The sequence below is a fragment of the Brassica napus genome, chromosome C8 (assembly GCF_020379485.1).
Source record: "Brassica napus cultivar Da-Ae chromosome C8, Da-Ae, whole genome shotgun sequence".
Lineage (NCBI taxonomy): Eukaryota > Viridiplantae > Streptophyta > Magnoliopsida > Brassicales > Brassicaceae > Brassica > Brassica napus.
In genome coordinates, this window is record NC_063451.1 from 2,454,695 (window position 1) to 2,525,029 (window position 70,335).

Consider the following 70,335-nt stretch of genomic DNA (forward strand, 5'->3'; position numbering starts at 1 on the left):
CCAGCGTTCGTATTGTAGCCTCAGATCAATTCTCATCTTGGTATTTGACTGTTGAAAGGCTTACCAGAATTGCGTCTGCAACAATTTAAAAAATGATATTAAAATTTCTCAGTCTGCAATATTCAAACCTAATCATTCTCGCAGCATAACTACGTTATCACAATAGAACTACTTTTAAAGATAAATAAATCTTCTCACCAGGAAATTCAAGCGTTGTGAAACTGAGATAAAGTAACGACAATAGAACATGAACTTGTGTTTCCACTGGTTTAGATTCTTCATCTCGCTGAATTGACCTGGTATGAAAGGTCCATATATCTAAATAAACAAAACAATTTAAAGATCAAAAATGTAGAAAATCAAAGTATCAAACTATGCTCGGCTGAGAAGAATCAAAAACTGGAATCGATTCACTTTTCTCATCTCAAAATTCAAAGTAAACTGAAATTGGCAGGAAAATCTCTAATATTACGTAAAACAAAAGGATCTAACTGCTATCAAAGTAAGCTGAGTCGACATGCAAATGTCTGCATCGAACACAACAAAACGAAGATTAACATTGGATGCGAAGATCTCTTACCACTGCTGGAGAGATTGAAGAAACACATCTCCTCTTCTAACCACTGCCGGAAATTCTTATATGCAACTGAACAAGACTGAAAAATTAAGAAACGAGATACGATCTAAGAACGAAACCGAAGGAAAAGAGAGAGAGATAATGGAGGCAAATTAAACAAGAAAAATAAGAAGTTATTGTAAGTGTAATTAGGGTTTTAGGATATATTTGTGGCGGCGGGTTACACACTTAAATCGGGGGAACAAAAAAAAATTCAGTCAAAATTTTATGGCCATACTTTTATTTTAGCAATTGTGATATATAATAAAAGTGACAAATTGTATTACCCATTCACTATTTGAATAAAATCTATCTTTGTTGTCAAAAAAGGGTGACAAATTGTGATTAGTTGTGAATTGTGATATTTAGACATATAACATGAATAAATTTTAAACCAAATAATATTTATTTATTTTTCCTTTAAATTTTCAAATTTCTATTATTTATATTTAAAAACTGGTGTAAATTTTAGATTTTGAAGTTTTTATATAATCAGGGTTACATTTTAGTATATTTAAAATTTATTGTTTATAACTTAGGGTTAGATTTGAGTTTAGATAGTTCAAGATCTATATATTGGTTTTATTTATGTACAAGTAATAGGCATATTTTATTTTATGGTTTATGATTTAAATCTAATGCCTAAGAATTTAAAGTTAAAGGTTTAGAATTTTTAATTTAGAAATTGGAATACAGAGTTTGGGTTTTGATTAAGGTTTGAAGATTAAAGTAAAATTTTGAAAATAACATATGAAAAATTAGAATTCTTTTGTAAACGTTGAATCTTAGCTTTGGATCAATGTATTAAAGTAATTACTTTTTCTGTTTATAGCTTAGGGTTTAAAAACTTTTATTTGGGGTTTAGAGTTTTGATTAAACAATTAGTTAGTAACGATAAGTCTTTCTATTGTCACAAATTGAAACTCGGGAGTCTGCCACAAATTCGTTACGGATGCAACAATAACTACAGTCACAAGTTTGTCACACTTATTACGTCTCCTATTTTTGTCACACTTTTGTAATTATTTGTGACCAAAATTGGTTACGCCATAATCCGTCAAAACATTGTGACAAACAAGCTACTAATTTGTGATATAAAAAAGTAGTCACAAAATTGTCCCTAATACATCACAAATTTGTTACGGATAATTATAGTCTTAAAATTTCGTCACAATAAGCTAATTTTCTTGTAGTGATTACATGATAAAAAAATATAATAGAATATTTATGTTTCAATAAGAAAGATGGATTTTTAAAACAAAATACAGAAAGTTTATAATAAATATTTTAATAAATGATATTTAATATAGATAGATCTGTCGTGTATAAACCTGTCTCATTTTTAGCCGATATCTTTTGAAGCGCATAATATTTTATGTTGTGAGAATTCAGAAAAATGTCTTGGGCTAGGCAAAAAATCTGAACCCAAAGAATCGAACCAAATCCGATCTTAGAAAGTAGTACTGAACGTGAACCGGAACTTGTTAGATATTCGAACGGGTTTAAAATTTTGGTATCTAAAGAACCAGAACCGAACCCGATCCAAACCAAAATATTTCGAGTATCTGAATATATCCAAATTAGATTTATATACTTGAATATATTAGTTATTTTTATATTTAATATCCAAAACAATATCCAAAATGTATAGGATATTTTGAAGTTGTCCAAAATATTTGAAAAATATATAGAAATAGTAAAAAGTAAATATAAAAAATAGTTAAACTATACTTAAAACACTAAAATACTTAAAATATATATTAATTCTCTAACCAAATATTTAATTCAAACCAATTTTTACGTTAGGTTTAGGTATCCTGGCATACATTACTCAAATTTAATGTTATATATTATTTTAATTTTTAAATTTGAGAAATTTGAAGTATATATAATTTTAGAAAATTTTAAATAATTTAAACGGATTATCCAAAACCGCAAAGATCCGAACCGAACCCGAACCAAAATTTACAAAAATCTGAATGGGGCTGAAATCACTTAGCCCGAAAACTCAAAATCCGAATGTGGCTGAAATCTCTTAGACCTGAACCGTACCCGAATGGGTATCCGAACACCCATCCCTAAAAATGTGTATATCACTTTTTCACAAATTTTAAAATAGATAAATCTATCATGTTTAAACCCGTCTCTTTTTTACCTTTTAAATTTCAAACCCGTTTAGATCCATTTTTTCTAGTAGGATTATCATTTAGTTCTATATAAAAATATTTTTTTACTGAATGCTTACACACAAAAATGTTAGTACGCAAGGATTAATCATTTTCATTTATTTTTCAAACATAATATTATGAAATAAAAATAAGTATATAGATCATAATGATTTTAATATTGTTAATAATAATTTCGAATTCAAATAAATATATTATAAAAAATATTAAAAAATCTTGTTAATCGGTTAAAAAGAGACGGGTTTAAATACAAGACAAATTTATATATTTTTAAATATTATTTAATCAAAAAATTAATTATAAACTTTCTGTATTTTTTTTAAATCATCTTTCGTATTGAAACATAAATATTCTACAAAAAAATTTTTATCATGTAAGAAATATGTCATTAGAAATATTTTTCTTTAAATTTAATTGATTTAGTCATAGCATTTGAATATGTTTTTCAATAATATATTTTTCTCCTATTATAAAAAATATAAAAAAGATCTTTTATCACTAATGTTCTTACGAATATTATTATTATTAATTATTATTATCAAACAAATATAAATTATGTTTACATATAAATTTTAATAAAGTCATATAAAATATAAGTAAATTAATAAAAATTTAAGTAAAAACTATATAAAATTTAAGTAAAATATTATTTTTTAAATGTGAGGTTTTGTATTAACAATTTATTTTATTAAATTATGATTGATTATGCACTACAAGAAAACACGGCGAATTCCGACGGAGGTTCCGACGGACTTCAATGTCGTCGGACGTTTGTGACGGATTTCCGACCAATTTCCAACGAAAACAAAAAATTTGAAGTCGTCGGAATTCCGTCGGCCATTTCCGACGAATATCCGAGGAAACATGGCTCGTCGGAATGTTCCGACGACTTTTCGATGATATTCCGATAAAACATATAACCGTTGTAGTCGTCGGAAATTCGTCGGAATATACCGACGAACTTCCGACGACATTCCGATTAACAGTTATAACCGTTACCGTCATCGGTATTCCGTCAGAATTTTCCGACGAATTTCCGACGAACCATGTGACCGTTGCCGACAAATATATATGACCGCTTTATAGCTGTTTGAGATTGGAATATACCGACGGTATTCCGACGGACTGGTTTACATCCGTCGGAATTCCGTCGGAAAGTCGTCGGATGGCCGTAAGCAATTTTCTATAAATGCAACCCCTCCTCATTCAACTCATTCAACTCATTCACACTTCATTCTCTCTTCATTCTCTTTAGTCATAACAATTCCGTGAAAATCATGTCTTCAGGAGCTTATTATCGTTCGTGGATGGATAAACCTCATTTGGATCCCAACACCAATTTTCTTACGAAAGAATACGTTCAAGGGATTGGAGAATTCATGAGGCTTGTTCAACAGCAACCAGATGCAAAAAGTGGTATGTTAAGATGTCTCTGCTCTACTTGCAATAATAATAAGGTTATAAAAGAATTTGTTGTTTGGACACATTTGTATATGAAAGGGTTTTCATGTAATTATAAAATTTGGTACTTTCATGGGAAAGGTACATTCGGAGCTAGAAGCTGAGGTTGGGGAGTTTGATGAAAATTCAGAAGATTCTGATTAGGCTTTTTTTTTTTTATTGGTCCGTCGGAAATCCCTCGCAAAATAGCGACGACAAAGGGTTTCATTGAAGTTTGGAAATGTCCTCGGTAATTCGTCGGAATATACCGACGACATTCCGACAAACTAGACAAGTTCGTCGGAATGTCGTCGGTATATTCCGACGAATTACCGAGGACATGTGTTTCTAAAAAATTTCAAACATAAAAATCTATAAATTTAGATGCCAAAACTATGAAAATAACACATAATAAGTGTTTAGTATAGTATTAGATCGCAACCGTTTAAATATAACAACTCATTAAAATATTTATGTATGCATATCATTGTTTCATAACATCTCATCTTAACATTCATATACTTATACAATCATATTCATCTAATCTTACACTACAAAAAATGTTGTTGTGTAAAATCGTGTTATAAAAACATTTTAATTGTTAAATCTTTATGCAAATACTATATATATTATCAAAGATTTGGATTTTGCATTTAGAAACTTGTAATCAACACCCTAAACACTAAGTCGTCGGAATTCCGTCGGAAAAGGTCGTCAGTATTCCGTCGGAATATACTGACGGACACCAATTCCGTCGGAATTTCAATTTACCCGGGAAAACCAAACCGCGTGAAAATTTTCGCGAACCGCCAATTGGTATATATTTAATTATCCCGACGGAATACTGACGAACCCGTGTCCGTCGGAAATGTTAAATATAATTACCCTTCTTCTTCCTTCTTCGTTATTTCCGCCTCCGCCTCTCTCTCAATCCTCTCCGCGATTTGTCTCCCTTTCACGGCGATTCCGGCCATTCTCGAGCTCCCATCACCGGCGAATCCTCTTCTCACCCTCATATCTCTTCCCCAAACCCCAAATCACGTAAGAATCATCCCAACCTTGTTTTATCTCAATTGTTTAGGGTTTTGGAAGTTAGATCTCAGATTTTAGGTTGTTTGATTGAAAATTTTAGGATTGAATGGATAGTTTACGATATATAAGTTTGGATTGTTGTTTTAGTTTTTTTTTGGAATTATTTTGTGTTTTTGTTAAAATTCAAAACGTTTTACTATTTTTAAAACGTTTTTTGATTTTTAAAAACGTTTTTCAAGTTTCCAGTAATAAACTATGTATAATAAAATGTTTTTTAAAATTTTTAAAAATATTTAACAACATTTTTCTATATTTATAAATTTTTTATAATTTTGTATACATATATATATATAAATCATGTATAATAAAAAATATTAAAATTTTTATAATTTTTTATAAGTTTCAAGTAATAAACTATGTATAATAAAAGGTTTAATAGTTTTTTTTAAAACGTTTATAAAACCTCTTTTAAATATATAAATGAAAACATTAAAAATAGAAATGATTTGAAAAGATTTTTGATGTATTAATTTTTTTTTAGGTCCGAGGATGAACCCCGCCCCGCAGCCCGTCTTCGACGTAGTTCGGTGAGCAGTTCCCGTGCATCGGGATCGTCTCACGAACAAAACTCGGTTCCCGCATATATTCCCGCTCCAGCTCCCGCTGCTGCTCAACAGGATCCGAGGGTCATGCCAGTTGAACTATTGGTTCAACAACCAGGTCGAGAGCATCTCCCGGTTCTCCAACCCAACCCACGACGAGGACATAGCACTTGGTTAGTATTTTTTTTATTTGTAGCATTATGTTTTTTCCATTAATTAACTTGCTAACTTGTATTTTTTTTAAAGGTTCACCAAGTCGAGAAATGGCATTAGCAGGAGCATCAACCAGATGATGTACTCCATGCTCCGTTTTGGATATTCAAAGTGGAGTGTGATCCCTTCTGACGAACGAGAGTTGTGGTTTCGTCAGTTTGCGGTAGTAACTCTTCATTTTTTTTTAAAGTATTTACATTTTTTTAATATATTTACTTATTAAATTATGTTTGTTTTGTAGCAAGAGTTCAACTGACACTCCGATCTCACGGAAACAGTCCGTAAGAAATTCAACGAAAAGGCCATGGACTCTTATACGAAGCAGATGAACGCGTGGAAGACAGTTTAGCAGAAGAACAAGAGGCCACGGTTCATCAACGGGACGGTGTGGGAGCAGTTGATAGCTCATTGGGAGAAGGAAGAAACTGCAGAGACGTCTTCTAGGAACTCCAAGAACCGGAAGAGCGATCGTGGTGGGAAAGGTATGTATGTGCACAACCTCGGCGCTTGCTCTATGTCTACTAAGGAGGATGAACTTGTAAGTTTTTTATTATTATTTATCTTTATATTTTTAAAATAAATATTTTATATATTCCTTGGCTAATAAGGGCGGTTTTTTAGATCGAAGCAAATGACGGTAATCCCGTTGATCGTCTCCAACTCATTAAGGTGGCTCACACTAACAAGAAGACGGGTCAAATTCAGGACCTCGTGATCAAAGGTGTCGTTGATTTGGTGGAAGCTGAAATAGCATCTCAATCTCAGCCTCTCTCTGATGACGGCGATTCTACGGGAGCTTCAACCAACTTGTTCCTATTACAAATAAATGAGATGGTTGAAAAGGTAATTTTTTTTATTAATATATATTTTTTATAATGTCGATTACTAACTTGTCCCTATTTACTAACTTTAAATATTTTTGTAGGCGGTTCCTAAAAGGAAAGGAGGTCGTTTACTTGGGTTGGCCCACCGTGCTTCTTCGTATCCGGCATCTTCTTCGCAAGCTCCGTATGCCGATCCCATGATTCTCGAGGAGCTACATGACAAAGATGAACGGATTGGGGCATTGGAGGAGCAGAACACCACTATCCTTACTGAGAATGCCACTATCCGTTCGGAGAATGCCACTATTCTTGCTGAGCTGGCATCCCAGAAGAAGTTCAACGCCGAGATAATGCAGAAGCTAGATCGTTTGATGTCTTCGAGTTCTTAGTTTTTTCTGTTTTTTTTTTTTACTTTCTGAATGTTTTTTTTTCTATTTCGGTTTGTATGAATTTTAAACTTTCTGAATGTTTTTTTTCTATTTCGGTTTGTATGAATTTAAATTCTATAATATTATTAGTTTTAAATTTCAGATTTTATTTATTTATTAATTAATTTTTAATATAAAAAATATATAAAAATGCAAAATTAATTCGTATTTGAAATTGATATATTCCGACAAATTGAGGGCGTCGGACTATACCGACGGACTATGGTTCGTCGGAAAATACCGACGGAGCAGGTTCCTCGAAAAATTCCAACGAACCATTGTCCGTCGGTATCTTCCGACGAACCATAGTCCGTCGGTATTTTCCGAGGACTCCGTTCGTCGGTATAGTCCGAGGAACGTGCTCCGTCGGTATATAGTTTTTCCGATGAAATCTGGTCTCGTGTGTCCGCATCGGAATATCGTCGAAAGTTCGTCAGAATGACGTTTCTCGGTATTCGTCAGAAAGTCGTCGGAAGGTCTGACGAAATTCCGACGAATATTTTTTTTTCCGACAAAATGATATCGACGAATTGGTTCGTCAGAAATTCGTCGGAATCGGTCTATTCCGACGAATTTCTGACGATTTCGGCCATCAGAATCCCCCTGTTTTCTTATAGTGATGGTCAAAATGTTGGTGATTATTAACAAATATTGCTATACAATTAACTTTATAAAATTATCTTTAATAACTATTAATGCAGTTGAGGTAGTTAAAAAAATTAATGTGATATTTTACATTATATACATTTATATATTATAATCAGGAAAATATGTAAAATATGTAAAACAATTAGTACATTTATATGCTTGTACTAAAACCGTAAGGTTTACTAAAACCGTAAGGTTTACTAAAACCGTAAGGTTTATCTCGTTTATCCACAATTTTTGTGGGACTGTCGTAGGTGGTACATAGTAACTAGAAATTTCATACTGTGTTTATATTCTTAGTGCTAACCATTTTTGTCAATATCATGTAAATAGAAAATTGAAGATATGAATCTAAATAAAATGATATTCATATCCAAGTGTGAAACATAACAATTTGAAAAGGAGTCTACTAATTTTTTTTTTTCATACTGTAGTCTCTATCTTTTCATACTGTAGTTCTTTTTTTGATCTCCCACAAAAAAAACTAATGAACTTCTTTTGATTTATGATCTAACAATGATTATGTAAACAGACGAAATTATGATCATTGGAAAACACTATGGCTGCTTCGTTCCATATAATTTTGACTGGCCGGATATTGGTTTAGGTCAACCGGGTTGCGGATATTAACAAGATATATGGTTGAACGGTATGGAGTTGTTGGAGGAACAGTTGTTGAAAGAAACTAAAACTTTGTAGTTGTGTGTTTGTAGTCCAATCTTCACACATTTGGCTGGGAGGATATCGTTTAATGTTGATCTAGAAGAGGTGGAGGAGTCCTTCCGTTCTAACTGAAGAATCTTCACACATTAATATTTGGCTTGGAGGATATCGTTTAAGAGAACTTCGGACGCCATTTGCTTCCCTCCTTCCAACTGAAGAAGGCAAAGAGAGAACACGAACCAGCTTTATCATTAATCGTTGTTTTTTTTTCTTATTAGAGTTTCTCTTTGCTTGTCTTTCACGGAAGCATCTCTTTGCTTCTCTTCCTGCAGTGTTGTTCTTGGACCGGTTCTCGTTCTCTTTGTTCAGCATTTAAGGGTTTTTTTATTCAAATGAAAACACATTTTCAATTTTTCAATTAAACCATACCATCCTCGTGATGGGATATAGGTTGGGTTTAGTATGCGTGCACGTCCCATTTGAAATTTCTATTAAAAACGATATATTATATTTGATTATTTGAACATTGTTACATAAGATTTTAATATTTAATCACACAATTAAGTTTTGGTAAACCACAAGCCGCTAAGAGCTTGTATAAATTTGCGAATGGAGGAAAAAATCCTTTTTTTATGAATTCACACAAACACGACGAATCTTGTGTTTTCAGTGCTCGGCAGCATTCAGCAGACGGTTGACTTCCGGTTTATCCTAATGGTATACATTGTGTAACTTCTAGTGGGTTGCATTCCACTTTGTCTTCCAAGACTGCTTTGGTCGGAATTAAAGCCGACACAAGGACTATCACAAACGTGATACATACTACTCCTACGAACTTCGTGTTTTGTAAACTTAGCGACTTTCTCAGACTAATTCTAGTTATTATTATTTGTTTGAGATGTTGTTTTGAGGTGTTGATAGTTAAGCTACTTATATATATGGAGGCTGGAGTAATATTTGCAAGAGGCTGGCGTTTTAGGTAGTTTATCTTGTCTTTGGCCAATAAAAAAGGTAGCGTATCTTGTCTTTGACCAAAAAAGTTTTAGTGTATTTTGTTTCGTCTTCTTAATTATACTAGACATTGATCCGTACATCCGCACATGTCTTTGTTTTAATAAGATATACATATAATTTTTTACAACATAAAAATGTAATGATTACACAAATATGAATTCATATGGGTGTTGGGTCGATTTGTAATATATAACATTTGTGATAGATCGACGATTTTTAATTATGTGTAATTTGTTGATTTTTCATATTATGGTTGGGTACAAAACCAATTAAAATAATATGTTATATAACATATTTATCAATTAATATTTTTAACTATAGTAACTATTTTTAATATATTAATTTATGAATTAAAACATCAATTATTATGTTTATGTATATTAAATCTATGTTTCCAAAATTAAATGAATTTCTGATTTAATAAGATAGATACATATATTGCTAAGTTTTTATACGTCAAATAAATCTCACTTCTATCTTTATTTTTGAGAAAATGTTAAATTAATTTTTATTATTATTCTTATAATTCAAATATATATGTGTGTCAAATTAAATAATAATATATATGAATATATAACATTTAAATTTTGTAGACAAATTTTAAATAAATTTGTATAGATTTATTGTAAAATTTGGTTAGAAAATAATCTGGTTAAAGAATAATTGAAAGTTTGGTGCGTTTGCAAGAGAAAAATCTAACAAAATAAATGACTCATAATTAATCAGTTAAGTTTGGCAAGTTTGGATATAGAAAAATCTAACAAACTAAACTATTTGTGGTTAATTAACTAATAGTTTTAATTCAGTGACATAAGTTTGCAATTATTATGATGAAAGAAAGGTTATTTTTAAAATATACTTCAGTTTTAATAATATAAATACACTAAAATTTTATTTTATAATAAAACCATATTGTTTTAAATATTATTATTTCTTCGCATGGCGTATGAATCTTATAGTAAAGTAGTTACATGAAGTGAAAAATTAAGTGACAATAAATATAATATGTTTTTATTATTTTAATTTAAGTTATTATTTTGTTTATATAAACTATGTCTTTGAATTATGTGTTCGGTTACGAAGCTTTTCACAAATTGAAAATAATATAATTTTTTTTAAGTATAATAGATTAAACCGAATTTTGAACTATATACAAAATCCGGTTATTTTGTTTTTTTATAATTGGTACAAAATTAATGTTGATTAACTAATAAATAAAAATCTGTAATATACTATGGTAATATAATTAATGATCTGATTTGAGCAAAAAGAACTAATGATGCGATGTATTTGTTATGATAATATAATTAAGCTGTTAAATCAGGTTAAAATGAAATGACAATTAAAGTAATAATTAATTGAGCAAATGTTAAATTCTATTTTGTACTTCAGATTTAATAATAAATTGATAATTTTTTTTGATTAACAACGTTACAAATATTTTGTTAATTTATAAGAATTTTGTCTATTTAAAACATTTTTGTATTTAGATCAACGTTTTAAAACCGACCAAGACCCGCTGGCGAACCAATAAACCCGGTGATCTGATATGTAATCTCGTTTGGATTTAAATAAATATCCATCATTTTAAAAAGGGCTTTTTGCAAAAGTGACTCAAAACTTGAAGTCAAACAGAAAACTAACCTTTTCTTTTGACTCCTTTTTTTTTTGAGATTTTAACCCCACACCTGCATTTTATCTACGAAAATGCCATTAACATTTTGTTTTGTTTTTTCGAAAATGGCTTCTTTACTGTCTCAACCTCATCTTCTTCAAGTATTTACAATATTGCCACTGCAATGAATAGTGGCAACAACCTTGTACGAACTGTTTGGATCTTTTAATGCCCTTTAATGCACGTAAATCTCTTTACACTCTCTCTGTTTCAATTGTTATGAACTAAAAACAACATTTCTTTCACTTTCTCTCTATATTCATCCAAAAAACTCAAGCTTTTGATTCAAAATATGGGCTATGGTTGACAGAGCCATATTTCTTTCGTTTTTACTTACGGTTGCTTTCGTTTGAGGTTCTGGGTGGTTGGAGAAGACCCTGTGTGCAAACGAAGTCATCTCACCTAGTTTAAGGTACGAATTTGAATTTTTTTTCAAGATCTGTTCGCGTAGAAGACTTACTAGTAAGTCATCTGTATGTAGAAGACTTACTGATGAGTCTTCTGGTCAAACGGACGACTTAAATTAAGTCGTCCAGCTTTGTTTGTTAAAAAAAACACTCCAGACGACTTATATATACGTCGTCTACGAGAAACGGGCTAGTTTTGCATTTGACCGAATCGTGTCAGATCTTTGACTATTTCTGGACGACTTATAATTCAGTCGTCTCTGGGAAAGTTAAAATTTTAATATTTTATGAAAACTTGACGACTTACGTGTAAGTCGTCCTAGGTTAGTTTTGTAATTGAAAAATAAAACTTCATAATTTAACTTTAACCAGACGACTTAATATAAAGTCGTCCCTCCAGAAGACTTAATTTAAAGTCGTCCGGGGAAAGCAAAGTCGTCCAGAATTTTTCCCAATTTTCTGGTCAAACCTTGCTTATCCCGGACGACCTTAAATTAAGTCGTTTAGCTGGACGACTTTCATCTAAGTCGTCTGGAGAAAGTTAAATTTCAAGTTTTATTTTTCAATTACAAAACTAACCTAGGACGACTTACACGTAAGTCGTCAAGTTTTCATAAAATATTGAAATTTTAACTTTCCCAGAGACGACTGAATTATAAGTCGTCCAGAAATAGTCAAAGATCTGACACGATTCGGTCAAATGCAAAACTAGCCCGTTTCTCGTAGACGACTTATATATAAGTCGTCTGAAGTTTTTTTTTTAACAAACAAAGCCGGACGACTTAGAATTAAGTCGTCCCTTTTAATTTTCAATTGCAAAAGTGACCTCTTTAGACGACTTACCTTTAAGTCTTCTGGACGACTTAATGCTAAGTCGTCTGCGGCAATGTTTATTGAACTTCTTCATTTTCTCTATGTTTACTAATGTGTTTTATTTTGAATATTTGCAGATGATTTTTCAGTTACATGCAGTGTATGGAGAATGGTTGTTGAGAGATTTCCGTTGGGATTTTGTGGTTGATGATCTCAAAGGAGCAAGATTGTTTTTATTGAATGAAGATTCAACACATGCTGAACTTGTTGCAATGGCTCAAGAAGATTATAACCTGGACATGAGAACAGTGAGTGTGGAGATTAGCTACTCATTACCAGCAGAAATGATGATGGCTCCAGGCAGTCTTCCCATTCATGTTACAAGTGATAGACAAGTTCGAAACTTGCTGGAGATACTCAAAACCCATAGAGTATGTCTTTGTGTATCAAGCCGCAGCAAGGTCGAAACGGTTTCAGAGAAAAGGGATATTGATGAAGCTGGTGAATGGGAAAAAGATGTTGGTGATAATGATGAAGCTGGTGAATGGGAAGAAGATGTTGGTGGTGATGATGAAGATGTTGGTGATAATGAGTTTGTTGAAGATGAAAATCAAGATGGGGAGGAGGAAAATGGGGAGGAGGATGCTGATAATTCTATTGTTGGTGAAACGGATCAGAATGGTGGGGATTACAGTCTTTATGGAAAGGTTCCAGATGAGGACGAGGAAGATGATGATAATATTTGTTTTGAAGAAATCCAAAAGGCATATGCTAAGACAAATGCTATTGAAGGAGGAAAATCGAATGGTACCATCTATGTCAACCAGAGTTTTGTTAGCAAGGGTGCACTGCTTTCAGAGCTGCGGTTGGCAGCAGTGAGGGGTAAGTTTTCTTTCAGATTATACAAATCAACGAAAACTCTCGTTGTGGCAACATGTCCGGTTAGCTATTGTGGATGGAAGGTCAGAGCGAGTGTCAAACATGGGACAAACACGTTTTGGGTAACAAAGTATGTGGAAAAACATTTATGCTCAGCGGGAGACCGAATCGCTCAGCGGAGACACTGTACTCCGAAGTATGTAGGTAGTCTTTTCATTGATCGTGTTGGAATCATTGATGGGATAACTCCGCAGCATATCACTGATGCAATGAGGAACATGTTTGGCATGGCGCTTGATTACACCACTTCATACAGAGCACTGTTATATGCACAAAGATTGGTGAGAGGATCAGCAGAAGAAGGGTATTCGCGTCTGGCATCATATCTCGAGCAAATCTCCATTGCAAATCCTGATTCTATCACGGCGATAGAACTTGATTCTATGAAAAGATTTAAGTATCTATTTCTCTCTTTTGGAGCTTCTATCAAAGGTTTTAAGTATCAGAGAAGGGTCATTGTGGTGGATGGAACTCACCTAAGTGGAAAGTATGGAGGAACTATGTTAGTTGCAGCCGCACAAGATGGCAATTTTCAGATATTCCCATTGGCTTTTGGGATCGTGGATGAGGAAGATATACCTTCTTGGGAATGGTTTTTCACAAAATTGGCTAGTTGTATATCTCATGACAAGCCTCTGGTGATAGTCTCCGACCGGCACAAGGCCATTAAAAGTGCGTGTGATAAGGTGTTTCCTTGGGCAACCCGAGGAATATGTTATTATCACCTTCAAGATAACATTGTCAAAAAGTTTAAAGGGAAACATCTCATGTACTTGGTGAAAGGGGCTGCTTATGCTCACACGGTTTACGATTTTGACCGGTACATGGCTGAGATACGGAGTGCAAACCCGGAACTTGCAACGTATTTGGAGAAAGCCGACGTCAGGCTATGGTCAAGGGTTTATTGTAAGGGGAACAGGTTCAACATAAAAACAAGCAACATTGCTGAATCTATTAATTCCGCACTGAAGCGAGCAAGAGGATTTCCGATTACGTTCCTGCTGGAGTTCATAAGGCAGAAGTTAGGAAAATGGTATTGGAAAAGGAGACAAGATGCTTTGAGTCTCACAACTGAACATAGCCGGGCTGTTGAATACTTGCTTGCTGTTCGAGAAGAGATAGCGGGTATGATGACGGTCGAACCAATTGATGGATGGCATTTCTTTGTCAAAGGTGGCAAAATGGACTGTGTGGTTGATTTGGAACATGCAAAGTGTGATTGTGGTGTCTATGGAGTGGAGAAAATACCTTGCTCTCATGCTATAGCTGCTGGAATACATGCTGGTTTGCATATCTCCACACTTGTATGTCCACTGTACTCAAAGAATTATCTGTATGCAGGATACTCAGAGAATATATATCCTATCGTGTCACAACATATTGAGGAACGAGAATGCTTTCCTCCAGAACTAAAGCGTGGTCGGGGGAGACCGAAGAAATCAAGATGGCAATCTTGGTTGGAGCTATCTAGGATGAGAGGACACAAACCCAGGAAGAAACACAGGGCACGGAGATGCTCAAACTGCAAGGAAACTGGCCATACGAAACCACAATGTACACAACCAGTTGACTAGTTGTCCAGACGACCTAAATTTAAGTCGTCCCGTCTTGATTACCCGTCCAGACGACTAAATATTTAGTCGTCCAGTGTATTTTATTTTTAGACGACCTTCTACTAAGTCGTCCAGTGTATTTTATTTTTAGACGACCTTCTACTATCCCTTCAAGTGTATTTTATTTTTAGACGACCTTCTACTAAGTCGTCCAGTGTATTTTATTTTTAGACGACCTTCTACTATCCCTTCAAGTGTATTTTATTTTTAGACTACCTTCTACTATCCCTTCAAGTCGTCCAAACCTTCTAGACGACTTATTTGTAAGTCGTCCAGTTGGAAAACCTTCCAGACGACTTATAATAAGTCGTCCAAACCTTCTAGACGACTTATTTGTAAGTCGTCCAGTTGGAAAACCTTCCAGACGACTTATTTGTAAGTCGTCCAGTTGGAAAACCTTCCAGACGACTTATTTGTAAGTCGTCCAGTTGGAAAACCTTCCAGACGACTTATTTCTTCCAGACAACTTATATCATGTTCAAATACAAAAATCATGTTAAAAAATCATGTTCAAATACAAAAATCATGTTAAAAAATCATGTTCAAATACAAAAATCATGTTAAAAAATCATGTTCAAATACAAATCTAATCATACATGCCCACGAACTTATCACCATCCACATTTTCTTTCAGATGCTGATCAACAAGCTCCTTCCATATATCCACCGCCATATTATCCCTCATTTTCTTCGCGTTGCACCTAGCAAAGTCTTTAGGGTCAAAGGAGCCCCCGAGCGCATGACATTCAATGTACTTTACAGTGTACACGCCACAATCACCATTGTTGGCCGTGGGTACACCTTTCAGCGGTCTCTCATATGTGTATGGCTCCAACCCGTATTTGACCCGCATTTCGTCGGTGGCTGCGCACTCAACAAGCAGATAAGGGACCATCTGGAGAAAAGGCTCCATTATCGCATCCCATGCGTCTGGTACACTAGATGAAGGTATGCTGTCCCAGACGACTATGTGCCTCTTAGGGATCGATATCCAAATAGCAACCCAATGCTTGTCGTCCAAGTTCACTGGCGCATAGATATCATCAATGTCCTCCCCCCACTTCTTGTTTGATTGGCAAAATGAAGGTATTGATCCGTCATAAAAATACGACGCCCCACCAGGTAGAACTCTTCCTAAACCTTTGTGATCAGGTTCCGATGTTTTGAAGAGCTGATACTGCTCTCTCCAAGACTGAGAAAAGTTGTGATCCAGGAAGCACATTCGCTCGCTCCTGAAAGCTTGTGGGTTCTCCTGATACCTCTGCCTTAGCACATTAATCCAAGCATCTATATGCTGCATATTAAATATAACAAGTTAGAAGTTACCAGACGAAGACGACTTATATTTAAGTCGTCTACGTGGTCGTCCAAGTAGACGACTTTCCAGACGATTTATCTTTAAGTCGTCTGGAAAGTAGTCTACTTGGACGACTTTGTAGACGACTTAAATCGTGTGCAGAAGACTTACGCAGTCTTCCAGCCATCCTCTGGCTGTCCGGAGGAAGTGGTACCACCTTGTTGGTGATGTACGTGGTTTGTCCTCGATCTTAGTTAAATAATGACTGCAAACAAAAAAGCAATCAGTTTTGGACGACTAAATCAAGCTATTATGGGTAAAGCAATCACTTACGGATCAGTTTTCAACCAATCAGCGAGTTCCTTCAACTTTTCTTTGTTTACTGGCGGAAATGGATTATAGGCTGCCACTTTATCTTTTTTTTTCTCTGCCATATAAGGAGATCTCACAGTAGGAGCAGGTTTCTTCGCTCGTTTACTCTTTGCACGCTTGTCCAATACAACCAGGCTCGGTTGTGAAACTGGATCGCTTGGCTCGGTGGAAGCGAGGCTCGGTTGTTGATCTGTGGAAGCGAGGCTCGGTTGGTGATCGGTGGAAGTGACAGCAACAATCTCTTTGGAGGTGACACCATCTGCTTTATTTACCGAGTTCGCCTCGGTTGCTGTATCCTCCGGCAACCATCTCTGCAATAAAAGTTGCACACAAGTTAACCCTGGACGACTTAAATAAAAGTTGTCTGGACGACTAGTTGACCCTGGACGACTTAAATAAAAGTTGTCTGGACGACTAGTTGACCCTGGACGACTTAAAATTAAGTCTTCCGTGGTCAACTAGTCGTCCAGACAACTTACGTTTAAGTCGTCCAGGGTCAACTAGTCGTCCAGACAACTTTTACAGTCGTCTGGACAACTAGTTAACCCTGGATTTGATACTAACATATTTGATTTGAGGAGGCTGTTTCTTTTGAGGAGGAGGCTGTTTCTTTTGAAGAGGAGGAGGCTGCTGCTGTTTCTTTTGAGGAGGAGGAGGCTGCTGTTTGGTTTGATGAGGAGGAGGCTGGTTACTAACCACGGTTTCATTGGCATGAGGGGTAGCCTGTTTGTTTCTACCCCCGGTTTCTTTGGCAAGAGGGGTAGGCTGTTTATCTTGAGGGGTAGCCTGATTGGTTAGAGGTGGAGGGGTAGCCTGATTGGTGACACCAACCTTCTTCTCCACAGCTTCCAATCTATCAGACAACTTCCTAAACTCCCTCATGCACTTATTAAACCCTTTTTCATAGCCTCAGCTACGCCCTTGAACATAATTTCCAACTCCTCTCTGGTCACCCCTCTAGCCTCTTCTCTAGCCTCTTCTCTAGCCTCTTCAGGAGCCTCTTTACGAGCTTTCTTCCGAGGTCTTGGATTGTCTTCCTCCTCCTCCTCCTCCTCCAACACAACCATCTCTTTGGCCTTCTTCGATGGAGTCACAACCTTAGGTTTTGTATTGACCTTAGTACCAGTGACTTCCCAGCAATCCATGGTCCACTTCCACGGTCTCCGCTCATACATGACTTTAATGATGTTCTCCGCGGGCAGGTCCTCAACCTCAGAGTCCCATTTTGGCCACATTTCACTAATGTCCTTCTCAACAAAGTTGATCACGCGGGTCTGCAGTAAATAGAAGAATCGAGTTAGATATTTGAAAAAAAATACTAAATAGACGACTTAATTATAAGTCGTCTACTAAGTCGTCCAGCTGGAAGACCTTCCAGACGACTTATAATAAGTCGTCTAATAAGTCGTCCAGATGGAAGACTTTCCAGACGACTTAATTAAGTCGTCCGATAAGTCGTCCAGCTGGGAAGACTTTCCAGACGCCTTATTATAAGTCGTCTAATAAGTCGTCCAGATGGAAGACCTTCCAGACGACTTATAATAAGTCGTCTAATAAGTCGTCCAGATGGAAGACTTTCCAGACGACTTAATTAAGTCGTCCGATAAGTCGTCCAGCTGGGAAGACTTTCCAGACGCCTTATTATAAGTCGTCTAATAAGTCGTCCAGATGGAAGACTTTCCAGACGACTTAATTAAGTCGTCCGATAAGTCGTCCAGCTGGGAAGACTTTCCAGACGACTTATAATAAGTCGTCCGATAAGTCGTCAAGCTGGACGACCTTCCAGACGACTTATAATAAGTCGTCTGCGCAGTCTTTTGGATTGAAGTAAATACCTGACTCAAGATAGCAGCTTTCATTGATCTGCGGCCTCTGCTGCCCTCGTAAGCCAGTATCGGTGGAGACGGACTGTCTGCTCTGGGACCACCAATACTAGCACCCAATTCCGGCATAGCTGTGTACGTCCAGACTTGAAGAACTTGTATAAACCCATCCACGGTGTAACAGCCAGCAATTTCTTTGTTCCACAAAGAGTCCATCAGCACCTTAAACGCGACTCTCCCCCATGGATAATTCTCAAACCGTTCTAAATCCATCACTAGCCTTGCCAGAGTAGATCGTGTAGCGGTTGAAAACTTTCTCCCTTCAATGAATCCAGTGAAGATGGAGAGGTACGCGAGCCGCTTGCGATCTTCCCTGGACCAATCCCCGCATCTCTTCAGTGCTGCTATTATCTGATCAGTAGTTGGCCCAGCTTCCAGATGAACTCCCAGCATCCCCCAGAAAGAAACCATCTCTGGGGTAACGTCACATTTTGGTGTCTCAAGGTCCTCGATGTACTCGCAGTTTAGACCAGTGAGGTTTTCAAACTCTAACAGTGAAAACCTCAAAGGTTCTGGACCAACGAGAGACCACATCTCATACTTCTTCTTAATGTCCAGCTTGAAACTGAGCATGTAGTGAACCAGCCTTGAAGCCCAACCAAATCCCTGCTCCTTGAACTTGATGAAAACTCCCAAACTCGACTCCTTGAGCTCTTCAAATTCGTCATCAGTAAGAGCTTTCCTAAGAGCAGTATGCAACTTGCTGTTATCCGTATGATACGAAATGCTATTGTGGGCTTCTGGCTCTTCCCCTGATGTGTATAACCTACGGGGGAGTTCTGGAATATCCATCCTTTTTGTCTGCAAAATAATCAAAGACAACAATATAAGTCCAGACGACTTAGTAGACGACTTAAATTACTTACAAGTCTTCCAGTCGCAGAAGGAGTTGGAGTACTCGTCATTGCGGTTATAGATCTGAAAAAATAAACGTGAAACGGTGAGAATGAGTAAATTGATAGAGACAACGTTTTATGTTCATCTTTTCCTCGAGATTGATGACTTAGCGGCGTTAGGGTTTACAGAGAAACGGCGCTAAGGTTTACAGAGAAGAAGCGGCGGCGCTAGGGTTTAGAAGAAGCGGCGGCGCTAGTGTTTAGAGGAAGCGGCGGTGAGAACGTTGGTGACCACGGTGGCGAGGGCGACGGTTTGTTCGGAAATAGTGGAAGCGGCGGCGCTAGGGTTTAGAGGAATCGGCGGCGCTAGGGTTTAGAGGAATCGGCGGCGCTAGGGTTAGAAGAAGCTGCGGCGACAACGGTGAGAATGAAGTGAGATAGATAGCCGACGTTGAGAACGATGGTTTGTTCGGAAATCGTGGGAATTCGAAATCGCCTTTGAGAGAGAACTGTTAGGGTTTCTGAATTTCGCGAAAAATGAAACAAAAAAATAAAAATCACCTTATATATTGGGTAAATAATCCGGTTAGCTTTAAAAGTACATTGGTAAACTTTAAGGTTTGGTCCGGTTTAGACGACTTATTCTGGCTGATAATGTACAACAGACGACTTAATATTTAGTCGTCTGTTTTCAGACGACAAAATATTAAGTCGTCCTAGACCCTAAAATGAACCCCTAAACTAAAATGACTAGATTAACTAACTAACCACGTTATAAAATCAAATTATACTTAAATAGTGTTTACTATACACAGAAATGAACACGCATAAGTAATTTTAAAAATTTTCAAAAACGGTTTTAATGCTTTCCAAAATCTAACCCTAAGAACACATACAATACTACAACATATGTTGATGAAACATAAACTAAAGAATATCATGACTCACTACTTTCACTCATCTATGCTGAAAACAATTGAAATTTGTTATATCTTAATTTATACCTCCTAAGACATATGTTAATTACATAATTCCCATTTTTCACTTATCAAAATATTTTTTACAAAATTTTTAAATTATGTTTAAGACTAACTGTCCAGACGACTTTCAGTTAAGTTGTCTGGACGACTTATTTTCAAGTCGTCTAAACAGACGACTTGCGAGGGGTAGAAACGTAAAAAAAATTCCGTTTTTTTGTTTGGTCACAAGGGGATAGTTGTAATTTCAATAGCCTTTTAGGTTACTTTTGCCTTTAACCCAAGTTGGGGTATTGTTTTGGGTTTGACTCCAAGTTTTGAGTCACACTTGGCAATTCTCCCTTTTAAAAACCCTATAAACCCTGCAAAAGAAACGCTATGATCTGACGCTAACCGGTTGACCGATGGGGACCGATATGTAATCCAATTTAATTTAAATGGTTATTTTTAAGTTAAAAGTTAATTGCAATGTATGTATTAGATACTTAAATACTTATTAAATTATATTTTTATATTTTTATAAGAAATGAAAAATAAATAAAATATATTTTAAAACCTTAGTATATACTTAAAAAGGATTTTTTGTTAGTGTTATATATAATCAGTACTATTATTAAACTATTTTAGTCATGAAATATCCTCTTGGCGAAAAGACAATCAACCATATGGGAAGGAAAAGATTCAGAATCTTCAACAAGCTTTAGAAGACGTACAAACAGATAACAATAGATCACAAGAGGATATTATTGAGATTTCCAGGAAATTACAAGAGGCCTATAAGGACGAGGAGGAGTATTGGCATCAGAAGAGTCTGAATATGTGGTATTCATCTGGGGATCTTAATACAAAGTTTTATCATGCTTTAACAAAGCAACGTCGAATCCGAAATAAAATAGTGGGCCTCCATGATGAAACGGGTAATTGGATCACAGATGAGAATGGTGTTGAAAAGGTGGCGGTAGATTATTTTGAGGGTTTGTTTAATTCTACCAATCCTACTGAGTTTGATAGTTTTCTGTAAGAGATAGGACCATCAATCTCTCCACAGATGAATCAAATGCTACTGCGGTTAGCAACAGAGGAAGAGGTCAGACAAGCTTTATTCATGATGCATCCGGAGAAAGCTCCAGAACCGGATGGAATGACAGCTCTCTTTTTCAGCATTCTTGGCATGTAATTAAAACAGATGTGGTGGAGCTGGTGAATAATTTTTTGGTCACAGGAGACTTGGATCCAAGGCTAAATTTAACTAATATTTGCATGATACCAAAGGTGGAGAGACCGACAAAGATGATAGAACTAAGGCCGATAAGTCTTTGTAATGTTGGATATAAGATAATTTCGAAAATTTTGTGTCAAAGATTGAAAAGTTGTCTTCCAAGATTAATTTCGGAAACACAATCGGCTTTTGTGGCAGGAAGGTTAATTTCAGATAATATTCTTATCGCGCAGGAAATGTTTCATGGCTTGAGAGCCAATAAGTCTTGCCAGAGTAAGTTTATGGCTATAAAAACAGATATAAGTAAGGCATACGATCGGATAGAGTGGAATTTTACTGAGGCTCTCCTGCACAAAATGGGTTTTGATTCTCATTGGATCAAATTAATGCGAGAGTGTGTCTCTTCAGTCCAATATAGAGTACTTCTCAATGGAGAGCCTCGGGGTCTTATAATCCCTCAGAGAGGATTACGCAAGGGGATCCTTTATCCCCTTATTTATTTATTATGTATACGGAGGCGTTAATTTCAAATATTAAAAAGGCGGAGCTGGTGAAACAATTAACCGGTATGAAAGTGGCAAGAGCTTGCCCTGCAATTTCTCACCTGTTATTTGCAGATGACAGCTTGTTTTTCTGTAAGGCAAACAAGGAAGAGTGTTAAACTATTCTCAGGATTCTAAAAGAATATGAGACTGTCTCAGGGCAACAGATTAATTTCCAGAAATCCTCAATTCAATTTGGCCACAAGATTGATGAAGCTAGTCGTCAAGAGTTGAGAGATATCTTGGAAATTCAGATTCTAGGTGGAATGAGATCTTATTTAGGCCTGCCGGAAAGCCTAGGTGGCTCTAAGGTACAAGTGTTTGGCTTCGTACAAGATCGGTTGAATAGTAGGGTTAATGGATGGACCTTTCGTTTTTTTACCAAGGGTGGAAAGGAGGTGATTATTAAATCAGTGACTACGGCTCTGTCAAACCATGTGATGTCTGTGTATCGGTTACCGAAAGCTACAGTTAAGAAGCTAACGGGCACCGTAGCCCAATTTTGGTGGAGTCCAGGAGGCAGTACAAGAGGGATGCATTGGAAATCATGGGATAAATTGTGTGTACAAAAGGATAATGGTGGGCTGGGTTTTAAGGATTTAACTGATTTTAATACGGCAATGCTTGGGAAGCAGTTGTGGCGGCTGATCGAGAAGCCAAATGCTCTTTTCTCTCGAGTTTTCAAAGGACGGTATTACAGGAATGCTTCACCCCTGGAACCGATTCGCTCATATTCCCCGTCATATGGCTGGAGGAGTATTATCTCTGCTAGATCTCTGGTTTGTAAAGGACTAATTAAAAGGGTTGGATCAGGGTCCTCTATTTCAGTATGGAATGATCCCTGACTCTCATCCACTCGCCCGAGACCAGCTAACAAAAACCTTCATAATAGTTACTCGAACCTCACAGTGGATTCTCTCATTAATTCGGAATTCCGAACATGGAATTTACAAGCAATTAGGAATTTGGTGGATCCACAAGATGCAAAAATAGTTGAGAGTATACCATTGAGTAGAAATCAGATGGAAGATAGGAATGGATGGCACTTCACCAAGAATGGGAAATACACAGTACAATCAGGGTATCAGGTAGAAAGGATTTATCCGGATAAGGAGAAACCACCTGAATTTTATGGTCCCAATGTAGATATTCTCAAAGCATTTTGCTGGAAAGTGCGGTGTCCTCCAAAATTAAAGCATTTTCTATGGCAGTTGCTGTCCGGTTGTATAGCGGTAAAGAAAAACCTTAAAGCGAGAGGGATACAAGGAGACACTTGCTGTGCCCGGTGTGGAGACCCGGAGGAATCAATAAACCATGTGTTTTTTGAATGTCCTCCAGCACGTCAAGTGTGGGCACTATCTAGGATCCCATCAAATCCAAACATTTTCCCAATTGGCTCTCTTTTTGCTAATATGGACAATCTATTTTGGAGAGTTAACCCAAAAATGGAGGATCATCAGTTTGCCTGGATATTATGGTATATTTGGAAGGGCCGGAACAACAAAGTGTTCAGTAATATTGATGTTGATCCGAGGAAAACGCTTCGATTAGCAGAAGTTGAATCAACACTGTGGGCTGAGGCACAAGTTATTAATAATCATAGGTCGGCACAAGAAGTACAGGTAAGGCCGGATTTAGGAACCACAGGAAGATGGTGTTTCACAGACGGTTCTTGCAAAGATAAGGACCTATTTTCAGGACAAGGATGGTTCAGTACGTCACCAGGGTTTGATGGTTTATTAGGAGCAAGGAATGTAAGGGTATGCCTCTCACCTCTTCATTCGGAGATAGAGGCTTTAATTTGGGCAATGGAACGTATGAGAAACTTAAGGAAGTTTCAGGTTACGTTTGCGACGGATTGTTCTCAATTGGTGAAGATGGTTTCGGAACCAGAGGAATGACCAGCATTTGAAAGCTACCTGGAAGATATTAAGCTTTTGCGACGAAGTTTCGTCAACTCAGATATTGTTCATGTTCCTAGGACGGAGAACATAAGGGGCGGATAGCTTGACACGTAGTGCTCGGAAACAATCGTCTTTCGTCGTGCACATGGACGCAGAGTTGCCACATTAGTTTACAGAGTCTACATGAATCTTTAAATGTTTGCTGTTAAAAAAAAACTGATATATTGAAAATAGATTTTTAATTATATAGATATTTAATTAAACTATTGACGTACGCCTCATCCACAATCAACCCAATAACGCTACAATCTGAGGCTAATCGGTTGACCATCGGTTGACCAATGGATGATCGATATGTAATCCAATATAATTTAAATTGCTATTTTTAAAATTTAAAAGTTAATTTCACTGTATTTTTATTAGACGTCGTAACTCCAACTTGTTATAAAGCTTGTTTAAATTATTTTCTTTATAAAGATGGAAAAATAAATAAAATATATTTTAAAACCTTATTATATATAATAATTATTATTAAACTATTTTAATTATTGATATATTGAAAATATATTTTAAAACCTTATTATATATAATTAAAATATTGACCCACACCTCACCCATGATCAACCCAATAACCCATTGACCAAAAATAGTTTGGCTCAATGTCTAGACCTGGTTTAAAAACGTTGATTGAAACATATTTTTACTTTTTATATTTTCTCATAGTATACATTTATTTGATTTAACCAAAATGATATATGATTTTAATTCGAATTCTTTGTATATTGATCCTATCTCGAAACTAATATATTTATTGGTTACTTCTAGTTATAGTAGTATAGTCCATGATTAGGTATATTCCTAGTCTACATAAATTAGATTTTTTATAAAATCATAAAGTAAAAAAGATCGTTTTCTAACCAATTTTATGTATCCTGATTAATTATGATGAGATTGATACAAATAAAACACGGTTAGTTGCTCTCATCTATCTATACTATTATTTGAGAAGTGAATTAGCTTAGTTGTCATGTTATCCATGATTTTAGGCTCAATCATTAATTTTAATAAACAATTTTAATTAGAATGACTAAAATTGTTGATACCTTTAATAAATAATTATATAATTCATTATTTAATTGATTACAAATTAATATTACAAAACTTATCTCAAAAAAAGTAAAAGAAAAACGTGTTCAAAAAAAGAAAGATAATTCCATATATTTATTGTGTTTATCTAAACCTTTCTTTCTTATCTGCTAATATGTATAATTAGTAGTATATATACACATATATTTTTATACTAAAATACTAAAATATGTTTATAAAAGATAAAAAAATTGATTTTTATTTGTTTGTTAACATTATACTAAAATATGTTTATAAAAGATAACAAAATATGTTTATAAAAGATAACAAACATATTTTGTTTGTATAATTATATGTTTATAAACATTATACTAAAATACTAAAAATATGTATATAAAAGATAACAAAGTTGATTTATATTTGTTTGTAAACGTAAAATGTCATGGCATATTTTTATAAAAATTATTAAATTTATTTTAATACTAAAATACTAAAAATAGGTATATAAGTAATAACAATAAATTTGATCTATATTTGTTTGTTAACGTGATTTTTATTTTTCTAAATATTTTTATTGGCAGTGGAATTATCTTTTTCAAAATATTTTCAAGCTATCTGCCTCTAAAAAAGAATATTTTCAAAATATTATATTTTATTTCCAACAAGTACTTTATATTTATAAAAAAAAAAATTAAATCTATTTAATTTTATTTATTTTTCAAAAATTCACATAATTATAACTTTGTTTAAATCAAAATTTCTTTAAAAGAATATTATGTAAAGAAAATGTGATTCGTTTTTTTAAACTGTATTTTCCAAAATGATTTGTTTTATTTATAATTATTAAATTTTGAAAATTAAAAGACTATTTAAAAATAAGAAATTATGATTTTATAATAAAGAAAATACTATTTTATAGAAAATAGTAATCTCTATTTTAAAGAAAAAATAGATATTGATTATAGCATATTTTTCTTTATTATATCATTTAGAAATGAATATAGCAATAAATAAGAATCTTATCTTATACATTACATATTAATGTTTTGTTTGTCAATAGTTTTATTTACTTTGGTTAATATAATTTGTAAAGCTAGGCTCGGTTTAAAATTTTTGTGTTTTTGATTTATTTTGAGATTTTGCAGGTTTTGTTAATTCCAAGAATTTGGTCTAATAAAATCACTTTATTAACAATTCTATATTTTTCATTTAATTGTATTTTTTATAGATTATTATAATAAAAAGTGGTTAAAGATAACATCATATTTTAAAATAAAAAATATTAATGTTGTCATAAAAAATAATGCTTTTAAATCAGTAGAAGTTAAAATTAGGAAATTAAAAGATTTATAAAAATTATATAAATTTAATGTTTGATTTAAATTTTTTGATCATTAATTAATAGTATATTTATTAATAAATATCTATAAAATAATTATATCCTCATGTGCGGGCAAACTATCTAGTACAAATATTCTTTAGAAAGCTAAGGATAATAATATTACACGATTATGGTAATTATTAATAATTTCATTAAGTTTTAGCTAAAATTTAAATGATAGTAGCACTCTTGTAAATACTTTGAAAAACCAAAAGAATGTCAAAAAGTGTACTTTAGTTTTAATAGTATAGATATTTTCATAATATCTCGACGTGACACATGTTTCTTTTCATATCTACAACTATTGTGATAATTTTCCAACATTAAATATAAAATGATAGTGTGAAAGAAAACAAAACAAAAAAAGAAAAGTAAGACTCTAACCATCTATACTATTATCAGTGAAATAATTTTTCGCATTCGAGCTCTCATGTTAAAAGTTAGAGTGATTAATATTGTTATACTTTTAATGAATAAAATATATTAATTAGCTAAAAATAAGAATAAATTTATTTTTTTATAAGATAAGTGATTAAAATTAATAATAATAATAATAATAATAAGAATTATCCAAAATCCAAAAATATATTATAAAATCAAAAGATAATTTCTATATATATTATGTTGTTATCCAAAAATATTTTCAATAAAGAAAGTTAAAAAATAAGAAACATAAAACACATAACTAAATAGCAATCAAGTAAACTTCTTATTTTATATAATTAAAAAAAGAATATTGAGTGTATCTCTATGATTTATTTATTAGTGATAGTTTCGTTCAATATAATTCTTTTATTACGGTTCTCAGTGACCGGATATAGGTTAAGCTTTACCGGGTTGATCAAACCGGAGGCAAATTGATTAGAGATTCTACTCCAGTGTCAAGGTGAACATGGCGCCTCTCAAACATCTGGAGATGGAGAATTCAATCATCGACGAATGTTTCCGAGATTTCTGTGCTTCTCATGGGATTCTCACAGGTTCTCTTCTCTTCTCTTCTTCAACTCTCGTTTTCTCGGTTCGATTCTGTATAGTTTGATCGCTTGCGTTTAAGGTGTTCGACGAAATGCGTTTCCCTGAAAGCTTGACTCTTTCGCTTATCTGTTGCAGTGGAAGACTTCCTTCTTCATGATCTTTATGAACTTGCTGCGTTCGCTGAAAGAGAAGCGAATGCTGATAGATTGAAGGAGGTTAGATGTTTTGGGTTTTTAAATTTAGCAAAAAGTTATACAAAGTGTTGACCTTTGGTTTCTTCAGGGTATCACTGTGATGCTTTCTTTGATAGAGCTTCAGTGTCGTCCATGGTTGAACGGTATGGAGTTGTTGGAGGATCTACAGCGTAATAAACATACTCTATCGAGTGGAGACAACGGGTAAAGACTCATCTTTTCATAATCAAAAGGAAAGAACTTTGTAACTTGTTCTATTATCAGTTTGAGACTCTGCTTCTGAAGTTTTACTGTGTTTCTTATTAAGGATGAATTCATTACTTCAAGGTGGGTACGGTGAGGGTCAGCTGACAGAGCTTGTTGGACCATCGTCTTCTGGTAAAACACAAGTATGTATACTCATACTTCTGTTAGGCAGGTTTATGTTACAAGTTTTATACTTCGACATCACCTATATGCCTACGTGTTGTGGATTGTTCTATTCAAGGCGTTTCTTTAGCTGCAAACCAAAAATGTAGAAAGATTTGTTGTCTTTGGTTGGCCCTTTTTACTGTCTCTTTAGATTGTATGGTTTCTTATGAATGGAGTAGTTTTGTATGCGAGCTGCTGCGAGCGTGGCAGAGAAGCAAGAAGGCAGCGTCTTTTATATAGACACGGGGAACTCTTTTTCTGCCCGACGCATTGCTCAATTCATCTGTGGGGGTTCGGATGCTGCTGCCTTACGCAAGGTCCATTCCCAGCAATTCTTGTCACCTAGCCTAGGAGCAGTAACCGATCATCAGTTCTTAATTTTACTGACAAGAAACGTATATGTGCAGAGAGTCTTGAGCAGGATATCATGTCACACGGTTTATGACATCTACACAATGTTTGATACTCTGCAAGGTCTAGAGGTTGCTTTGAGGTCTCAGGTATACAGCTAGCTAGAAGATGTGATTTCCTCATTGTTACTATGTTTCTATCCTTACTGATAACCATTTGTATATGTTTCAGGTGCAGATGAATGTGAACGAGTACCGGTTACGATTGTTAGTTGTTGATTCAATCTCTTCTACGATTACCCCAATCCTCGGAGGCAGTGGCTCACAGGGTACATGTCCTTGTACGTCCATCTTTTTTATTATTTACCAAAATGCTTAAGTGATGAGCTGGTGATTGTGAAAAAGGACTCAAAGCTTGGTGTGTGCAGGACGCGCTTTGATGGTGGCACTTGGATATATGCTTAAGAAGCTGGCACATGAACATAACATTGCTGTACTGGTATTAAAGAAGTTTCAGGGAACTCATTGGGTCAGTCATTCATAGTTAAATCCTTTTATTGAACTCTCGTTTTGCATTTAAAGGTGACGAACCACACGGTGGGTGCTGGAGAAAGCGGTAAAACCAAACCGGCTCTTGGCGAAACCTGGAAAAGCATTCCGCACGTGAGACTCATGCTATCACGTGATAACAGGAACAGCAACTGCACTATCTCCATCTTAAAACACACATCAATGGTACGTACGTACACTCGGCTAACCAACCAAGCAAATGCTCTGTATCTCCAGCTTCCTCTCGCTAAACCTTACACAGTTTCTGTGTGTATTTGTTTTCTTTATAGCCTTCTGGCCAAACAGTGAGGACCATAACTCGCTAGGACAATCAACAATGTCTATAACCAACTTCTTATGGAGCAGTGCTGGTTTCACATAAGCTTGGATCACCAAGAAACAATGATAGATATGTAATGCTAATTTATTTTGTTTAACAGATGAATTAACTTTCAAGATAGATAACATAGGTGATGATTGTTTGTTTGGTTTCTAGATTTTGGATTTTGGTTTTTGGTTTTTGGTTTTTAGTTTTTGGTTTTTGGATTTTAGATTTTGGTTTTTGATTTTGCAGTAGATTTTAGTTTTTTGAAAAACATGAATGATAATTTTAGATTTTGGTTTTTAGTTTCTGGCTTTTGCTTAAAAATAATAAAATAAAAATATTATCAATAGTAAAATATTTATTATGGAAATAATAAAATATAATATCATTACCAAAATATAAATAAGCTTATTTGAAAAAACAGCAAAAAAAACAAAATTTAATTCTATGTTTAAACATAAGTTATATATACTTTATTTTATAATTAAAATAATAATTTTAAATCATATTTTTATTTTTTAACTATCTTTTTAATTTTTTTTTAATAAAATATAAATACCAGAGTTTTACTCTTATATATAAAATAACATATGATCAAATATTTTTGAGTGTTGGGATGAAAGATAAATAGTATAATTGTACGTATAATCACTTAATTAATATTAATAAAGTGTAAAAAAAAATTGGTAAAAAAAGTGCAAGAATTTTATTTGATGATATAATGGTTACGTGAATGTATGATAGTGGAAAAAAGACATAAATAGTTTATGGGATAAAAATGAAAGGAGAGATCATTGAAAATAAATAAAATAAAAAAGTAAAATGATAGATAAAAAAACAACGTAGTCCAAAAGCTAAGAAAATAGAGATTTTGGTTTTTGTGTAGAACTAGGTAGTTATTTGAAAAACTAGTTTCCCTAATTTTTAGAGAATCACTTTTAACAAAATCTTGATTGGCAATTAAAATGGTTTTTCAAAAACAAAAGCCAAAAATCATTTTAGAAACTACAAACAATCAACCTCATAGTAATCCGAGATAACTGAACACTTAAAATTGACATAACAAATTACAAAGTTTCAAACTTTGGAATATAAAAAAAAATTATATTTAATTCCAAGTAGCGCATAAATACGCAGAAACAGATATAAGAAGATGACAGAGCTGATCCAATGCATAGAATAATGTCTTCTTCAAAATAGTTTTTTTTTTTTTGTCATCTAGGTATTATTAAAGGGACATAGCCCAACCGGGAGCAAAACCCATTACAGGAAACGAAAGGTCTAAACATCGGGCCATTGAACATAACACGTTTAGGCCGTAAGCCCAAAAGGAAAACCGTTGGGGAAGAATCCTCTAGCTTCCACCATGTGGTCAATTGCCCAGCAATCAATGGCCACGCGTCAAGACGCAAGACAGACATCTTCCTCCGGTGCCAGAAAGACAGTACGACGGAGCTCCGCTGTCAATGAAACCTAAACGAAGGAGAATCCGTTCAAACCGAACGGCTCTCAACCCCGATCAGTCGTGGAGTCAAATCTGACAGATCAAGCGTTTCAAAGAAACTTCAATCGAATTCAATCGAACCCAGACTTTCGAGATTCCTGCATGAACGCCAATCATCTTTAATGATAGAGAAGGAGTCCGAAGATGAAATTCGCCTTAACCAAGGAAAGGAATCCACAATCAAAGATTGAGAAGGAGAATCGATCGAGAGACAAGGCCAGGAGAAACGCTGATCGAAACGGAACCGGAAGAACTCAGGTGGAAAGCCGACAAAGGCGGTGAAAAGATCGCCACTTCCCGGAGACGAAAGCCGGCGACAACAGTGTTATGAGAACCACTGTTTCTCAGAGACCACCATCTGATCTATTGATCAGAGAAACAAAAAGGATTGAGTACTCTCATCATCAGCTCCCTGAAAGATTTTTAAAGAGAAAAGAGGTAAGATAGAGACTCTTGGGAGGTTTTTATATTCTTATCTTCTTCAAGATAGTTAACATAGGAATCAGAGATAAATAACGATAACACTTCAAATAAACATAACAAATTACAAAGTTCAAACTTTTGAATATATAAAATAAAAACACTTTATTATTTAATTCCGAATCGAGCACATAACTACGGTCAAACAGAGCAAGGAAGAAGACAGAGCCTGATCCAATGCATAGAAGACTATCTTCCTCTGTTCTCACCACCATCGCATCCCGACATCATTACCACACATCTCAATCTGCCAAATCCACAAAGAAACCGAGCCGCCACGAACCAACAACAGCTCACAAGATCACCAGAAAGCCATGGGAAGAAGTTCCCTTTCTCACCGATCTCAAACAAACCGAAGAAACAGAGGAAGCTCTCTCTCTCTTCCACCAGTACCAGCAAATGGGTTTCCGACACGACTACCCATCTTACTCCTCACTCATCTACAAACTCGCCAAGTCACGTGACTTCGACGCAGTCGACCAAATCCTCAACCTCGTCCGCCACCGTAACGTCCGATGCAGAGAATCCCTCTTCATGGGGCTGATTCAGCACTACGGAAAAGCCAATTCAATTGATAAAGCCGTCGATGTGTTCCATAAAATGACGTCGTTTGACTGCGTCCGTACGATCCAATCTCTCAACACTCTCATCAACGTTCTCGTCGATAGTAACAATTTGGAAAAAGCTAAAAGCTTTGTAGACGGAGCTAAAGATATGGGTTTAAGTCCCAACTCCGTCTCGTTCAATGTACTGATCAAAGGGCTTCTCGAGAGATGCGATTGGGAAGGCGCGCGCGAGGTGCTCGACGAAATGCTTGAGAGAGAAGTGCAACCGACTGTAGTGACTTATAATAGTTTAATAGGATTCTTGTGCCGGAGTAACGATGTGGGGGAGGCGAAAAGCTTGCTTGAAGATATGATGGTGAAGAGAATACGCCCCAATCACGTGACGTTTGCGTTGTTGATGAAGGGTTTATGTACTAAGGGAGATTACAATGAAGCGAAGAAGCTGATGTTCGATATGGAGTATCGTGGGTGTAAACCAGGGTTAGTTAACTATGGGGTTTTGATGAGTGATCTTGGAAAGAGAGGGAAGATCGACGAGGCGAAGGTTCTGCTAAGTGAGATGAAGAATAGGAGGATAAAGCCTGATGTTGTGATCTACAACATTCTTGTTAATCATCTTTGTAGTGAAGGCAGAGCTCCTGAGGCTTACAGAACGCTGATGGAAATGCAGATGAAAGGTTGTAAGCCTAATGCGGCTACCTACCGTATGATGGTTGATGGGTTCTGTCGTATTGGGGATTTTGATTCTGCGTTGAGTATTTTGAATGCGATGCTTGCGAGTAGACACTCTCCCACGCCTGCAACGTTTGTGTGTTTGGTTAATGGGCTGGTGAAAGGAGGTAACTTGGACCATGCTTGCTTTGTGTTGGAGGTGATGGCAAAGAAAAATTTAAGCTTTGGATCTGGTGCTTGGGAAAAACTAGTTAGTGGTCTCTGTATTAAGGATGGAGGAGGTTTTTGTGAGGCTTTGTCAGAAGTTATTTCTACCTAAGCAGTGTGTGCTCTCTCTTAAAGGTGAGATTTTTATACCTGTTTATTCTTGAGTTAACTTAAAATGGAGGGGTTTAATATCTTCTTGATTCAAGAAAAAAAAACAGTTTTTGGTGAAAATTTGCTGGATTGTCTTATTATGCTGAGGAATCTGAAATGTTTAATCTTTTTGGATAATTCATATAGTTGAACTTCTGATACATTCAAGATCTTTTGGTGAATTTATATTCTGGATTTTTTATTCTTGTTTATGTTTTTTTCTCTAAACCAAACCACTCATATAATGGAAAAGATGTCACCTACTATGTTTCATCAACTCCATCTTTTTTTCCATCAACAATCTGGCTTGGTTTCTTTTATAAATGCTCGTTCTGAATCAGTCTGTATAATCACAGGACAAGTAGAAAAGCTCAACTCAAATTCAAAATTCAAATTAACTAATCTTATTCCTTGTCAATGGCAGGCTGCAAGATACTCTTTCTCCTTGTTTTATCTCTTGCCATTACTTTTGTCTCTCCTGCTCGGCTTCTTAATGAAGAAGAAGAAGATATTGGCTTGGTTCCTATGCCTACCACAAGTCCTGGTCCATTACCAACGTCTGGTTCAGGCCTTTTCCCCACTTCAACTGGTATCACTTCAGGTACAGGTCCAGCCTCAGGCAGTTCTGGTTCCTTGAATACTTTAAGTGGCTCTGGACCTCTACCAACCACTGGTTCTACTCCTTTACCGGTTGCTAGTTCTGGCCCCGGTCCTCTTCCAACCACCGGTTCAGGTCCTTTTCCGGTTGCTAGTTCTGGTCCTTTGCCTGCTGCTGGCTCAGGGCCTTTGCCGACTGTTGGCACAGGTGCAGGTGGTTTACTTCCTGACCACACCTTGGTTTTCTTTATGCACGATATACTCGGTGGCTCAAACCCAACAGCCAGGGCCGTGACTGGAGTCGTTGCAAACGCAGCTCTCAGTGGCCAGCTTCCATTCGCCAAGCCCAACGGCGCAAACCTCCCTGTCAGCAACGGCGTTCCATCTAACAGTAACAACAACGGAATCCTCAACAACAACAACGTCCCGCTTCTGGTCGGTCTAGGCGGAACCACTTCAAACATTCTACAGAACAACGGGAACAACCTCTTGAACGGTCTCCCCGTTGCTAACGGTGGTCAGCTCCCATCTGGCTCGTCCCTTCAGATGCTCATGTTTGGGACGATGACGGTGATGGACAACGAGCTAACCGAAGGGCATGAGCTCGGGTCAGGTCTGCTTGGTAAAGCCCAGGGCTTCTACGTGGCAAGCGCCGTGGATGGAACTAGTCAGACTATGGCTTTCACGGCTATGTTTGAGAGTGGTGGTTATGAAGATAGCATCAGTTTCTTCGGTGTGCATAGAACGGCTGCATCAGAGTCTCATCTTGGGGTCATGGGTGGTACGGGGAAGTATGTGAATGCGAGAGGATATGCCGTTGTCAAGACTTATACTGGTGGTAGTGGGAACTCACAGCAGCCGCACCAGTTCACAGATGGGCTTGAGACTGTCCTGGAGTGCACCGTTTATCTTTCTTACTAGTTCTTTTTGTTTTTGTATTTGAATTGCGTTGTGTTCTTTCATCTTTGTCATCTTAATAGTAACAACAAAACCTATTAATTTGATAACAAATTTCATGTTGATTACAAGTTATACTAGCTAATGATCCGCGCTTTGAGTGGAATGTGATTATTAGTTTCGTTATTTTTAATAAAAAGACATTAAATCTGTTTAATCTGGATATTGGTTCGGTTTTAAGTTTTTTTTTTTGTTTCTAATCTTCTAAAATATAACTATTATTTTAAATTAATATTCATTTTAGTTTATTCGGTTAAAATGTTTGATTTTTTTGTTTTTTTCGGTAAAAACCAAAAATTAATATTATTTGTTTATTTTCATGTTATGAATTTTAGATAGTCGTCATGTCGAACCAATAGTTTCATATTATAGTTTCTAAACAGATAATAGTTTTTTTTTTAAAACGAAAGAAAATTATTAAGACAAATCATTTCAGTACAATTTGGTCGGTAGTGAAAAAAGCATTAAGAAAAAATATTTCAACTTTCAAAAAAATTAGATATTTTAGTTGTGGTGAATACTTAGTTACAAGATGCTCACATCAAGGTGCACATGTATGTGTATGTAAAAAGTATATAAAAATAGTTGACAAATATATAAAGATATTGTTAATTAATATTGCAAGGAAACAATCGTCGTTTGTCGTTCATACGGATGCAGAGCTATCGGGGTGGTTCGCAGAGTCTACATGAGTGTGTTTTTGTTGCTGACAAAAAAAAATATATTAAATGGCATTTTTGTTCAAAATAATACATGAAAGATAAAATTAAAACTAATTTAAAATAAAAAAGGCCTTGACATTAGTCATTTTTTCATATAAAGAAAATAAAATTGTATCTGTAAATAGGGATGGGCACAGATCGAATATCTGGGTATTTGAAAGCATTCGTGTCGATTCGACGGTGACTCGGATATCCAAAATGTTTTAGAATTTTAAAGAATGTCCGATTTGATCCGTAAATAAAATAAAATTGTAAAAATAATTGAAAAATTTAATAATAACATTTATTACAAAAATAAAACATTATTTAACTTTTTAAATTCTAGTTTCTAATATAATAAATTTAATTCATAAAAATATTGTAAAACTGATATAAAGTATAATATATATAACATATATACATAATTCTTTACATATATATATATATATATGCATATAACAGATCGAATTAGATATATGTTCCTAAAAATATTGGTATTTGTGATTTGATTCCTTTTCTGGATATTGTATTTTAGTATTTGATTTGTTTCGTAGAGTTACGGATATCCAGATTTTTTTGTTCAAATCAAAACGGATAACGAATCGAATCAAAATTTAAATTTTTAAATTATAGTACCTAATATAATAAATTTAATTCATAAAAATATTGTAAAACTGATATAAAGTATAATATATATAACGTATATATATAATTCTTTACATACAGTAAAACCTCTATAAATTAATAATGTTGGGACTTTGAAATTTTATTAATTTATAGAGATATTAATTTACAAAAGTTTCCTTATTTAGATTTTTTATTTTGATATATTTGTTATAAGATAAGAAAAATATTTGATTTTAGTTTATAGACATTAATTTTTATTTTTTGAAATTTGACATTTATATTAATTTTATTATATTATTTTGTATATATAATATATATTACATAGAACTTAAATGTGGTTTTAGATATAATATTACTAAATCCCCTCAAAAATATATTAAGTGTTAAGAAAATATAAAAATAATTCAATTATGAATATAAAACAAACAATATAATAATAGGTTTTTACTTATATAAATATGTATACATATAAATTATTAATTTATAATTTTAATGGGACCATATATTTACGTAGAATTTTCTAAAAAAATATTATCTTATTATTTTATCGATTTGTGTCAAATTTTGAACCGGTCCAAGTTGGGACCAACGAAATTTATTAATTTGTAGAAATTATTAATTTACGAGTATTAATTTATAGAGGTTCTACTGTATATGTATATATATGCAAATAACATATCGAATTAGATATATGTTCTTAAAAATATTGGTATTTGTGATTTGCTTCATTTTTTGGATATTGTATTTTAATATTTGATTTGTTCCGTAGAGTTACGGATATCCAGATTTTTTGGTTCAAATCAAAACGGATAACGAATCGAATCAAAATTTATGAATATTTTGCTCAACTTTATCCGTAAACAATAAAAATAATATATATATAGTTTGGCTTTTGATTCGTTATCTATTTTTATTCGAACCGAAAAATCCAGAGTTTTATTGGAACCGTGTATGTGAGTTTTATATTAAAAAAAACGTAAAGTACATAGTGTGAACACATTTATGAATATAGTGTGAACGCGTTAGCATATTTATTATCAAATCATTGTGAGACTGCCACGTGTCTATTATAGTGTGAATGCATTTATTACAATGCTTTTCTTTTAATATATAAGACCATGATTATTGCAGGTCTTAAGTGGGGGGTTTTAAACAAAATTTGTGATTTAATTAAATCAAAAGAAAAGAAAAGGAGAATTACTGATCCTTAATGGGGTGTTTTGGAAACCGATTTTTAGGGAAGTTTTATAACCACGTGTCAGCATCTCGTTTTTTGGTTTTTTTTTTCTTTTTCTTTTCTCTCTTCCTTTCCTTTTCTCACCGTTTCTCGACTTCTTGTGTTCTCCAGAGGAGAAGAATCTAAACTGACGAAGGACGAGGACTGATGGCGTCTCCTCCGACTTGTCTACGTCGTCAGAAGAAGGATCGAAATCCACTACCAATCGATGAATCTCTCGGAACTGATGGTGTCTCCTCTGACTTGTCTCGTCTTCCACCTCAAAAGAATGATCGAAACCCATCACAATCGACGACTCTCTCGGTCATCACGGCGTCTTGTCTGTTGGTTCTCGTCTTCTCCGACGTACGACGACTCTATCAGTCCTCACGGCGTCTCCTCCTCCGGCGGGCGATGTCTTCAGTTTGGAGATCAGCTTCTGGTAAGTATGTAACTTTCTCACCTTTATCGTCTGGATTAGTGTGCTTAATTGTTGCCCTTTGATTCATGTAACCGAGGAATTGTTTTACATTTTGAAGCTTTCAGTTAATTAACTTGAAGCTTTCCTACGCAATGCTGTGGTTTTGATAATTATCAGATAAGCAGCTCTGTTTCTCCTCATATTCCAGGACCTATCAAAGCATATGCTTCTCCGACAGCTCGACTCCAATGGTGCATGATTCCACCGCTATTGTGAATAGAAATAATGGTTGAGAAGAGAGCTCTCTTTCTTCAAGCGCTGACATGGAGAAAAACATAAATGATCTGAAAGGGAAAGATCTGCTTAAACGGCTTCACGAAGTTGGCACACTTGCTCAGGTATCCTGTTGCTACTACTGTTCTTTAGCTTATGTTTGGTGTTGATGTGATAAAAAAAAACATAACTAGCATTGTGATTCCCTTGATTTTCCAGATTTCAAGTATCCAAGGAGATCAAGTTATCCTCGTTGGTCATAGACGGCTTCGCATAACGGAGATGGTAAGTCATTAGAGAAACATGATTCATATTCTGTAGATTTTTTTTTGTTTTGAAATAACTTTATGTTCTTTATTCAGGTGAGTGAAGAGCCACTTACAGTCAAAGTCGATCATCTTAAGGTACATTTCTGCCTCTATGATTTTCCTCGTATAAGACTTTTTATTGATTTTCCATTTTGAAAAATGTAACCTTTTTTATTGCTCTGTGTGCAGGATAAGCCGTTTGACATGGACGATGATGTCATCAAGGCAACATCCTTTGAAGTTATTTCAACGCTTAGGGATGTACTGAAGACAAGCTCACTGTGGAGAGACCACGTCCAAACATATACCTAGGTATTTTATTTTCTCTTCATGATAAAAAAAAAGTCTCAGGATACAAGTATCTTAGTAGATGTCTTTCAAACTTGTGTAGCATATAGGTGAATTCACTTAGCTTTCTTCTAAGAATGGTATTGACATTGGCATTGAGACGATTAAGACCACCATTAACCCTAGCACCCCAAATGGGGTGCTTAATTTTTTTTTTTTTTTTGGTTTTTCTTCTGATTTAAAAAAAAAAAAAAATTAAAACGAACCAATCGCGGCCCGCCACATATCAGTGGGACCCGCGAAACAGTGCTAGCACTGGTGCTTAATTAAGCAGAATAAGTGCTTAGTTTTTGTGTGGGTCCCACCCGCTATTATATTAATTTTTTGCTAAGCACCCCCCTCTAAGCACCCCCCATTAATCATGCTCTAAGTAAGGTTTTCTTGTTTATGTTTCTTATTCTTGAGTAAGTGATCTTCTTCAATTCTTCTAAAAATTTTAAATTTTTTTTTAAGAACTTTTAATTAAAAAACTCTCATTGGACCACTCAAAATGAGAGTTTCTTAACTAGAGTTCTTAAGTCCACTTAAGTACATTTATGTAATTAAATAATCATTAAGAAACTCAAGTGGGTTTCATGGGATAATCATGCTCTAAGGGATTAGCTTCACTATTTAAGCTTTTAACTTTTAGACTTTTGGCCATTGTTATGTGAAAACATATTGATCAATATGATGAAACTGATCTAGATTATTATAAAATAAAATTTAATTGAAAATACAATTTTTTTAGAAAAATTGCTTGAAATACTATAACATACTAATTTCTAATACTATATTTATGAAGAATATTTAAAATTTGGGTTTAGAGTTTAGTGATTATTGTTTAAGAGATATGGTTGAGTTTATAAATTTTATAAACAATTTTAAAATATTTATAAGAAAAATTAAAGGGTTAATTTATTTTTTTCATCATAAATTAAGATATTTATGAAATAATTATTATTTAAAATTATATTTATATGTAATATAAATTATGGTAGAAATAGAATTCTCTTCACTTTTATGAGGCCCACAAGTGTAAGTTTTGATTTAGGCCTCCAAAATATTTGGGCCAGCCCTCTCGCAATGTGTTCTATGAATATAGAAAAGGCAAATACTTTGTGACGTTAATCATTTTTAAGCCAAACTATATAATCCCAATAACAAGGTAACCAAAGGTGAGAACAAAGGCAAAACACAATTATTTTAGTAAAAACATTAAAATATAGTTGACCGACAATCTTATTATGGATCGTTGCTAAAAATGTCAATCATTCGACACAGCAGTAGTATAACTCTACAAAATTAAATAAAAAAGCTTTGTGGTTGGGAAGTGAAGTTGTTAGTTGAATAAGTCTATTCTGTCCAGAAAAGAAAAGTCTACATTTTTACCAAAAAAAAAAAAAGTCTACAAAGATTAGTATCCGCATGCAAATATGGGAGGTATACCAATTTGTTCCACGTATCCGCCGTTGTCATACAATTTTCTGTTTGGTCAAAAAAAAGTAGGAGATGTATGTATACTATCTTTAGAGAAACCACAGTTCATACGTCTTCGTTGTCTATATTTTGCCTGCATAATAAGATTATCTCTCTGTCAATTTAATTCCTCCCTATCAGAACCTGATTTTACTTGTGATGTTTCTGTGAGTATTATTATTCCTCGGATGTCTCTTTGATTTTAATTCATATTTAGTATAGAAGTGTTGAACTAAATAATATAGAATGCAAATATGGTATTATATATATACCACTATTCTAGCATTGATTTTACATGATAGTGCATGGTTTTAAATAGAAACTCGAACGAAAAATGTGAAATAGCTCGTTTAGTAATTCATTTTTCCGCCATAAGAATTTAAACCTCAGTTATTCATGGGTGGTCAATCATTTATTTTTGACAATATTTATAAGGAAAAACGATCAATAAGACATTGAAAAGGACATGTGATTCAATAATTCAGTAAATCGCTTAAAATATTTATTTTTTTTTTGCTAACCGAGTATCCTGGCCCCACCGAGGTGGTCCAGACTAGAGACCGAAGTGAGCATGGACGTTGCCAGGGCGTCACCATGTGGCTCTGATATCTTGCATATTTACATTGTTTTATCCATTCACCCATGTGCATTTTGATCATATAGACTAGGATTTAGCCATGTTTAGGTTGCATTTTGCATACATGAGTCTTTATCAGGTATTGGAGTACCACATGGAGTTCTTGGAGGCATTTGGGTGCATTTGGAGCTCAAAAGAAGTGTTTAAAGCGATCAACGGACGAGCAGCGCACCAGAGCGACATCACCGGAGCGACGCCGTGAAGTCGCTGTGACACATATCCCGTAGCGATCCAGCCAGAGCGACATGGAGAGGTCGCTCGCGTTTCTATCGTGAGACACCCCTTCTCAGAGCGACTTGCCAGAGCGACGCTCCGAGGTCGCTCGCTTTTCCATGGCGAGACGACACAAAACGAAGCCCGGAGAGACCTCTCAGAGCGACCCACTGAGGTCGCTCCCGAAGTCCGGAGCGACTTGGTGGAGCGACACACCAAGGTCGCTCGCGTCCTCTCGTCCGGAGACACCAAAGTCGAGCATCCTGGAGCGACCCCTCAGAGCGACCTACCAAGGTCGCTCCCAGCCAGAGCGACCAGCTCAAGTCGCTCGCGTTTTGACGGGGCGAGACACGAAGAAGCGTCGGGAGCGACCTCCTGGGAGCGACTATGCTAGGTCGCTCCGCGTGTTTGATTGGACGATTTTTATGTTATTTCAGGGGCCTTTTGGTCATTTGTTTTATTGTTTTTAGTTTGCAAAAACCTAAGTTAAGTACTCTTGGCAGCCAGAAGGCAGATTTTTTTTTTTGATCTATTAAGAAATACACAAAAACTCTCTTGAGAAGTTCATCTCTTGGATTTTGATTGTTATGTTCTTGTGTTCTTGTTGATTTCTTATCTATTTCTCTACATGATTAATCTGAAATCCAATATGGGTTTAAGAGGAATCATGGAGATTAGTGAGTAATCACCTTTTGAATTCATGGGTTAGGGAGATCAAGGGTGATTAGGTTAGTTCTAGGATGTTTTAGTGTAGATCATTCTTGTTCCTTGCTAGTAGAGTATTCATAATGCATCTTCTGAGTTGGCCACTCAAAAGTTGATCAATAGGCATTTCCCACCCAAAAGGTGTTTGATGAAATGCCTGAGACAACTCTCCTAGGCTTTTAGTATACTTTGCCAAAGACATTTGTTGTTAAAGATGCTAAGATAGCTAATAGACTTGTTCGTAATGATTGCTTTCATATTATTCAACCAAAGACATTTGATGTTTGAGATATGTTAGCAAATGAGCATTCATCTAGACATAGAGCTTGCTTAGAATTGTGTCTAGGCTTAAGGTTGATAGTTTGATTGATCATTTGCCATCCTTAGTTCGATACTTGATCACCCAAGGTCTAATCCCTATGCCCATGAGTTCTCTTTTTCCTTAGTCAAGAAGTATCATTCTGTTATTGCTTTCTAGTTTTAGTCATAGCTTAAAACCCATCTAAATCATTGGTTGCACTTAGATTAAGTGAGTACTTGCATTCTCAGTGCTTTGATATCCCTCAGAACTGGTTCGACAATCACTATACTACAACATTTGTCTTAGGAGCCTTGAAAACTCCTAACATCAAATTGGCGCCGTTGCCAAATTCTGAGTAGATTTAAACATTGAGATTTAGTCACTTGCTTGAGACTAAGTCATTTTAATTTTGTTTTGTTACTGATTCTTCTTCTTCACCTACCTTTCACTTTCAGGTGTATGAACTTGAGGAGCAGGGGTCAATCAAACCTAGTTCCAATAGTAGCAGACATCAGAGCTTTTGAGAGGGAGTGTGCTAGAGCTAGAAGAGAAGAAGAACACCAGGCCCACTTGGATATTGATATGGCAGATCCACCGCAAGGGGCAGAACACCAACCGCGGGCAGCTCGACCCATTGGCACTTACGACCGCCCCAACATACATGGTCACAGATTCGGAATCCGAGCACCAGCTGTGGCAGCCAACAACTTTGAGGTCAAGTCAGGACTCCTCAACGTGATCGAGAACAACAAGTATCATGGCTTGGCTCTGGAGGACCCATTTGATCACTTGGATAGGTTCGACAGCTACTGTGGGTTGTCAAAAACCAATGGTGTGTCCGAAGATGCCTTAAAGCTCAAGCTATTCCCTTTCTCTTTGGGGGATAAGGCACGTCAGTGGGAGAAGTCTCTACCCAGCCACTCTATCACCACTTGGGATGAGTGCAAGAGAGCATTCTTGGAGAAATTCTTCTCATCCTCAAGAACTGCTAAGCTGAGAAATGAGATCTCCAGTTTCCAACAGAAGAACTTGGAAGGATTCAGTGAAGCCTGGGAGAGATTCAAGGGCTACCAAGCTCAATGCCCACACCATGGTTTCTCTAAGGAGAGCTTGCTGAGCACATTCTACCGTGGTGCTCTTCCTAAGTACAGGGCCAGACTGGATACAGCTAGCAATGGGTTCTTCTTGGGGAGAACTGAGGAAGATGCAGAGGAGCTGGTTGACAACATGGTAAAGAGTGATGCAGTCTACAGTGGAGACCACGACAGAAGCAGTCGAACAGATGATAAGCAGACGAGGAAGGAGTTGAAAGCTCTACAGGATAAGATAGACATCCTCCTTGCTGATAAAGCCACACAAGAGCAGCTGCACTTTGTTGGTAACCCAAGCCAAGATACACCACCTGTTGTCCATGAGGTTGAGGGTTTGGAAGGTCAGGAAGACCTGTGTTTCATCAACAACAATGGTAGCTGGTACAAAAAAGAGCCCAACTTTCAGTACAACAACTACCAACAGAAATCCTACCCCAACAACCAACAGAGTGGTTATCCGCCTCGAAACAACCAGCAAGGCAGCTATCAACCTCATCAAAACCCCTCATCTGGTTCCTCTGCTCCTCAAGAGAGCAGCACTGACACCCTGCTGAAACAAATCTTGGAGTCTCAGACTAGAAGTGAGAAGCATGTTGGATATGAGTTGAAAAACCTTCATTCCAAGATTGATGGAAGCTACAATGAGCTCAACAACAAGTTCTCACATCTTGCTTCTACAGTCAAGAATTTAGAGAATCAGTTTGCTTCCATGAACACTCACCAGACTCGCCAGCAAGGATCTCTACCTGGAAAATCTGACCAAAACCCCAAGGAGGCCAAAGCTATCACCCTTAGGAGTGGTAAGCAGTTACCTCCTACAACCCTCACCAGGGATGCTGAGAAACTAGGTGAAGAGGTGGCCATCAACTTAGATGATGAAGTGGTGATTGTTGATGAGAAAATCAATGATGAAATCTTGGAGAAGATTGTGGAAGCCAAGGGTAAAGGAAAGGTTGGGGAAGCGAGAAGAAAACAGTGAAAGATGGTGAAGTTCTTGCTCCAGCAAGTGAGAATTCTTTTGTTCCTCCTCCCTATGAACCCAAACTACCATTCCCTGGTAGATTCAAGAGGCAGCTGCTAGAGAAGTACAAGGCTTTGTTTGACAAGCAAATGAGTGAAGCTCAGGTTGCAATGCCCATCATCGATGCTTTCATGTTGATTCCTCAATACAACAAGTTCCTGAAAGATGTTGTAGCTGCAAAGAAGAAGGAAATGGAAAGCATGATGATTCTTACCCATGAGTGCAGTGCCATCATCCAAAGGCTTGATGTTCCAGAGAAGTTAGAGGATCCAGGATGCTTCACACTACCTTGTGCTCTTGGACCTATGGTATTTGAGAAATGTCTCTGCGATTTGGGAGCTAGTGTCAGCGTGATGCCTTTGTCTGTTGCAAAGAAGCTGAGATTCACTCAGTACAAGAAGTGTAGACTCTCTCTGGTGTTAGCTGATCGTTCAGTGAAGTACCCTGTGGGCATCTTAGAGGACCTACCTGTGAAGATTGGAAGGTATGAGATACCTACAGATTTTGTGGTGCTTGAGATGGGTGAGGAGGCTCAGGACCCATTGATTCTTGGAAGGCCATTCTTAGCTACAGCAGGAGCAATTGTTAAGGTGAAAGCGGGCACGATTGATCTCCATTTGGGTAAAGGGCATGTTCTCCACTTTGACATCAAGGAGAAAATGAAGAAACCAACTGTGTTCGGGCAAGCCTTCTACATTGAAGAGATGGACACTCTTACTGATGAGCACCTTGAAGAGTTACCACCTGAGGACGACGAGGAGGGAGCATCTCTCTCTACTCATTCTCCATAGAAGGTAACCCACTACTTTCCCTTGTATATACCATTTCTTTTTTGCATATTAGTTTTCTCTTTTTGGGTATCTCTCTCTCCTTGACAACACAGAGACTGTGTCATTTAAGTTTGGGGGAGGTACCAAGTATTTGATCACGTTTGCTTTGATGATTTGAGTCTCAAGCATTGCATAATAGATATATATTTGCATAAAAAAAAAATTCATTTAGTTTGCATCATTGGCATTTCTAGGAGAGTCTAGAGCATATAGGTTGCATTTACTTGCATTGGGAGCAATGATTTTTAAATGCCTTGTAAAGAACACTACGTTGCACCTGAGTAGCTTTTGCACCTCTCAAAAAGACTTGTATGTTTCGAGCCTTGAAAACTCTTCCTGAAACTTGTTGATTGCTGAAACTCAGTCTTTGAAGCTAACTACAACCTTATTTGAACTAAACGAACTTAATGCTTCTTGCTCATGGTCCCTTGTGTACTGAGTCATGGCTATACACACCTGAGTTGTCACATCCTTTATGCCAATCTTATTCTGACAAGCTCTAGTGGTAGACCACTCCCAAAGCCTTTCCCTCCTTTTAAGCTTTAATTGTTTGATGAGTGAGGCCTTCTTCGGAAAGTCTTACATGTGCATAATGTTGAGAGTATCGGGAACGACAATGCTTGATCTTCATTCTTGCTAGATTGGGCACTCTATTGTCTAGCCATAGGTGGGGGGGGGGGGGGAGTTGTGATTATGATTTGGGAGCAATGAAAAAGGAAAAGAAATGACTCTTTGTGTTTAAGTGAATTGTCTTACTGGGATAAGTAGAAAAAACCTCTAGCTCAAGTTATGAAAAGTCTTGGCCCCCATTTAAAAAAAAAAAAAAAAAAAAAAAAAACATAAAATATGAAAAGAAAAGAAAAAGAAAGAAAAAGGGGGCTAGCAAAGTTGTTAGGAGCTAAGTAATGTTTTGAGGTTGTGAAAAATCCCTTGTAGATTTCAAAGAAAAGGAGTTAATGTTCTTAGGATCTTTTGGTGAGAGATGTGAGTTGGGTTTGACATTTGAGAATGATTGTGTAATTGTATGTTTGGGAAAATGGTAGAACAATGGAGATTGAGCATTGTATGCATGAGTTGGTCCTTTTCTTAGATATATTATGTGCAATGTCAAGGCTACTTGTTTCGAGAGTAAACCACCGTAAAGATTTTATGTTTCGAACCTTTTGAATCACTTGAATAAAAGTCTTCCCTTACCCAAATGACTTGGACCGACTGACCATTTGCAAGAATTCACTAGATGTTTTGTGCTTAATGAATGTGAGAGTTGGTTGATTTGAATGTGTGGATGCTTGATGATGAGTGTAGGGACAAAAGGAGATGAGATAGGCCTAGAGAAGCTAGAGTGTAATAAGAGAGTGTGCTAATCGTGTTTGCTAGTTGTGTTTCTTTTGGCTATGAGCTCCCACCTTCGAACCTCTCTCCCTATGAGTTCTAGAAAGTTCACTTGTGGACAAGTAAAGAACAAGTTTGGGGGAGTTGATATCTTGCATATTTACATTGTTTTATCCATTCACCCATGTGCATTTTGATCATATAGACTAGGATTTAGTCATGTTTAGGTTGCATTTTGCATACATGGAGTTCTTGGAGGCATTTGGGTGCATTTGGAGCTCAAAAGAAGTGTTTAAAGCGATCAACGGACGAGCAGCGCACCAGAGCGACATCACCGGAGCGACGCCGTGAAGTCGCTGTGACACATATCCCGTAGCGATCCAGCTAGAGCGACATGGAGAGGTCGCTCGCGTTTCTATCGTGAGACACCCTTCTCAGAGCGACTTGCCAGAGCGACGCTCCGAGGTCGCTCGCTTTTCCATGGCGAGACGATACAAAACGAAGCCCGGAGAGACCTCTCAGAGCGACCCACTGAGGTCGCTCCCGAAGTCCGGAGCGACTTGGTGGAGCGACACACCAAGGTCGCTCGCGTCCTCTCGTCCGGAGACACCAAAGTCGAGCATCCTGGAGCGACCCCTCAGAGCGACCTACCAAGGTCGCTCCCAGCCAGAGCGACCAGCTCAAGTCGCTCGCGTTTTGACGGGGCGAGACACGAAGAAGCGTCGGGAGCGACCTCCTGGGAGCGACTATGCTAGGTCGCTCCGCGTGTTTGATTGGACGATTTTTATGTTATTTCAGGGGCCTTTTGGTCATTTGTTTTATTGTTTTTAGTTTGCAAAAACCTAAGTTAAGTACTCTTGGCAGCCAGAAGGCAGATTTTTTTTTTTGATCTATTAAGAAATACACAGAAACTCTCTTGAGAAGTTCATCTCTTGGATTTTGATTGTTATGTTCTTGTGTTCTTGTTGATTTCTTATCTATTTCTCTACATGATTAATCTGAAATCCAATATGGGTTTAAGAGGAATCATGGAGATTAGTGAGTAATCACCTTTTGAATTCATGGGTTAGGGAGATCAAGGGTGATTAGGTTAGTTCTAGGATGTTTTAGTGTAGATCATTCTTGTTCCTTGCTAGTAGAGTATTCATAATGCATCTTCTGAGTTGGCCACTCAAAAGTTGATCAATAGGCATTTCCCACCCAAAAGGTGTTTGATGAAATGCCTGAGACAACTCTCCTAGGCTTTTAGTATACTTTGCCAAAGACATTTGTTGTTAAAGATGCTAAGATAGCTAATAGACTTGTTCGTAATGATTGCTTTCATATTATTCAACCAAAGACATTTGATGTTTGAGATATGTTAGCAAATGAGCATTCATCTAGACATAGAGCTTGCTTAGAATTGTGTCTAGGCTTAAGGTTGATAGTTTGATTGATCATTTGCCATCCTTAGTTCGATACTTGATCACCCAAGGTCTAATCCCTATGCCCATGAGTTCTCTTTTCCCTTAGTCAAGAAGTATCATTCTGTTATTGCTTTCTAGTTTTAGTCATAGCTTAAAACCCATCTAAATCATTGGTTGCACTTAGATTAAGTGAGTACTTGCATTCTCAGTGCTTTGATATCCCTCAGAACTGGTTCGACAATCACTAAACTACAACATTTGTCTTAGGAGCCTTGAAAACTCCTAACATCAGGCTCACCGTGTAACGGTCTTCGGTCTCGGGTGCTGCAGCCCACATGTAAATTCCACAGTAGCCAAGGCTCGAACTCAGGGGCGGACACTCCAGCTGGAGGTCCTATACCACTAGACCAAAGCAACTTGGTTAAAACTGTATAGGTTGAACTTTTTATAGTGACTGGGCTCACCCCGAAAGGCCACCTCGCCAGAAATCCCCGTAGGGATTTTTTTAGCTAACACCCCGCCTGAGTATCGAACTGGAGACTTCGGGTAGTCGTGTGTGAGAAACGTTCCTGAGAATCGCTTAAAATATTTGTGAATAAGAGTTTTCATCTGTCCATTTCTTATAATGTGAATCGTATTGACGTTATAAATTTATGTGAACAACCTCAAGAAAAATCAAACTAATACTAAATGAGAATGAGATGAGTCAGTGACCAGCAAACTAAAAACACCAGCAAACATTAACTTCTTCGTTATTAGTAGAATAACCTCTAACTAGACTACTTTTAATGCTCTCACAAAAGTAAACCCGTGATCGCCTTTGTCAACGTCAACCTAATGTGTCTATATATGCTATTATTGGTTGTTAAATTGTTTTATAACCTCATTGTAATTCAAAGAAAAAAATCTTAGTTACTAATGAATTTTGTAATATATCCAACTGTTATAAAATTTATAGCACTTATATTCATAACTTTTAAAAAACATCATGAGTTTCTATCAAATATTTGAAACTTTTTAAATAAATCTCAATTTTTACAATATCCAGCCCCCATAATTAGAAAGCATCAGAGCAAACAAAATAGACTCTTTGTTGAGCCAACTGGCTATTGGGATTGCTAATACAAACTTTGTCCCTTTCAAGTTACCAATAACATTTCTTAAGTAGCTGCATGATTAAAAGAGGATAGGGTTTTAATGTGAATCGATTAATAAATTATTTAAGGGAACAAGAAAATGACGTATATACATGCAGATGGTGTGAGTAAGCGTTGGACGAGGGCTTTGTAGTAGTAAAAGAAGAGTCGACGTGATTAAGTTGGTGGAAGTTGAGACTAGCTTATCACAGCACTCTCACTTGTATCCAAAAAGTTTATGATTTTCCTAAACCTTCGTCATACTCACAGCTCACCAAATCTCTTTATTGCTCTTTCATCTGCAAATAAAATAAATATCATTGGCTACCCAAACTAATCATAAATAATTTACACTCCAAACTTCTATAAACTTTGGTCCATCAAACGTCAATCTATGCAATCATGCTATAAAAGCTTATGAACACCATACATCATTCATGAATCTCTAGATACAACTAAATACAATATTAACTAGATACGATGGCTTGAAAAGTCACAACGTACTAACCCTGTTCGGGAACGCGCTAGGCGCTAGTCGGGCGGTCAGGTTGGGCCTAGCGTCTAAAGAGAAAATCGGAGATTAATCGGAAATTATGTGGGGCGAAATTTTTAGACTGTTTACTATATTATAAAACATGTTAATCTTTAATTGTGTATAACATTAATACATTTTCATGTTTACAATTGTATAAAACACACAAATAGAATATATAAACTTAATATAGTGTAATTTTTATCAAAATTATGAATATAAATGATATTTATAAAATTTTAGATCAAATAAATAAAAAAAATATTATTAAAAATAAAAATAAAAAATAAAAAAATAGATTAGGCGGCCGCCTAAGCGGCTAGGCGGTCTAGGCGGAGAAAATCGGATATCCGATTTGGCATAAATCGGGGCGGAAGAGTGACGCGTAGCGCCCAGGCAGCCGCCTAGGCGGCTAGGCTGCCAATTTTTAGAACATGGCGTGCTAATAACTGCCTCCTGTATTCAGATTCAATAAATAGACACTTGATTTGTATACATGATACATCCACATCAATGTACCATTTAATTTTAACCATAAAATTGTGCTTCTAATTGCTTTTCTTTTCCGATTATAGGCAATTAAAACTAATGTCTTATATTAATTACTAATTAGTCAACAAGCTGTTTTTAACTGAACAAGTGATCTTAAGATTCACATCAGTGTAATGATTTCATAGTACTAAAAAGGACGATCACGAGTGTAAATCACAAAGCTGCTTCGGATTTGTTGTCAAACCTGACGACCGGAGAATAGGCTGATTGATTTGACCTTCAAACTTGGATTCGCTAAATCCACTGTAATATATAAACGAGCACATTTCTACAACATGAAAGTCAGGGCCGGTTCTTGGCACATTAAAATATTAATTTTGGTCCCTAAAATTTTAAATGATACAAAGACTTTAAAATTGTTAAAAAGAAAAAAAAAATCCTTTTCCAAAATTTCAGGATCGCTCGGGTAAATGTTCGCATATTTTTCTCCATATAGTATATACTTGTTGGTGCCTTTGTCTATAACACTTTCAGACTAGTACGTATGAAATGTAATAAATACTTTAGTCGACAAAATAGGCGAAGTCTTCGTCCACTTTGTACATCCACATCAATGTGCCACCCTTATTGTTATCAATTTTCTTACCATAACTCTGGCTCGTCAGTAAACTTTTCAAATTAAAATTAACACCCACCGAGAATTTTTACCAATGATATTGACTTTCGGACATGATGAGCTGTCAGAAACGAGAGCTGTCTTTTTCTGTTTCATTGTCCTCTTATATAGCCACAACAATCTTGGCTACTTCTTCATGCAGTTTTAAATAGACATCATCATCACTTCTTCTTAAACCCAAACTTAAAAAAAGAAAACCAAACTAAAAAGAATAATGGATCTTCTATGTATCCTCTCTTCTCTTCTCATCTCTTACCTCATCTTCAAGATCTGGAAACGTATAGATTCAAAGAGAGATCAAAGCTGCTACATCTTGGACTATCAATGTCACAAACCTTCTGACGATCGTATGGTGAGTACTCAATTCAGCGGTGAGATCATCCTTCGAAACAAACACCTACGACTCAACGAGTACAAGTTCCTCCTCAAAGCCATCGTTAGTTCAGGTATCGGAGAGCAGACGTACGCACCAAGGCTCTTCTTTGAAGGCCGTGAAGAGTGTCCTACTCAACAAGATGCGCTCTCGGAGATGGAAGAGTTTTACATAGACACAATCAAGAAACTCCTCGAGAGAAACAAACTCTCACCTACGGATATCGACGTCCTTGTAGTCAACGTGGCCATGCTCAACACAACACCTTCTCTATCTGCAAGAATCATTAACCACTACAAAATGAGAGAAGACATAAAAGTAGGTCAAATCTCATAAATACCATTTTTTAGTTTTTTTTGTCACAAAATCAAAGAGAAAAATCTTCCAAATAATATTTATTAATCAATAAAACACTAAATTACCCTATATCCTAAAACTTAATCATACTCTTAAATACTAAATCATAAATTCTAATCACTAAATCCAAATTCAAATACAGAAATATATTTATTTAAAATCTTTTAATGAATTATTCCCTTTGTTTCTTATTACTTGATGTTTAATTACTTCAGTGCACAAATATTAAAAAAAACTATATTTTATCAAAAGTATTACTAAATTACAATATAAAATTAATTTATTTAATTATAAATAAAAATAATAAAAATCTAATTGGTTACACAGTTTTTGATAAAGTTAAAGTTGCATAGATTTGTGCAAACTTCATCTATTATGAAACAACAAAGCTTCTCTAAAACATCAAGTATATTGAAACGGAGGGAGTATATTTTTAAAAATTCTATTTATGTAGTGTTTGTTCTTTGAATAAAAATTTGATTTAGTGCTATTTGTAGGTATTCAATTTGACGGCAATGGGATGTAGCGCTAGTGTTATCTCCGTAGACATCGTTAAAAACATCTTCAAAACGTACAAGAACAAGCTTGCTCTTGTTGTAACCTCTGAGTCACTTAGTCAGAACTGGTACAGTGGAAACAACCGGTCTATGATCCTAGCTAACTGCTTGTTCCGGTCCGGTGGCTGCGCCGTTCTCTTGACTAACAAGCGTTGTCTGAGCGGTAAAGCCATGTTTAAGCTCAAGTGTTTGGTACGGACCCACCATGGAGCCAGAGAGGATTCATACAACGCATGTGTCCAAAAAGAGGACGAGCTAGGCCGTGTCGGTATCCACTTAGACAAGACTCTTCCAAAAGCAGCGACTAGAGCCTTCGTAGACAACCTCAAAGTCATCACTCCCAAGATTCTTCCCGTGACCGAGCTCTTTAGGTTCATGTTAAGTGTTCTCCTCAAGAAGCTTCGTGGAAACCCTAGCAAAGGCTCCACGGCAGTGGCTCAGGCAGCTCCAAAGGCAGGGATTAACTTCAAAACCGGTATTGACCATTTCTGCATTCACACGGGGGGTAAAGCCGTTATAGACGCAATAGGTTACAGCCTCGACTTGTCCGAATACGATCTTGAACCGGCGAGGATGACGCTACACCGGTTTGGGAACACGTCAGCGAGTAGCTTGTGGTATGTTTTGGGGTATATGGAAGCTAAAAAGAGGCTGAGAAGAGGAGATAGAGTGTTCATGATAAGCTTTGGGGCAGGTTTCAAGTGCAATAGCTGCGTTTGGGAGGTTGTGAGGGATCTTAACGTTGGAGAATCTTTGGGGAATGTTTGGAACCATTGCATTGATCAGTACCCTCCACAATCTATTGTGAATCCTTTTCTTGAGAAGTATGGTTGGATTCGTGAAGAAGATGATCATGACACTTTCAAGATCCGCGAAGAAGCTATGTGACATGTTTTCTTGTAATAATTAAAATACATACAATTATTTCAAATCGTAAATCCCCCCATAAAAAAGGTAACTATTATCTTTTTACTTTCCTTTTTTTCTTTTTCAGTATTTAGAATTATTTGGATTATGTTTGGTGTCGATATTTGTTTTTTTTTAATTGGATGAGAAAGAAAATATGAATGACAAAGAAACTTCGATATAGTTTTGTTTCATACTTAAAAAAAAAAATCATTGTAATAAGTTATTTCTTGTATTCCTTGGTGGATAGTAATAAAATAAGAAGCCATCATGTTGAATGTTACCTTTTAAATTTTTTATGATGTAACATTTAGTTTATTTTTAAAAAAAAGTTATCCTTCCTCTGTATTACTAAGTAAAGCTTGTACGTAGTCTCTAGACCTAGACCTGAGACGGATCGGATATCTGAGCAATTTTAAGGTATCCGGATCTTTATCTGGCGGATCCATAATTTTACTATCCTTATCCGGATCTGGGGTTCTCGGATATCCGGGTGTCGGATATCCTTCTAAAAATTGTAATATCCGGCAGATATTTGAATCCGGATTTGGATCCTTAAAATAAATAAAAAATAATATTAATATATAAAAAATATTTAAAATAATTTAAAAATAAAAAAAAAATATATAATGTTTTTAATTATTTCTATGTATAATATTACAAAATTTACATAAAATTTATATATACTATTATAAAAATAAAAATATATTAAATAAATTAATTTTTATATATAGATATTACTATTTTTGAAATAGTTATTAATAAAAATTACGGATCTGGATATCCGGACTAAAAAATTAAGGTATCCGGATCCGGATCCGGCTTTGATGGATCCAACATTTTACTATCCGGATCCGGATTCAACCCCTCCGGATATCCGGATTTTCGGATCGGATCCGGATCGAATCTCGGATCGAATCCGGATCTCGGATAAAAGTCCCAGGCCTAGTAGTCTCTCTTGCTGCTACATATTCATGCTACTCTCTCCAACTTTAGTAGTTGCTTCTGTTTTCAAACTTTAGTTGTTATATATGACACTATTGTCAATGTCTTTATATGTTAACTTCTTGTAATGTGTTTTTTACTCATCTTCAACAAGGTAAATCTTGAAACTCAGAAGTTTTTTCTTTGAATTATAACTATATAAAATACTGTATATGAACATCGTTGTGGAATTTATATTAAAAATAATAATATTCAGGTGTTCTTTTTTTTTTTAACACAATTTTCATTGTCTAACTTTCTTCAGTACAAACATAAGAGGGAATTATCCATCCTCTTAAATCAAAAGCATAAACTACAATAACAAACCAAATTAAGAAAGATAAGTCTTCAAAGGAAGATGACTGCGAATCCAAGACAAAGCTTGAATGCGTCGATAGAGCATTTCCGACAAAATCGGACAGCTGAAACTTAGTCACATAATGTGACGTTGAAGGCCAATCCTCACCTGCGAGACAACACATGGTAATCTCGGTTGCATCTTCTGGTCCCATACAGACCGCTACGCAAGATAACAAACCGGTGATAAAGTTGAAACCAATGCTCAGCAATGCCAAGGAAACATCTTCTTTCACAAGAAGAATGTATGGTAGAAAAGTACTCTCCTCCATAGAAAAGAGAGAACGAAATAAATCCCATCTCAATGAGTCCACAGATAATATCTTCTTAAAAAGATGATATGCCACTATACGCAAGTTAAAGGCCCCGATGAATCCACCAGAAAACCTTATCAAAAAAGCCAACACCAATACTGCATTTATAATTAAAAACAATACCGTAGGTTTCAGGTTTGGGTGGCTGGTTTGTGGACTAGCAGATATTGTAGACTTTGTAGTCCAGGCCCAACTAAAAGACACTCTCGGGCCAACCCTAGACACACGCTTGAGTGGGTATGACGAAAGTGAGAGGAGACACACGCCGGAGATGGATCTGCCGCCGCCAAAGGGAAGGCGGTGCATTTCAGAGCGTGGTGAGGTGGGACCTCCGGAGTAAACGGGTTCTTCAGCAAGACACAGTGGAAGAACGGTACGTCGGGTCTCCTCGGAATCCCAGAGAAGAGGACCGTTAAAACATGTGTTTGTCGAGCTGGATCTGGTGAGACTGGTCCAGGAGGAGCTCGTCTTTAGCAAGAAGTGTGCTATCGAAACTGAAACCCTGCAGCACGGTGGAGTCCCACTTACACAGGGTGAAAGAGTATCACGACCAACTTGATACGGAAGAGACGGCGGAGCTAGTGGAAGACCATGTCGACGAGACATAGATCTAGAGATTCGAAGATGGTTGAAGCTGACAGGCATGATGGCGAAGTGAGAAGACCTCCAAAAGACGGGTCTGGTGGTCAAAACACTGAATTGAAAACTCCGAAGACGGAGCAGAGAAGAACACGACGAGGAACAAGCAGAAGAGAGTGACGAGCACTGGACGGAGCAGAGGGCCCGACGTCGGCGGCCGAAGGCCTCACCGGCGTCGAGGAAAATGGAGGCTGATGGCTCCTCAGTAATAGTGCCTGAGAGAGTTTTGAAATTAGGGCGAACTAATAATAATCTGGTGTTCATGATATAAATACTGTCTTAATCTCCACTTGAGGGCTGTTGTATGATTTTGTGTCAGCATTCGAAAATAACTGTAATTTACAGGGAAAAGGGTTAAGATTTAGAAAACTTGTTTGGTGTGAACACACTCAGTTCTCATTTGACTTCAGCACCCGTTTCTGGTCCCTTGTATCTATTCTCAACTAACTTCACAAAAACTTATAATGGTTTTCCCGATTATCTTTGACAAGAGAATCAGGGCTTTAACATTTCCTTTACACATACTATGACATATTAAGCCTAATAAAATACATCCTAATAAGAAATATGCCCTAATTATCTAAAAACATAGTTTGCATTTTTCAAGATAAAATTATATTATCTATATATTTATTATGACATTCATACGTGACTATAGTTTTCAGGGTTGTTAATAGACTAGGCTACGTAAATAAACGAATAGTGACGGATGATAATGGAGAAGTGTAGGACCTTATGCATACGATCGAATAATGTAAAAGCCGACGTACTTAAGTGGTTGGAATGAATTAATTGTGCCTACTTGCAGGCTTTCTTACTCGTAAGAAGCTCTAAAGATCAGTTGTCACTTTTATCTAAAACTAAACTGTCTTACATTTTTCAAATGGCATTACATTTATTGCACCGAATCAATTTATTACTTGTGATTGTGTTGGCCTCCATTATACCAGTACATATTGGTCGAAGACTTCTGAAATCGCATGTTTTCGAAATTTAATGCTAGTTTTTTAGTACAGTGGTATTAAAGAAACTCGTACATTGTAGCTTTTGATTGAGTTGGTGAAAGAGCATGCGAAATTTAGTAATGTTATAAAAATTCAGTTTGATGCATCCGTGTATTAATATAACCGTTGCTCCTCAGTCTCTTCAATTATGTTCAGTATCCTGTTACAAACTTTGTGTTCTATTGTAACCCTGCAATTGGTTATCATGCCATTGCTGCTGCCATAAATACAGATTAGAATATCTCACATATACTGAAGCTATGAAACATATAAGTCGTGTGGAGAACATCAATGGATGGAGACTTAGATTCATTTTGTAAATATTAAACCTAGTTCCTTTGTTTTTTTTTCTATCTGGGAAACAAGTTATATATGGGATGTAAATTAAACGAGTCTCGGAAGTAAAAGATCTTGCAGATGATGGTACACTATAAAAACACACACACAAAGAGCTAGCATCTTAAGTTTGTACTCTTGTTAATGGTTTTCTCCATATTATTTTGTTGTGTAATGTAGAGTAAAATGTTTATTGTAAAATGTTGCAAAGATAAACATAATTAACTATCACACTAGAAATGAGCCAACAATAATGCACTTTCTTGCTTTGAATCATATTCCAAATGTCACATCAAAAATCCAAATCCTAACATAGACATATGTTCTTGATTGCTTTATGTGTGAACATAGCTTCAATGAATATTGCATCATTGATTCTACGTCTTTGATTCGATCGCACTCTTCATCTCCTTAGCAGTTGTGGTGGACCTGGTGGTTCAGACATCAGTGGTGGTTATAGAGAGAAAGGCCAAGTAATAGATGATGGCTGTGATAAACAAACTCACGTGGCTTGCCTGTGTTACATCTCTGTTGCCTTTTTTGCTCTGCTGTTTGTTGTTGTTGCTGAAGAAGAAAAGTGCCTAGCCATTGTGTGACTTCTATTGGAGCAACCATAATGACTACGACATTAGGGTCCATGTGCTACTGGATTATACAGCATAAGACTGAAGCCGCCAATGCAAGAAACATTAGAAGATCCTCCATCAACAGTAACGTTCTCCAAAACAAGTATAAGAACATGTACTCAATCTGACTTTGACGATACTCAGTCCACTCTTATATACACGGCAAGAGCTTGATGTACCTTACCTAACACTGTTGATCCAGGAGAAACAATTGGCGTTGACAGTTACCTGAGATGCTTTGAACCAGAGAAATCAAATAATGGTTTGACCAGAAAATAAGAGAATAACGTTAATGAAATACAGTAATATATAGCTTGAAAAAGTTTCAGCTACATGTGTTCTTTTTTTTGGAACATGTGCTACATATGTTCACCAACAAAAAGTTACTAGGTGATAAAATGAACCAAAAAGCTAATGGGAAAGAGATATGCATTCATTATAGCTTGAAGAAGTTTCAGCTACATATATGATCACCAAAAAAAAGTGACTAGATGATAAATGAGCCAAAAATCTAATGGGGAAGAGATATGCATTCATTTAATCTATACCTTGAAGAAGTTTCAGCAGCAAATGATCACCAACAAAAAGTTACTAGGTGATAAAATGAACCAAAAAGCTAATGGGGAAGATATATGCATTCATTATAGCTTGAAGAAGTTTCAGCAGCAAAATGATCACCAACAAAAAGTTACTAGATGATAAATGAATCAAAAGAAGCTAATGGAAAATAGATATGCAATCATTCAATATATAGCTTGAAGAAGTTTCAGCTACATATGATCACCAACAAAAAGTTACTAGGTGATAAAATGAACCAAAAAGTTAATGGGGAAGAAATATGCAGTCAATATAGCTTGAAGAAGTTTTAGCTGCATATGATCACCAAAACAAAGTGACTAGATGCTAGATGAAACAAAAAGCTAATGGGGAAGAAATATCCATTCATTTAATCTATACTTTGAAAAAGTTTCAGCAGCAAATGATCACCAAAAAAAAGTTACTAGATGATAAATGAACCAAAAGAAGCTAATGGAAAATAGATATGCATTCATTCAATATATAGCTTGAAGAAGAATTTCAGCTACATATGATCACCAAAACAAAGTGACTAGATGCTAGATGAAACAAAAAGCTAATGGGGAAGAGATATCCATTCATTTAATCGATACTTTGAAAAAGTTTCAGCAGCAAATGATCACCAAAAAAAAGTTACTAGATGATAAATGAACCAAAAGAAGCTAATGGGAAATAGATATGCATTCATTAAATATATAGCTTGAAGAAGTTTCAGCTACATATGATCACCAAAACAATGACTAGATGATAAATGAACCAAAAAGCTAACGGGGAAGAGATATCCATTCATTTAATCTATACTTTGAAAAAGTTTCAGCAGCAAATGATCACCAAAAAAATGTTACTAGATGATAAATGAAAACGCTCCCAGACCCTGCTCCCTAGGAAAGTCTTTACCCGCCGGTTTTTATTTCGTTCCCTTCTAGTCACAGTCTGACTTTTCCCCAAACTAGGCAAAAAGTTGAAGAGCTTTTTAGAATCTTTTCAAATTGTTCCCACTTTTAACTACATCCGTTGGACAAAGATCAGAGTCTGCCCTTTACACGCCGGGTTCTTCCCCCGACTCGGGTCGGAGGGACCGCCGTCAGCCGCTACACTCAGTCTCTCACCACTGGAAGACCTGTAAACATGGAAGCTCAGAGCGTCCGACCACCTTGGTAGAAAGAAGAACCCAACGCTGGCTTTCTTTAGCTAGTTATACTAGAAAAGAAAGTATCATACTAAGATAAATTTGGATAACCTCTGGAAGTTTTTAACGGGATTCCATTCAGCATCAGCCTAAAGCTCTATCATAACCAAGCTCTACGTTAATCTGAGATTTCCCTTAGCAAGGTGATTTTACGTTCCAAAAATTCAAATGTCAAAAGGAAGATTCTCCAAAGAAGATAAGGGGAAGAGCCTAGCCATGGATCCATACCAAGCTCCCCGAAAGGCGCGAGTCAAAGTTCAAGCTCCAGATAACTCTGACCGCCTGCAGCAACACTCTCAAACCCTTATAGGCGGGTTACAAATCAGTCAGTTCAGAAAATGTGGTCTCTCATTCCCTTCTTCGCTGAGCTGTGGAAGACAGAACATAGACCGATTGGCTCTGAACTTGGTAACGGAATGTTCCAATTCCAGTTCACCAAAGAAGAAGACTTACTTGCAGTCCTGGAAAAACGACCATACCATTTTGCTAAATGGATGGTTATTATTCAACGGTGGGAACCTACTGTGTCGGAATCATTCCCATCTCTTATACCTTTTTGGATCAAAATCCAAGGTGTTCCGATTCACCTTTGGTCTGAGGCTACAGCAAGAAGCTTGGGCGAAGATATTGGTGGGTTTGAAAAAGCGGAAGTAACAGCTCTCTCGATGAGAATGCAAGTTCAGATTAACAGAAGGTTACCACTGATAACAACGTCTGTTATAGAATACTCAAATGGAGATGAGGTTACAGCTACTTTTGTCTATGAAAAGCTGGAGCGCCATTGCTCTAAATGTCTCCGCTTAGACCACGACATCAGTGACTGCCTAGTTGCTAAACATGAAGCAAAAGCAAGGAAAACATTAGAAGAGGATGAGAAGCTCCCAATGGGGGTTGAACAGAGACATGGAGGGAGAGACAAGACGTCACGGGAGACAGAGATATTTCGTTTCTCTGCTACTAATCCACACCACCTAGACAGACAGAGAAACACAAGATACAAGTCATATGACCCTCACTATGATGCCAGAACCACTATTGATTCTCAACGAAGATCAAGATCCCTCCATGAGGCAAACCACCGAAGATCCAGGGAACCTGCAGAGGACCAGCAAAGAAGCAACTACACCAGAGATACACACCGGAGGGATGAATTCGGTTACCATAGAAGAGACAACTACTCCAGATCACCACAGAGGAGCGATAACAATCGTCGTAATCTCTCTAGTTCGGCACACAATAATCCTCCACAAAACCCAAGAGAAAGCGAGATGAACAAGAGAGAAGAATCAAGTTCCACAAAAAAAACAGGAGAAAAAGATGCAAGAGGGAATCCTCTTCATCTAGAACAACATTCAACTCCCCATGGAGCCTTCAATGAAGCACTAGAAGAAGTTAGAGAGGTAATGGTTCAGTACACACAATGTGCTGATCCCACAGAAAGTACGGCACGCAAAGAAAGACTACGCAGAGCTGAAGAGGAGGGTCAACTAGAGGAAGCAGCAGCTAGAATGGTCCAAGCTGGCTTGGGAGACAAACCTGAAGACAACCAACGGTTGGAAGAGAATCCTTCGGCTGAAAGAATGCTGATAGCTCTTCGGCTCGGACCTGTAGCTTCTCCCGTTGGGACATTGGAGCAGATAAACACCACTGAGAAACGCAAGCCAGTTAGACCACCAGGGAAGCGAAGAATACAATCAAGTCCTAAGCTGATAAGAGGGGCAAGTGCAAGGAAAAGAAAAATCCAGCCACCAAAGAACACACAGGCCGGCCAATATCGAAATCCAGAGATTCCTCTAAGGAAAAAATCAAAGGCCAGAGCCGGTACTTCTCGGGAGTCAAGATCAAAATCAGACTCAGCCACCAACTCAGAGGACCAGCCTATCTGCAATATGATCCCAGCGGCCGCAAGAAGAAGGATGGATTTTCAAAATCCATCTTTTCTCGGTCCTTAAAAATTGCAAGTTGGAACTGTCAGGGGTTAGGGAATCCCCGGACAGTTCGTAGGTTAGGAGAGTTAAGAAAATCCATTCTCTCGGATATCATCTTTCTCTCGGAAACCAAAAATCCTGACAGCTTCGTACTGAACAAGACGAAGCAACTGGAGTATGAAAACATCTATCTGGTGCCCCCGACTGGTCATGGAGCAGGGGGGTTAGCTCTTTTGTGGACACAAGAAATAAAGCTTCGTGTTATAAGCTTATGTGCGAACCTTATAGATACTTGCATTGAATACGAAGGAAAAGTTTTCTATGCCTCTTTCATTTACGCTGACACGGATAAACCCAAGCGACGTTTATTCTGGGAACATCTCCTAGCGTTAAATGCATCTCGAGAAGCTCCCTGGTTCATTACCGGGGATTTTAATGACCTGACCAATAATGCAGAGAAAGTTGGCGGGCCAGAGCGACCGGATAGCTCATTCGTAGACATGCGTACCTTTTTCTCGGAAGGGGACTTGTATGATCTACAACATTCTGGCGATTGTTTATCATGGAGAGGGACGAGAGGTGATTACCTTGTGAGGTGCAGACTGGATAGAGCGGTAGCTAACGGCTACTGGGCGGAGCTGTTTCCAAAAGCGCGTTCCCAGTATTTGACATATGAAGGCTCAGACCATAAGCCGATTGTTTCCTTCTTCGAACCTGATAAGAAAAAGAGACGTGGACTGTTTCGGTTCGACAGGAGACTCAGGGACAATCCAGAAGTCAAAGCTCTGGTGAACCTAGAATGGAAAAAGGCGAGAAACATGTCTGTTAATGACAGAATATCTCTCATCCGAGCAGCTATAACCGACTGGAGTAAAAGAAGATATTACAACAGCAGACTGCTTATTGAGCAAAAGAAGAGGGAGCTAGAGGAGGCCATGACAGACCCATCAAACGATACGGACCTGATTAGTAAGATATCAAACGACCTGAGTGCAGCGTATTCGGCGGAAGAAGAACATTGGCGACAAAGGAGCCGACTCCTATGGCTCAGTCTAGGTGATAGGAACACTGGATTCTTTCACGCTACGACCAAGAACAGAAGGAGAGCGAACGCGTTTTCAGTGATTGAGGATGAAGAAGGCGTGGCAGTGTATCAGGAAGACCAAATTTCCAAGGTCATTGTGGAGTACTTCCAAAAACTTTTTTCATCAGTGGAGGGACAGAGAGAGGACACAGTCAACTATGCTCTGGTACCTATGGTGACAGAGGATCAGAATGTCACCTTAATCCAGGTCCCGACAGCTTTGGAAATTAAAGAGGCTGCTCTCTCAATTCACGCCGACAAAGCTCCCGGACCGGACGGATTCTCCGCGGGCTTTTTTCATTCAAACTGGGACAGTATAGGCGACGAAATAGTCAAGGAAATCCAGGAGTTCTTCGTCTCAAACAAGTTGCCGGCAAGGATCAATGAGACGCACATCCGTCTTATACCGAAAGTGCAAAGCCCTCAGAGAGTGGCGGAATATAGACCAATTGTACTATGCAATGTCTATTATAAAATTATCTCGAAGATAATGACAAAAAGGCTCCAGCCCCTGCTATCGGGAATTATCTCCGAGAATCAATCGGCCTTTGTACCGGGGCGTGCCATCTCTGACAATGTGCTTATCACCCATGAGGTCCTCCACTACCTCAAATCGTCAGATGCTGAGAAGCGTTGCTCTATGGCCGTGAAAACCGACATGAGCAAAGCTTACGACAGATTGGAATGGGACTTCATCAAATGTGTGTTGTTAAGACTAGGCTTTCACGAGAAATGGGTGGACTTAGTGATGCAATGTGTATCCACAGTTACGTACTCTTTCCTCATCAACGGCTCGCCTAGAGGAAAAGTCACACCGAGTAGGGGAATCCGCCAAGGAGACCCACTCTCACCATACATATTCATTTTGTGTAGTGAGGTTCTCTCGGGTCTCTGTAACAAGGCACAAGAGGGGGGTTCTCTAAAAGGAATCAGTATAGCTCGAGGGAGTCCTCGACTAAATCACCTTCTCTTTGCCGACGATACAATGTTCTTTTTAAGAGCAAGCAAGGACAGCAGCGAAGCGCTATTGAGGGTTCTAAAAGCATATGAAGAAGCATCTGGTCAATCGATCAACACCGAGAAGTCTGCTGTTACGTTCTCGCGGAGGACACCTACCTCGCTGAGGTCTACTGTCAAAGAAACCCTGGGAATTCAAAAGGTGGGAGGTTCCGGTAAGTACCTCGGGTTACCGGAGCTATTTGGAAGGAAGAAACGCGATCTGTTCTCATCTATTATCGACAGAATTCAACAGAAGGCAGCGGGTTGGTCCAATAGATACCTGTCTACAGCCGGGAAAATGACGATGCTGAAGAGTGTTCTCACTCCGATTCCGTCCTTTGCAATGACGTGTTTCCAGCTTCCGGTTTCGCTATGTAAAAGAATTCAATCGACTTTGACCGGTTTCTGGTGGGGTAAAAAAGATGGTAGAAACAAGATGGCATGGATTTCATGGACGAAGATGACCATGCCGAAAGATCAAGGAGGATTGGACTTTCGTGATATTCAGAGTATCAACGATGCTTTCCTCACAAAGCTCAGTTGGAGACTTGTGCGCAACCCGACTAACCTGTTAGGCAGAACCTTGCTTGAAAAATATTACCCAAATGGAGATTTTCTTACTTGCACAGTTAGTAGTTCTTGCTCCCATGGCTGGAGAGGTATCATGGTAGGACGTGACTTAATTGCTGAGAATTCTGGTTGGGCTGTGGGCAATGGTGAAAGCTTGAATATATGGGAATCTCCGTGGCTCAGCCTTACAGCCCAAGAGAGACCCATAGGACCTGCCCCTGAAGCCCTCGTTAACATCACAGTGGCAGAGCTATTCTTACCTGAGAAGAACGAGTGGAACCTAGAGCTGATCAGACAAATTCTCCCCTTTGAGGAACACAAGATTAGAATGCTAAAACCAAGTTGGACGGGAGCTCCGGACAAGCTAATGTGGGTGCATTCTGTGACAGGTGAATACACCACAAAGACTGGATACGCTGTTGCAATACCAAAACACACCGATCTTACTCAAATCCCACAAGGAATCTTGGATTTCAACTGGAGAAAAAGTGTTTGGAACCTCCACACTGCCCCAAAAAACAAGATTTTCATCTGGAAGATTTTTCACAGAGCCTTGCCAGTTGGCGAGATTTTAAGAGCAAGACAGATCAATGTAGATGGCAGATGTAAAATCTGTGGACTACCGGAAACTATTGACCATCTGTTCCTGCATTGCTCCTTCGCCAAGCAGGTATGGAACTTGGTTCCGGTATGGCCAAGCATCGATTACAGTGGAACAGCAGAATTGCGGAGTGAATGGAACCACCTGATGGCTCGCCAAGCCCTCCCACCAACAGGACTCGCAGCGGGATCGCTAGCTCCATGGATTCTCTGGCAACTATGGAAGGCAAGAAATAGCCTGCTGTTTAATGACAAAGGCTTCTCAGTCAGGGACATTATCTCGGTGGCTATTGCTGCTGCCCGGGAATGGAACCAAAGTCAAGAGCTGGCCTCAACGAAGAAGATTCTACTGAAGCCAAGAGTGACACCCCAAGAAGACTCTGTGAGAGTAAGATCGGATGCAGCTTGGAATGAAGCTAACAAAGTTGCAGGGCTTGGATGGATCATTAGATCACGGAACAGAAGTTCGTCTTACTCGGAGCCTGCCAGGTATGTGGGATCTCCTCTTGTAGCTGAGGGACTAGCGCTAAGAGAAGCCATTCTGAGATGTCGTGACCTTGGTCTCCCGAGGCTCAGGTGTGAATCTGACTGTGCCCAACTTATCAAGGCGTTGACCTCTGATCAGTCTTTTGCAGAACTTTACGGTATTGTAGCGGATATCAAGTCCGCTAGCTTTTCTTTTGATTTCATCTCATTCTCCTGGATCTCTCGTGAGAATAATAGGGAGGCAGATGATTTGGCAAAGAAGAAGTTATCTTCTGAATTTGTATTAATAGCCGCAATCAACTCTGGCTAGACTTTTAATTGCAATGAATGAATGTGTTTCAAAAAAAAAAAAAAAAAAGATGATAAATGAACCAAAAGAAGCTAATGGGAAACAGATATGCAGTTATTCAATATATAGCTTAAAGAAGTTTCAGCTACAAATATTCAAAAACAAAAAGCAAAGTTTGGAAAAGTTTACATACTGAAACTGGTTCTTGATCTATGAACATTCCTAACAGATGGAACTTTACATCATAGATACTTAATAACAGTCATTTACACTCGGTGTTGAGGTAGAGACGGCCTCCTTTCCAGCATCTCATAATAAATAACAATATTTTCCTGCAACGACATGGTTTTAAGGGTTTCATTAGAGGCCAAATGAAAAAAAAACTAAGACTAAAATCAATGAGCAGAAGAACTTGAATGTGGTGTACTCACCTTTTGAACGGTCTCAAATTTGTCTGGATCGAAACAGTCATATGTTCCTCTTTCATAAGCATTTGTTTGCAGGAGAGGTTTCCCAATTCGTTTGAACCAACACTTGTGTTCTTTGTGGTAGAACCAGTACCTGTTGTTACTGCAAAAGAACAAAAAAAAAAGTTAGGCAGCTTTATCCTTTACTGAATAACAATCCCATATTAATATCATGGAGAAGAAAAAGGGCATTACAGTTCATTAGCTGCGTATAGCTGCGCCTCATCTTTCGGCATGCTGCATGAGAAGAAAAAAAAAATCGTTATGGTTCTTATGACAAGTGAGGGCATCAACAAGTAACAACACAGTTCCAAAAGATATATGTACCTATAAAATATGTAAAACAATGTCTTCATGGCAAACCTTCTAAACATCTCTTGCTGCATCCACACAAAAAAAAATGAAAATTATTATAAATACTAAATGATACGTGAATGATGTTACTTATGAGAGAGTAGCTAGAGTGACTTACATTTGGAGGTGGTAGTTGTATTGCGTTGTAACACTGCGGTAGATCGAAGTGATCTTGATCCTCTTTAAGGGGTTCATTAGCCCAAGGCGAGGCGAAAGTCTTGAAAAGATTTTCTTTGGAGGTCATATCTAACCCCATTGCCTGCAAGTCAATCCCAAGTGCCAAAGTAGTCACGTCAGGGTTGGTCTGGTTTATCACATTAACCAAACCTAGCATGCCAAAAGGGTCAGGAGTGGACTGTGTCGTCGCGTGCGTTGGTTGTGATCCCACGTCTCTGATGGGCTGGCCGATCGCTGGTAGCTTCTGCCCGCCAAACTGGGACGTGTTCTGATGGTGCTGGAGGGGCTGGTCATAACCCGTTGCAGCATTCACAGATCTTGATCCAATAGTCGGAGGTCCACCAGTCTGAAACCAATAGAAAGAACAAGAACGTTTGATTCAATTAAGTAAGAACTTCAAATGATTCCAGTCTGCTTTCAAAAAAAAAAACATTAGAATATAATCACACCTGAGAGGAGATAACACCACTACGGCTCACAGCTTGAGCACTTGGTAGTTGTAGAGGATATGTTGGCATAGACGCATCACCAAAGTAAAACCCACCATGCCTTCCCATCTACAAGTAGCCACATTATAGAGGATAAATTAACCTTCAATGTAAGGAAAGCAAATCCAGTGACATTTTATTGACAAAGCTAAAAAACTCACAGATGACTGTTGAGATTGCATCATTAATTCTTGCTGATGCAAATCCATTTGATAATCAGCTGTATACAACAAATTAATCTTTTTAATCGGTTATCTCTTTATAAGAACAACAAATAAACCGGATGCAGCCATCTTGAACATGTCAGAAAATTTTAAAAAAGTATGAACATTATGAGGGGTAGTGGCATCACACAGGATCATGAAGATGATGAGTAATAATTCAGTAGGGATATGCTCATCACAAAAACACTCTCTAAATATTATGCCAAAAAATAGTGGAAGTTAATATTTGATTCAAACTAATTAAAAAAAAAAAGAAAAGAAGAGAGAATCAAAAAGGGTTTATATATTTTTATTACTTGTGGTGTAGATGGAGTTCATTAAGCTCATAGAGCTTAGGCTGTTCATTGCTTGAACATAAGTTTGGGAATGTCCCCCAGCAGCAGTAGGGTAGGCGCTTCCAGGCATAGAATAAACCTGTGGGGATCCTACAATGCATACAAAGGCACATATGATGAATCTAAACAAACAACAGAAAATGATTCAAGTCATGAAGTACCTTGGAGCCCAATCATCATTGATCTATAATGTTCAGTACTTCCATCCATACTCCCCATAGAGCTCATGATACTTCCTCCATCAGAGAACAAAGCCCTGCTCATTAAGCCTCCACCACCCATACTCCCCGTAGAGCTCAGTATACTTCCTCCATCAGAGATCAATCCCCTGCTCATTGAGCCTCCACCACCCATACTCCCCGTGGAGCTCAGTATACTTCCTCCATCAGAGATCAAAGCCCTGCTCATTGAGCCTCCACCACCCATACTCCCCGTAGAGCTCAGTATACTTCCTCCATCAGAGATCAATCCCCTGCTCATTGAGCCTCCACCACCCATACTCCCCGTGGAGCTCAGTATACTTCCTCCATCAGAGATCAAAGCCCTGCTCATTGAGCCTCCACCACCCATACTCCCCGTAGAGCTCAGTATACTTCCTCCATCAGAGATCAAAGCCCTGCTCATTGAGTCTCCACCACCCATACTCCCCGTAGAGCTCAGTATACTTCCTCCATCAGAGATCAAGGCCCTGCTCATTGAGCCTCCACCAGCCGTATTCCCCATGGAACTCGGTGGTGGTGGTGCTCGAGAGCTGGTGGCATTTACCAAAGTTGGAGCTCCCAAAACTGGCACAGTAAGAAAAAATAACCAATGGTGAGAAGAATATAGTCACCAAACCTATTATAGAATCTAGCATAAGGAACACCGGTTAGACCTGAGTTTCTCGGTCCACCACGGGTAGCCTTCGAGGTGGGAATAAAAGAGTGGTCTTCAACATCATAAACGCCCTTAAGAGTTCCTATACAACAAAGAAAACAACCAAAATGCATAAGTTCAGAATATGAGCTTTTCAAAAAAAGAGAAAAAAATCTACTCACCATCAGGGTTTAAAACAGGAGACATCGACCCAAACTGAGGAAAGAAAGGAGTGAACGTTCTCCCTGAACCGTCTGGTGCACTCGAAGTAGAACCGGTGAGTGATGACGTCGACTGAGAATATCATTGATGAGTTAAGACACTAGTCAGAAGAATATGACAAAGAGTATAAACTGTAGAAATATACATTGACAATTCTGAAACTTATATAGAGATACGAGGAATGATTAAGAGGCAGTACGTACATTAGAAGAACTTGACATTTTGCAAATGGTTGATTGACCTGAAACGAAGGAAGAAAAGAACGTAAGCAGATGGATCAAAAAACACAAAACTATAAACAGTAGAAGTTGAGTGCAGCTGAAGCCCATACATGTCAACCCTAATCAAACCCCCTTCATGGATTTAACATTCTTAATGACATGAAGCAAATAAACGGTAGAAATTGAATGCAACTGAAGCCATACATTTCAAACTTAAGGATTTAATTAACATTCTAAATGACATCAACCATATTAACGGTAGACATTAATGCATCTGAAGCCGTAATCATAGCACCTTCATGGATTGAACATTCTTAATGACATGAACACAATTAACCATAAAAAAATTGAATACATCTGAATCCATACATTTCAACCCTAGTCAAAACCCCCATTCATGGATTGAACATTCTTAATGACATGAACCATAAAACAGTAGAACTGAATGATCAGAAGCCAATACATTTCAACCCTACTCAAAACACAGAACTATATAAACAGTAAAAACTGAATGCATACATGATCAACCCCAATCAAAACCTCTTCATGAACTGAACAATCATATTAATTAACGATTCTATAGAAAGATCAACCATTCCATCATCGGAAAAGAACAAACCCACTAGAGAGCATTAAGATTTGTAATAACGAATATAACATGTTCTGTAATATGTGCATAGAGAGGATGAAAGAAAACCTTAATCCAGAAGGTAGAGAATAATCGGACAAGACAAAACCTTCCTTTCGGACCAGCCGAAACTGGAAGCCATGCGAGCAATTTAAACTGATTTTTGTTGTCTCTATATGGTAATGTTATTTTAGAGTCCACTTAGTCAACATACATATTTAACAAAATTTGAGAAAATATTAATCTTCCATTTTCAATAATATGTGTGATATTTTATTTTTATATACTTTACATTGCATTTTTGTACTCATGTTGAGACTTCTCCCTTTGTAAATGTCATTTCTAAGATATGATAGATTATGTTCCACATATAGCCGATGTATACTTCCATATATGTATTTTGTCATTCAAATCCAACTTAGCAAATTAGGAAGATAATCTTTTTTCTCAAGACTATTTTTTCCTTCCAATTTGAAAAGCAACCTTCTTTTTTATTTAACCAATAATATCTCCCCACGTGTTGGCATGGCAGAGCCTAATCCCATTTGGTCGACGTGGCAAAGCCCATCTTTGTTGCAATATTATTGCTTTCCTAAAGCAAATATTCAGAGCCCAAATATTCCCTTAGCTACACTTAGGAAAAGCTTATTGAAATGAACGGAATGGGCTCTTGGACATGGCCCGAAATGCAAAGATAAATATTTCAACCTCATCATCAAATCATAGTTGTGTTTTTTTACTAGTAGAACACAATTTGACTGTTCTTTGGAATAGCTTGCAGCGGATCCAGAAGATACTTTGATTCGGAGCATACATATAATTTATCAACAATGTCAAAATGGACATTTGTCAAAAATTTGAAAAAATACACTGAAATTTTAAAAACCATGGTGCGCAACTGCCCCATCCTTTCCGCCGCTGGCTGGGTGATTTGATTTTTGGTATGGAACTCAGATCATAAACAACTCATACGTTACTTGGAGGTACAAGATTGTATACTTACATCACCCAACACCTTGGCTCCATGAGAGGTATCCTATGCAACGCTTTCAAAGTCAAATGTATTATCAAAAGACACTTAAAAAAAACGAACTCATAAACGCCTTATGAATAGCTTTTTGGTTGATAACGATAGGTTTGTGATATGTCCTGCATTCTATTCAAGATAAGTCATGTGATGTGCACGTGGAACGCTAACAAGACTAAGTCAAAGACTCTGCACGGGAGAGAGGGTTTGCTGTTACAAAGAATGAGTAGCTCGAAGTTTATTTACGATTGTCTTGTTGTTCTTGAGAGTTAGACATTGACATGAACAAAGTATGAAAGTTAAACTTGAGCTTGGATTCACATATCAAACTAAGAGAACCAAAGACATAATATTGTTTATTCTCAAATCTCGTTAACATAACATTGCTAAGATTTTAGCTACAAGTACAAGACAGAGAACACTACTAATCCCCTCTTCCACAACACATCGTTGATTTAACCGCCGAACCCGTAGAGAGTGCGTCCCTGCCTCTTCAAAGCATACACCACATCCATAGCAGTAACCGTCTTCCTCCTAGCGTGCTCGGTGTAAGTCACGGCGTCGCGGATGACATTCTCGAGGAAGATCTTGAGGACTCCTCTGGTCTCCTCGTAGATCAGACCGCTAATACGCTTCACTCCACCTCTGCGAGCAAGACGACGAATCGCAGGCTTGGTGATGCCTTGGATGTTATCCCTGAGAACCTTCCTGTGCCTCTTCGCTCCTCCTTTTCCCAATCCCTTTCCTCCCTTTCCTCTTCCTGACATCTCTCTTCACAAGCTTATGTAGATCTGAAGAAATTAAAAGAAAAAAAAAATCAGAAACCGTAGATTTAACATTTGATATTGAAAATTCAATCGACTTGAAGAAGAAGACGATACATGTTAATTGA

General features: G+C 37.1%; 8 protein-coding genes and 1 non-coding gene across 12 annotated transcripts in view; 6 read left to right on the plus strand and 3 right to left on the minus strand.

Annotated features, from left to right (window-relative positions):
* Nucleotides 1–27,385: 27,385 nt before the first annotated feature.
* On the plus strand, nucleotides 27,386–29,721 carry LOC106433205 (DNA repair protein RAD51 homolog 4). 3 transcript variants are annotated; one of them, XM_048765656.1, is made up of 10 exons: nucleotides 27,386–27,590; nucleotides 27,721–27,800; nucleotides 27,868–27,983; nucleotides 28,087–28,168; nucleotides 28,370–28,507; nucleotides 28,598–28,690; nucleotides 28,773–28,869; nucleotides 28,969–29,039; nucleotides 29,123–29,275; nucleotides 29,352–29,721. In XM_048765656.1, the coding sequence occupies exons 1-10, from the start codon at nucleotides 27,503–27,505 to the stop codon at nucleotides 29,469–29,471; spliced, it is 1,038 nt and encodes a 345-aa protein (XP_048621613.1). In that variant the 5' UTR covers nucleotides 27,386–27,502; the 3' UTR covers nucleotides 29,472–29,721. The 3 variants fall into 3 exon arrangements, 2 of the variants coding, with proteins under 2 accessions (XP_048621613.1, XP_013729504.1); XR_002660546.2 differs by having other exon boundaries at nucleotides 27,413–27,590; nucleotides 28,773–28,881; nucleotides 29,380–29,489; XM_013874050.3 differs by having other exon boundaries at nucleotides 27,413–27,590; nucleotides 29,380–29,721.
* Nucleotides 29,722–31,510: 1,789 nt separating this feature from the next.
* Nucleotides 31,511–34,612, plus strand: LOC106433185 (dirigent protein 25). Its single transcript, XM_013874029.3, has 2 exons — nucleotides 31,511–32,978; nucleotides 33,418–34,612. The coding sequence occupies exons 1-2, from the start codon at nucleotides 32,909–32,911 to the stop codon at nucleotides 34,509–34,511; spliced, it is 1,164 nt and encodes a 387-aa protein (XP_013729483.1). The 5' UTR covers nucleotides 31,511–32,908; the 3' UTR covers nucleotides 34,512–34,612.
* LOC106433194 (pentatricopeptide repeat-containing protein At1g07740, mitochondrial-like) lies at nucleotides 31,576–32,887 on the plus strand. Its single transcript, XM_013874040.1, has 2 exons — nucleotides 31,576–32,803; nucleotides 32,859–32,887. Exons 1-2 carry the CDS (start codon nucleotides 31,576–31,578, stop codon nucleotides 32,885–32,887), a joined length of 1,257 nt encoding a protein of 418 aa, XP_013729494.1.
* A 2,310-nt stretch (nucleotides 34,613–36,922) lies between the features above and the next one.
* Nucleotides 36,923–46,660, plus strand: LOC106433206 (lon protease homolog 1, mitochondrial-like). 2 transcript variants are annotated; one of them, XR_007327412.1, is made up of 6 exons: nucleotides 36,923–37,533; nucleotides 37,721–37,910; nucleotides 38,005–38,070; nucleotides 38,148–38,189; nucleotides 38,283–40,635; nucleotides 46,279–46,660. XR_007327412.1 is itself a non-coding variant. In XM_022707740.2 (5 exons), exons 2-5 carry the CDS (start codon nucleotides 37,836–37,838, stop codon nucleotides 38,403–38,405), a joined length of 306 nt encoding a protein of 101 aa, XP_022563461.2. In that variant the 5' UTR covers nucleotides 36,923–37,533; nucleotides 37,721–37,835; the 3' UTR covers nucleotides 38,406–39,602. The 2 variants fall into 2 exon arrangements, 1 of the variants encoding a protein (XP_022563461.2); XM_022707740.2 differs by lacking the exon at nucleotides 46,279–46,660 and having other exon boundaries at nucleotides 38,283–39,602.
* Nucleotides 42,746–42,852, minus strand: LOC125592078. Its single transcript, XR_007327928.1, has one exon. It is a non-coding gene; the product is annotated as a small nucleolar RNA R71 (small nucleolar RNA).
* A 3,740-nt stretch (nucleotides 46,661–50,400) lies between the features above and the next one.
* Nucleotides 50,401–52,645, plus strand: LOC106433219 (3-ketoacyl-CoA synthase 3). Its single transcript, XM_013874071.3, has 2 exons — nucleotides 50,401–50,962; nucleotides 51,499–52,645. Exons 1-2 carry the CDS (start codon nucleotides 50,486–50,488, stop codon nucleotides 52,444–52,446), a joined length of 1,425 nt encoding a protein of 474 aa, XP_013729525.1. The 5' UTR covers nucleotides 50,401–50,485; the 3' UTR covers nucleotides 52,447–52,645.
* Nucleotides 52,646–60,917: 8,272 nt separating this feature from the next.
* On the plus strand, nucleotides 60,918–64,466 carry LOC106433196. The gene has a single exon (XM_013874043.1). It carries the CDS (start codon nucleotides 60,918–60,920, stop codon nucleotides 64,464–64,466), a length of 3,549 nt encoding a protein of 1,182 aa, XP_013729497.1.
* Nucleotides 64,467–64,538: 72 nt separating this feature from the next.
* On the minus strand, nucleotides 64,539–68,456 carry LOC106433210 (probable NOT transcription complex subunit VIP2). Its single transcript, XM_022708195.2, is given in 13 exon segments — nucleotides 64,539–64,777; nucleotides 64,877–65,015; nucleotides 65,108–65,149; nucleotides 65,240–65,292; nucleotides 65,385–65,789; nucleotides 65,893–66,000; nucleotides 66,093–66,151; nucleotides 66,452–66,580; nucleotides 66,652–67,275; nucleotides 67,365–67,448; nucleotides 67,528–67,639; nucleotides 67,771–67,869; nucleotides 67,871–68,456. Coding segments are annotated over 13 exon segments (1,950 nt in total). The 5' UTR covers nucleotides 67,901–68,456; the 3' UTR covers nucleotides 64,539–64,711.
* A 1,330-nt stretch (nucleotides 68,457–69,786) lies between these two features.
* The window catches only part of LOC106433186 (histone H4), a 647-nt gene continuing 98 nt past the window's right edge, over nucleotides 69,787–70,335 (minus strand). The window contains exons 1-2 of the mRNA XM_013874030.3: nucleotides 70,325–70,335; nucleotides 69,787–70,234 (exon numbers count right to left, since the gene is read on the minus strand). The exon at nucleotides 70,325–70,335 is cut by the window's right edge and continues 98 nt beyond it. Of these exons, the coding sequence (XP_013729484.1) occupies nucleotides 69,899–70,210 (312 nt within the window). The 5' untranslated portion in view covers nucleotides 70,211–70,234; nucleotides 70,325–70,335 and the 3' untranslated portion in view covers nucleotides 69,787–69,898. The remainder of the gene's footprint in view (nucleotides 70,235–70,324) is intronic.

Excerpts from the sequence above, each read along its gene's own strand:
- LOC106433206 (XM_022707740.2), top strand. The coding sequence starts at position 37,836 with ATGGAGAAAAACATAAATGATCTGAAAGGGAAAGATCTGCTTAAACGG. Across the intron at positions 37,911-38,004 it reads AAGTTGGCACACTTGCTCAG|ATTTCAAGTATCCAAGGAGA; the intron begins GTATCCTGTTGC and ends TTGATTTTCCAG. Across the intron at positions 38,190-38,282 it reads TCAAAGTCGATCATCTTAAG|GATAAGCCGTTTGACATGGA; the intron begins GTACATTTCTGC and ends CTCTGTGTGCAG.
- LOC106433196 (XM_013874043.1), top strand. The coding sequence starts at position 60,918 with ATGCGTACCTTTTTCTCGGAAGGGGACTTGTATGATCTACAACATTCT.
- LOC106433194 (XM_013874040.1), top strand. The coding sequence starts at position 31,576 with ATGCATAGAAGACTATCTTCCTCTGTTCTCACCACCATCGCATCCCGA. Across the intron at positions 32,804-32,858 it reads TAATGGGCTGGTGAAAGGAG|CTTTGGATCTGGTGCTTGGG; the intron begins GTAACTTGGACC and ends GAAAAATTTAAG.
- LOC106433185 (XM_013874029.3), top strand. The coding sequence starts at position 32,909 with ATGGAGGAGGTTTTTGTGAGGCTTTGTCAGAAGTTATTTCTACCTAAG. Across the intron at positions 32,979-33,417 it reads GTGTGTGCTCTCTCTTAAAG|GCTGCAAGATACTCTTTCTC; the intron begins GTGAGATTTTTA and ends TGTCAATGGCAG.
- LOC106433219 (XM_013874071.3), top strand. The coding sequence starts at position 50,486 with ATGGATCTTCTATGTATCCTCTCTTCTCTTCTCATCTCTTACCTCATC. Across the intron at positions 50,963-51,498 it reads AAATGAGAGAAGACATAAAA|GTATTCAATTTGACGGCAAT; the intron begins GTAGGTCAAATC and ends TGCTATTTGTAG.
- LOC106433205 (XM_048765656.1), top strand. The coding sequence starts at position 27,503 with ATGGCGCCTCTCAAACATCTGGAGATGGAGAATTCAATCATCGACGAA. Across the intron at positions 27,984-28,086 it reads CTATCGAGTGGAGACAACGG|GATGAATTCATTACTTCAAG; the intron begins GTAAAGACTCAT and ends TTTCTTATTAAG. Across the intron at positions 28,508-28,597 it reads ATGCTGCTGCCTTACGCAAG|AGAGTCTTGAGCAGGATATC; the intron begins GTCCATTCCCAG and ends GTATATGTGCAG.